This window comes from Patagioenas fasciata, chromosome 1 (assembly GCF_037038585.1).
Source record: "Patagioenas fasciata isolate bPatFas1 chromosome 1, bPatFas1.hap1, whole genome shotgun sequence".
Taxonomy (NCBI): domain Eukaryota; kingdom Metazoa; phylum Chordata; class Aves; order Columbiformes; family Columbidae; genus Patagioenas; species Patagioenas fasciata.
In genome coordinates this window covers 66,970,766-67,042,854 of record NC_092520.1, presented here as the reverse complement: position 1 = coordinate 67,042,854, position 72,089 = coordinate 66,970,766, and the positions used below count along the sequence as shown (strand labels likewise).

Here is a 72,089-nt window from a genome sequence, read left to right as displayed (position 1 = left end):
ATCCATTTTCTTTTACCAAGCTAGTCATCTTTTGATTATTCCATCTGCTTCTAGATCATGCAGTAATAAGGAATAAAGGTACTTTATGGACCTGATTTTCCAAACACTTACCTCACTGTACATGAGAAGTAATTCTCCTGTAGTTGTTAGGTCTGATTTCTCTCATACTTCATTCTTGCTTGGCTTCCAGAAAAAGGGGGTGTGGGGAGGAGAGGGACATGGGCTGGGCAGCTTTTCTGTCCCCTTCCTTCTTAGGCTGCTTTAAGCTCTGGTTTACAGCAACATTGTCATCCTCTGGGATAGTGCCAGTGGAAAACAGCACCAAGTGTAATGAGCCGCAAGCCTTGGAGAGTCCCCTTTTTAACTTATGTATATGTTTTACAGTTATATTAAGTCTCATTGTGAAGAAACAAACTCTGTGCATTGCAATTGACACTATTTTGGTCCATAGTCTTCCCTGCTGTTAAAGAAAGCAGGTCGAGTCTGCACAAAAATGTTAGTTTTCTGGGAAAAAAAACAGCCCCAGTGAAGTGACACTTTGATTATAATTAAAAACTTTTCAGTTGATTTAACAATGCACTTTAAGCCTTTTCTGAGCTATTTCAGCAGTGCTTTTAAGATAATGAACATGGTATGATTGCTAATGAAATCCACATATGCATACATATATATATATACACACATGCATAAATATACATATACATGCAGTCTTTATGCTATGCATTTATTCATCTACATACATATATGCTCCTCTTAGGTTTACTTAAAAAGAAACCGAATGGGAGGGAAAACACATTTTTCAAATATAGCTCTAATTGTCTTTTATGCATGTTTTATAGATCATTACTGACTGTTTACAAACCTTGCTTGGAATGGCTTTATGGCAATAGAAAGGGTAACATATCTTCATTGTTTATAAAATGACAGCTCCTAATGGACCACATTAGCTTTAACACAAACTATTAAATCCTTTTCATTAAATTATTCTGTGCTCTATTTTGGAATCTCGTTAGCTCTGGGAAGTAGGTGCAAACTCCTAAGGAAACATGAGCACACATTGAGACTATTATAGATAATGTTTATTAAATAAGCCTCTGAGGATGTTTTTCTTGGGTTGCTCTCAAGCATTTTGAAGGAGTCATGTTCCATGTTTGAGGTCCCATGTTTCTTCCTCTTAAACTATGAGCAGCTGTAGCACATGACCTACTTCTGTAGAACCCTGTAATGATTTCCTTCCTTCAGTGGCTTCAGGAGTCCCTCTTCTGCCCTGTGAAAAAAAGGGACAAATATTTTAATCCAAGCAAAATGCGAAAGCGGGTTTTGTTGGTTTCAGGGAAGAAACTCAATACAGCTACATCACTGAGCGTAGGCCTCAAATTGGAACCATCTGGCCAGCAGAAGCACCATGAGATCTTTGGGGAAGGCATGGGTAGTTTTGCCTTGGGCTGTAACTCATACACCTGCAGAACGGGTAGACATGTTGGCAGCCAAGCTGGACTCTTACAGCAATACAAGGCTTCTCTCACAGCACTGTGGCAGTGCTGGAGTTTGGAAATTACCCTGACATGTTTAATAAATGCAATCACCATACTGCATGCTCTCCACATAGCAAATATTCGGCTGCACTCGCTGTTAATTCAGGCAGGTCGGCACTTCAAGGCCTGTGTCTTTTCACTCTTCTTGCACAGACAGCCCCTTTGAAGGCAAAATAAGGACAAGGGAAAGAAGACGGTAAGCACAAAAACATACATTACATCTTAAGGCTGCCTCTTGCAGGAGGTAGCCTCATGTGATATTCATGTCAATGGGATTAGGTTGAGAAGACATTCTTGTTGGTAAATATTACTGCTCTTTGGGAATACAGAAAGGTAAAAGAATGCAGGTGTCAGTGTGATCTAAAATAATCCATCCCCCTCAGTAGGAGGTTTGTAAAATCTCTAGTCTTGATGCAGAAAGAAAGAGAAGCTACATGCAGGCTCTGAAGGTCACGACTCGAGAAACTGTCAGAAAGAGGCGGTGTCCGAGCCCAGCCAGAAAATGAAAATGCACATCACAGAAGCAGGAGGATGTATATCCTTTGACTGGAATGTTATTAAACAATTAGAATCACAGGTTTTCCCGGAGCTCTGTGCAGCGCCTGGCTTTCTGCCTGCAGCGTGGTAGACGGCAGAGCAAAAGACCAGAACGCGACATTTCACCTTTCTGATCTGTAGTTGCAAATGCTATTTTGCACCTGCAAATTTGTGCCCTGACCCTATGGGCGCTCTTCAGACAAAACTCCCAGCGATCCCTCAGGCCTGAAAGGTTAAGGCCCCCATAGTTGGACATCAATACCTTGTTATTCTCCTTTCAGCAATATAATGTACATGGCATCCTAGGCAGATTTTCTGATCCTGGGTTGGAAAGTGTCGCTGCTCACATCATGCAGCAGATATGCTGGAGGGAAACAGGTTTTCCCCAGCCTTCTCCCTCTGTCTAGAAATCACATTGGCTGTATCAGTTTTTCCATTGGGAAAGTTTACACTCTGAACCTCAATCTGTACTTTCCCATACTCCCGAAGAAGTCCAAAGAGAACATTTTGGCCCAACTCTGCTTTCGATCTACTCTATATTGCTAGCATCTGGAGTCATGTACGTGGGCTATCCCAGCCCTGAGACAGGGAATAAAATAGAATGTGCACAAGATCTCACTCTAGCCCCATGAGAAGCAATATCCTGAGCACTGCTGGCTCCTCTTGTCTTCTCTTTAGGAGTTGCTGAAGTGTTTTCAGAGCCATATCTTCAAGGCAACTTTCTAATGGTTTCACTGAGAGCTAGGGGTAGGGATAAAGGAAGACTATGTACAGCGTGTAAAAAATCAGATGCAAAGTCTCTAGCTCTCCTCTCCTGCACCCCACTGTAAATGAGAAGCAGCTCTACAGAGGCGAGCAGAACAAGGTCAGGGTAAAACGGACGATGGAGAGAGCAAAAGCAAAATATTTTTTTCTGAAATGTACAGAGACATTTTGGAGATTTTGTGGGAAGTCAATTAAATATAACAGGAATACAAGTGGAGCTAACTCAAAGGATAACACTCTGAAATGGTCTCCTTAGTTCCCAACTCAGTCTTGTCCAACTTTGGAAAGGAAATGTGATGATAGGTACTGACACATAAGAATGATTGGATACTGTATGTGTTGCCGAAGATAAACTTCCTTTCGCAATCATATTTGATTTGATTTCGCTTTTCACCATACCTTGGTTCACCTCGCCTGGTAGCAACTCATCGCTGCTGTCCACGCAGGCAAGGTAGCTTTCCCTAATACACAGCTCCAACAATTTCTAGCACTGTTTCAGCAGCAAGATGAGAGTTAATGAGGCTCAACACACTTCCTACCAAGCTTTATGGGGAAAACCCCTTGAGTGAGAGCAGGAAATCCATCTTGTAAGAATTACAATGTGGTCTCAGTTCCTCAACTAGAAACTGAAGAGAATATTGATATTTTTCAAAATATCAAACACTAAATGTGGGGGTTTCCCAGGCAAATTTCCCTTTGGTTCAACAGGGCAATTTTTCATTTCAGTGTCATTTAGATTTCTGTAATAATTTATTATATACTTCAAGAATATTGAAAATTTCCTGAAGCCAGATTCTGCCACCTCTCTTTATGCAAGCCATGCATAGGCAATCCCACTGCTGCTAGGAAAAAAGTGCTATTTGCTATGAAGGAGGGTGGGCAGAATCCATCCATTCCTAAAACGCTTCTAGAAGACAGGGAAAGGCAAAAGGGCCCAGGTTTCGACAAGTGCATTTTGACAAATAACTAAACCATTTTGTGATCCCAACCAGCAAACCAGGGAGGCTTACCACAGCCTTGCTGACTGCCTTTGACAAGCAGAAATTCCTCCCCATTGTATTCTGGGAATAACAACGACAACAACAACAACAAAGAGGAAACCTTTATGAAGGGAAAGTGAATGCAGCTGTGAACCTGGGAGGCCAGGTGAAAAGATACGCAAGCACAAAAAGAGAAAAGTAGTTTCCTTCAGCAAGTTTTTTCAGTCATCTGTTTCTTCCCGCCCTCCCCACCACAGTCTCAGGGGTGATGGTCCTCGCAGCATGCTTTTCCAGACACACACCAAACGTGACAGACGGGCTGCAGCCGCAAGCCAGATGTCTGCTTCCAGATGTGCCTGCTGGCCCCAGCGGAGCTGCTCCCCTGTCCCATGGCCCACGACCCCAGCTTGGCAGCTAAACTTTCCTGGGGTACCCAGCAAATAAGTGACTGCCAGAATCCTGATCCTTCCTCAGCTCTGCCCCTGCTCTGGTTTCTGACACTGGAGAGACATTCCTTGCCCACATCACATTTCACCACACTGACTGTCCCGTCCCTGCACAGACACATGGTACCATAGTGTGGTATAGGAGAAGGAGGATCCATTTCAGACATAGGCCCCATCCCTGCACACAGCCAGGATGCGTCCAGAACGTGCATCCAGCTCCAGAAGCTGGCACACACTCTGGGGCCCCATGATTTAGATGTTGTTCAAGTGCAGCTAGAGGAGTCATGCATACGCAGTTTGCAGAAACGGAGCTTTTTTATGAGATACTTTTCCCTTTCCATCAGTAAAGGCAATAGAGAGCTCTTTCTCCTCCAGAGCTTCGGGCCATAGAGTTCATTTTGAAATGCTCACAGTCTTTTGAGATTGATGGAGTTCCAGCTATTGATTTTTCTTGACTTGTTCGTAAGTTAATATTTACCATAAACATCTCGATGAGAAGATTAAAAAAAAAAATAAAAGACATTTTCAAAACAGCAGAAGCTGGGGAGATAATGAACCAGACACAACTTTAAACATGACATTTTAAAAAGCATTAAACCTTCCTTCCCTTTTTTTAATTAGTGGCAAAAAGCAAATATGGAAAAAAAATAAAAACCAAAACCAAAAAACAAAAAACCAAAACAAACCAGAAGGGTGATAAGCAGTTTTTATTGTTGAGTTCATTACTGTGATTATTTTGGGGGAGAAGACATTTTTCTCTTAATTCATGGGCCAGAAATGAGCTTTTAGAGACTGTACCAAGAAGACCTCTTTAAAAACAACCATGAAAAGATTACTTCGCTAGAAAATTCCAGCAGGTTCAGCCATATTCAGATGCCTGAGAAGCTTGGTTATGGCCTGATTAACTCTCAGCTCCCTCGTCAAGCATGGCCAAGACCAGGAACTCCTAGGAGCTCATGTCCCACCAGCAGTGGCATGGCAGATGGAGGATGCGATGGGCTGGGGTGCTGTGAGCGAAAGCAGGGGGTTCAGCTGTGTTGTGGCAGCTGAACCTGCTGTTAAGGTCGGGGAACCGGCTTGCACTGAGACAGACTGTGGAAAGCAGGGCACAGCTTGCATCCCCATTGCGAGCTTTGCTAGTCTGCTGGCCGGGGGTCCCGCAGTCGTTTGTCACTGCACTGCCCTGGAAATGGCAGCGAATGGGGGAGAGCCGCCGACAAGCTCACCGACAGTGAGGGCGATGCATGAAAGAAAAACACACAGCTGACAGAAAACCGAAACGCACATGGCGGGGAATAATATTTCATTTGTGCAGCAGCAGCCCTGCGCGAGCAGTGTAAATAGAGCAGGTTACTGAGATGTGAATATACCACTGTTTATAAATACTAGCCCTTCTGCCCGGAGACGTGCGTGAGGAGAGCTGGACACTCGTGAGGTCACCCCGCCACATTTTATGATTTACATAAATCATGTCAACACTGCTAGCAGGAGTGGCAGGCGAAGGGGGCCACATGAAGTGAGCCATTCAGCCTCCTGTCACAGGTCTTAAAACAGGTAGAAGTTGTTAACGGGCCCACCAAATCTCTTAAAATGCAGAGGGGATGAGGGATAATCCAGCTGGGGAAGGAAGGCATGCACCCACCCCATGCATCTCAGCCGACAGCAACCTTCCTGGCCTCCGAAGAGCAGAACACCAGTCAAAAAGCAGAGGCTGGCAAAGCCCAGGAGCTAAACTTGTTATTAGCGTTCACCTTCACAGAGGCTAGTGTGTCCCACTAAGCACCCGCTCTTATGAAGAAAATGCCTGAGCCTCCTGGTGAAGGTGAAGAAAACTCCCCATGGCTGCTGTGCGCAGGACCCTTCCTCCCCTTATTTACCAAGCACATGGAAATTTTGATTTTTTTGCCAGAGGAATCAATATTCTGGGACTAAACGGAAGCCCCTCAGTAGGTTTGCCTTGCATCCAAGTGCCTGTGGTTTGGGGGCTGGAGAGGAAGGCAGAGCGGGGACAGACACAGGGGAGCGGTGTGCAGCTTCCCATGAATTTCCCCTCGACTTCCCAGGAGCTCCTTGTCTAACTAGGATCATGCAATACAAGGCCAAAGCTGTGGCTAAGGAAAAAAGCACCAGTGATTAAGAGTTTTCCTTTTCCTTGCCATTTTGCAGCTGTGTATCACCATGGGGTTGTCCTAATTTTGGAGGACAGTAGTCCCTTTTGGTCCAGTTTGCCCAGCTCTGGAGACAGACGATGCCATCAGGGTGGGTGCCTGAAACGTTGAGGATCTGGCTCACTGTCTTTAACTCTGCCCAAATCTCAGCTCTAATAACATGTAATTATGTAAAATAATTGTAAAAATTACAATTACTCATGAATTGTGTATAATTATGCAAAAGAAATGTAAAAAATATCGAAGCAGTACAAAATCCTTATGATACGTTGCTGGTATATGGACATGTACTATTCACTGCTCTTAAATGCAAGTTGATTTAGAAATATTACTTTGACCATAAATCAGCCATGTTCTGTGTGATTCCTGTTGATCTACAGCTGTGACACGGTCTCAGAGAAGAACAGATGTAAATATTAGAGAACACTGGGAAGTGTTCTGAGAGATGTTTTTCATTGGAAAACGTGGATTTGTGAAAATCAAAGCCTTTGGGAGGAGAAGGGATATTTTAGTGAATATACCATATTCAAATAAAATTGGAAAACATTTTTCTAAATGATCAGAATACCCTCTTCCTATAGTTTCGGAATAAAAGATGTAATTTTTAGGCTGAAAGTAAGCTTCTGTTTTGAAATCTAAGTAAATTTGCATGGAAAACACAAAAAAAAAACCTTGTCAAAACACTTCCAAGCTTATTAAAGACAGACATTTCAGAACTACTTTTAAATTCAATATAAATTTTTGTATTTTATTATTTATATCTATCTATCTATCTATCTATCTATCTATCTAGAGAGATTTTTTTTTTTTTCCCAAGATTTGCATTTTTGGGGCCACTCTGAGACAGGAAAAGTTCTTGAAATATGCAAAATACAATAAGATCAGAAAAACATTTTTTCTAACCGCTGCTGATGTATAAAAATGTGTTTTCAGCAGAGAACAGGCAGATCACTCAAGCTCTTTTATCTCCTCCAGAGAAGCTTCACCAAGTCGGAAGCGGGGGTATCTCAGTCCTTCAGCTCCAGCTCTCTCCACCCCTGAGGACCAGCAGATAATCCCTTCTCTGCCTCCCCAGTCTCATTTCAGGCCCCAGGGAAAGCTTTGTACCTCAAGGAAAAATGTGGAGGTGCCCTGCACCTGGTGTCTTCCCCCTCTACACAGAGGTGGCACCGCAGTGGGGTCCCTCAGTTGCACAGGAGGTGACCTCTGCGTTTGATCCAAACAATGTCACAGCTTGGAGAAGCAGGTACCTGCTATTTGAAACAAAGCCTTGACTGAAAAAACCAAAATATTTGGTTTTTGTCACTGTACCTTCCTCACAGTGACTTCTTTTCAGGGGCAATTAAATGCTAAGCATCAGTCTGTTAAATTTAGTGGCAATTTCAGTTGTAGAGGGCATCAAGTCAAGGACAATTTCGACTTCAGGGCAGCTTTTATATCGTGTTTTGAAACTGATAGTGCTTTCTATTCACGAGCAGCTTTTGTTTGAAACAATATAGCCTAGCCTGTTTCTCCATGGCCTTGATCCTGCATCTCAGAAAGGACCTCACTCACTCAGAATCCCGCCGAAAATCATGTGTTTTCAGCAGGGAGACTGATGTGCCTTAAGCACAGGCTGGGACTTTCTGTGCGTGCCTGTCTCAATCTGGGGAAAGTTATTAAGATCCAGGGGTTTTCTCCCTCCAAGTCCCCCAACCCAGACCTACTGGTGACACCCTTCAGAAGAAGAGTCATCTGCAAGATTTGATTTCAGATCAGAGCTCCAGTGTATTTTGTTCAGGCAAGTCATTTGGTTCCCTGTAGGAGTAGGTGTGTGTACTCACTCATACATGCCTGGATAGCCATACTTCATTTCTTTACAGGCAAGAGCTTCCCCGAGCTGTCTTCCTTAAGGCTCAGGTTTTATATTACCAGGTAAATTTCCTTTCAGCTTTAATTGCATGGAGCAAGAGTGACATTCTGTGGCCAGTTAGATTTATGGCAGCACTCTCTCATGCTCTTTTTTCCCCTCCTTTAAATACCTCAGGGTATAAACCATCCTCTGGTAGTCTCTTGTTTTGTTTGTGGCTTCTATCATGCTTTGTGAGAAGTAAAAACAGAGGAATTTTCAAACACATTTCTGTGGCATAAAATCCTTAGGGACTGCTTCACCACAAATTCCTGACAAATTCAAATGTCTATGTACTGATTATTATTTTATGAGATCAATGCCTGATCACAATGTAATTTAACCAGAAGCATGAAGAGACTACGACATGTTGCTTGGGCTCTGCTCTAGCTGGCTCAGCCCATTGTACTTGGAAGGGATGAGGAAACCACGTTCCAAAACCTCATAAAAAATAAAGTGGAATGCTGTTTAAAACAAAGCAGTGGGCTTTTTAGGCACTTACGTGCTCCAGATAATACACCAATGACACTAAATTGAACTCATTTAGCTGTAAACATGATATCATGCTTGACAGTTTCCAGTGGTAAAACACCAGACAGTCCACGCTGAGGAGAAAAGAAACAATATGCAAGGAGCAAAGCTCATCACAAGGGTAGCCACAAAAGGGCCAAGGGGGGAAAAACACCCAACAAAATCCCAGCATTTTTCAGTGGGTTTGAATCATAACTCAGCTCAGATACACATGGTACCAAAACCAATCTGCCCGGTTTAAACAACAGAGAGCAGGCGCTTGAGTTTATGTTGTTCCTCTGTTTATTAAAAACGGATGGGAGCACTTGACAGAAAAATCAAACTTCCGGTCATGGCTCATTAATCTCTGTCGTATCTGTCAGATATGTGTGTCTAGAGTTTCAACAAGGCTCTAGAATCAAGATTACTGCTGAGCTCTGTTGTTTTCTCTAATTTTGAATGAGAGGAAATGTTGCCAATCACCCTAGGTGAGAAGGGAGCACGGGGCCATTGCCACAGCCCGTTGCAGAGGGCATCTCCCTGCCCTGTGGTTTGGATCAGACTTCAGAGGCAGTAACACCTCTCTCCCCTCCTTGCCACAACCTGAGTTTTGGCTGACTGCCTCCCCTCCCTCTCCTCTGAAAACCAGGCTTATCGTTCACCACCACGTCCCCGTCAGTGCTAAGTTGATGACAAGGGCTATCTGCAGCAGCAGTGGATGCTCCTTCATCCCTGGATTCTACTCTCGCACACAAAACTGCTAATTGTGTTAATCCGCTGAAGACAGTGGAGCTCCTCCAGTGTAAAACCAGGGTAAGTGATGGGCTCAGCAGGCCTAGAGTGGGCTCAGCAGGACTGAGATGAATATGGTATGAAACAATTAGCTGCAGATGGTATAGGAATCTCGTTTTCTGAAAATACAGATTTTTGCCTGGAGATCTTTCTATATATATTGGATTTGTCGAAGTGATAATGACTTGAACATTTGGAGAGAGAGGACAACACACCACAGGGCCAGATGCAGCTGTGATGGGGAGGATGCAAGATGTGTATTAGCCCCGAAACGTGGCTGTCCCCCCATCGCGTCACCGTGCCAATGTTTAGCAGTGGGAAGATGGCTGAGGCCCTGAGCAGAGCAGGGCAGGGGAGCTCACCCGCTGCCTCCCCTTATGCCATTACTTTGCTTATTTGTTTTGGACATTGCTCATTTCATTCGCTCATTCTTTTCTTCCCCGCTTTTCTTCCTTTTTGCATTATCAGTGATGCTGTTTCCAGAGCTAGCAAAACTGACAGACACTTCGAGGATGAGGCACAAGGTTTAGCTGCTGCTTCACTTGAATGCAAAACACAGGCAGTGGTGAGTGGAGGTTTCCAGCTCCGTCAGCTGGAAGACAGACTGGGGACTCCTTTCAATCCTGATTTCACTAGCAAGGGTTCTTCTTCAGGCATGAACAGTGGGTTCACGCAGTACAAATATAGACACAGACAGGAAAATAACAAAGGAGCTCTGATGTTTTACAACTGCAGGTACACCACAGGCAGGCAGTCTGACCCTCACTGCTCACAAACTGTAAATGGCAATAGCAGGACCGTGTAAAAGACGCATTTGCCAGCTCCCTTCTCAATGAAACACATGGAGTTTCCCTCCAGGGGATGTCTCTCCTGCCTGCCAAAGTCTGTCCTCCAGAACAGCCTTGCCTGCTGCGCCAACTGCAGGCTTGCAGGCACGGCTGCTGCGTGGAGCTTTGGATCATATGGAAAGCCACATTCCTGGGGATGCCCGGGCATGCTGGAGAGCCAGCCTGCCTGCCTGCCTGGCACTCAGCTGGACCATGAACTGGCAGCTGGCAAACGGCAAAAAACAGAGCTTACCTTTCCCCATGCTACCGCCTGCTGTTTTGGAGAAGCGCAGGCACAGCCCTGCATCCAACCACAGCAGAGCTTGCCCATGCAGGACACTACCCAAGACAATTTTGAGGATCAGATTTGTAAAGTTTGACCTATCAAGAAACAGAATGTCGTGTTAGATCTTAATGGACAGAGTGAATCCAGTCGCCTGCTGATCTACCTGCAATGTGGCTGACTCTTCTAATCCCAAGAGTAAATTCCTATTGTCACAATGTTAGCACTTATCGCTTAGACTATTTCTCCAGCAGGGTTTTAGGGATCTGGATTTTTCAGCCTCTTGATCTGTTCATTCTTGCAGACAACTTACTGTTGCTCAGAGAAGCCTGTGTTGCTATATATATGTTTACAGAATTTCTGAAGCTTCTCTGTATTTAACACTTAATTTTTTTCAATAAAGTGCAAGTGACGTAGGAGCCACTTTCAACAGTCACATCAGAACTTAAGCCCAGATCCTTTAAGCTATTCAAGTACTTAGAGATATATATACCTCAGTGGAAGTGTTTCAGACACCTCGGCAGGCTGGATGAGTAGCTTCCACTGAAATCTGCCCACAGTTCCAGCTTTCCCTCAGTCGCTTAAGTTGTTCCTTTGGGATTTAGATGCTGAGGTGACAGGTACCTATGAAATACAACAGCTGGATGACATGCATAAGGTAAAGATGGGTGTTTGAGCACTGTGGGATACAGGAGTATCCTTAGCTGAGTGACAGCTCAGGAAGAGGCTTTGTGGTCCTCCTAGGCATCTCCCAGCCACCAGTAGCCCTGGAGTAAAATTGTCAGGTGATAAGTGCTGACAGGGGCCCTTGAGGGTGTGAAATTTCTCATCCTGATACATAAGGCATAGCATAGGGAAAATCTCCATGCTAGGCGACTTTCTGGGAGTGAGCTGTAGCAGTGAGCCTCTTAAGAGGGAGCACTGCAGGTCAGCTTGGACATCACTGCGTGGTGTGGCATCACACTCCTTTTCTTCTCAAAAAGATTTTGTGAATCCCTGGAGAAAATTATAGAATGGTTTGGGTTGGAAGGGACCTTTAAAGGTCATCTAGTCCAACCTCCCTGCAAAAAGAAGTCAGGAAGTTGCCTTTGGTGATGTCATTTGGTACTGCCGTGTACCACGAATATAATTTTTAAGCAGCCGCCATGTTCTTTGCCTTCATAGTTTCCTTTCTGCTCTCTGTTCCTGGTAATATTTTGCACACATCTGTTACTTGAACAAAATAAAATGCTGTTTTCAAGTGAGTAAATATACAAAAAAAAAAAAGTTACTGGTAGTTCACTGGGCAAGTTAGTGGAAAGCAATTACAAATGTTTTTATACTTAGCAAAATATGGCTGAAGATGTTTTCTGCTTTGAACCGCAAAACCAGAAAGTGCTACAAACCCTTTTCTTAGATGAGACAATGCGTCATTGAATAAAGAATCTTTTTATGAAGGGAAAACTAAAAAAAACAACGATATTATATTCAGTTATATTGAACATACAGCCTTTTCCTCTGCATCTCTGCTTCTACCATCAGCCATACAAAGCCCTTCTTCTTACCATGGAATATATCAACTGCAGGTCTCCAGTTAACTCATGTGTGAAATGTGCTTGATACCAAATGAATGGATGATCATAAAAAGAGTGTTCTTTTTTCCTGGAAACAAAAAACAGTGCTGATACGTATTGCTTCTGTTTTCAGCCAAAGACTATAGTACCAGATGGCTAACACAACCATAACAGCTAGCTGCATCTGTATTAAAAACTTTGGATGGTGTGAGCTAATCTTTAAAAAATGTGGGATTACTTTTATCTCTTTAAATCATGTTACCGTTTGGTGTATTTTCTGCTCACACCATCCTAGGACTGCTCAAACATGCCTTAGATATGTACACTAAGTGTCATTAAACTGAACAAAAGGCTAGTAACTATCTCTGTCGAGTTAGAGGTCAGGATACAGTCTGAGATCCACTGAAGGCAAAGGAAGATGTCTCATTGATATCTGTCGTCTTTGAACTATTAGGTTGGTGCAAAAGTAATTGCGGTTTTAGATCGTGAATTTTAAATCATTATAACTAGACTCGAACACATCTTTATTAATCAAAATAGAAACTATTACAATTAACACTTCTTTTGCCAATGAGAAATTAGTTTGTTTATTCTTGTAGCATAAAAATCCATGCTTTGGGACTCAGTAGACTCTTGGAAAGCATTTTCTGCATCCTGCTGGTTGTGGAAATGTTTTCCCTGTAAAAAGTTGTTGAGATGCTTGAAGAACTCCTAGTTGGTTGGCAAGAGGCCAAGTGAATGTGGCAAATGAGGCAAAACTTCATAGCCCAATTTGTTCCACTTGTGAAGTGTTGGTTTTGCGACGTGCAGTCAGGCATTGTCATGGAGAGGAATCAGGCCCTTTCTGTTGACCAATGCTGGCTGCAGGCGTTTCAGTTTTCAGTGCATCTCATTGATTTGCTGAGCATATTTCTCAGATGTAACAGTTTAACATTCAGAAAGCTGTAGTGGATCAGACCAGCAGCAGACCGCCAAACAGTGACCGTGACCTTTTTTGGTGCAAGTTTGGCTTTGGGAAGTGCTTTGGAGGTTCTTCTCTGTCCAACCACTGAGCTGGTTGTTGCTGGTAGTTGTATAAAATATTCCTTTCATCGCATGTCACAATCCAATGGAGAAATGGTTCTTGTTGCATAGAATAAGAGAAGACGACACTTCAAAATGATGATGTTTTTGATTTTCAGTCAGCTCATGATGCCCCCACTTACTGGGCTTTTTCACCTTTCCAATTGTTTCAAATGCTGAACAACTGTAGAATGGTTGACGTTGAGTTCTTCAGCAACTTCTCATGTAGTTGTGAGAGGATCAGCTTCGATGATTGCTCTCAGTTGGTCATTGTCAACTTCCGATGGCCGGCTGCTATGCTCCTCATCTTCAAGGTTCTTGTCTCCTTTGTGAAACTCCTTGAACCATCACTGCACTGTATGTTCATTAGCAGTCCCTGGGCCAAATGCGTTGTGATGTTGTGAGTTGTCTCTGCTACTTTACAACTCATTTTGAATGCAAATAAGAAAATCACTCGAATTTGCTTTTTGTCTAACATCATTTCCATAGTCTAAAATAAATATAAAATAAACCACAAGCAATAAGTCAGTAGCAAAAAAACATAAAGCAAGAAAAGAGCATTAGAATGATGTATAATATAACCACATTTATTTAAGAATGTATTCCAATAACAAGCAGTAAATTTCAACAATGCAAAAACCACAATTCCTTTTGCACCTAACCACTAGGAGCCTAGTGGTTATTTCCCCTTGTTCACATCTACTGCAGCTGCAGATGAAATTTGTACTGATTAAGGAAAAGAACAGAGAAGACAACTCGGCTCTGGATAAAATGACTGAGTTTGTCCTACTTAAATGTACTTTTTCCCATGAAAGCAAAGATGTTTGGGTAACAGTGTTTGTCTGGCTATGTAACCTGAATAGTGAAGAGAGAAGAAATGCATCTTTTCAATCTATATGATTATGAGATACACAAACCAATAATTTGTAGGGAGGCCCTGGACTTACCTACAGATATTTGCATTGCAACAGTCAGATATAATTTCAAATGACTTTTAATTCAATATCTTCAGAATCAGCAAGAAATAAAATTAATACAAGGGCTTTGAGGAGAAAAGGATTTTGATTTTTGTGAACAGCAAGACCAAAATCTGTGGGTGATGAACAGGCTCACAGAGGACACTGTTATTTCTCTCCACAGACTGTGTCAGGCTATCAAAGAACATTCTCAGTGCTAGCTGTTGGGCTGGCTTTGCTTTTCTTTCCCCTCCCATTTTCTTTCCTGCAATGGTACCAACATACCTTGAAAATTCCACAGTTTCCCACCCTAATCTTTGCCACAGTGTCTCAGACACTTGATAGGAAGAGTCTCACAACTACTCAGTCTTTTGTGGTGTTAAAATGCCTCAAGTATTTGAGTATTTTTGATGCGGGAACATCTACAAAACTGCATGACTCATTCAACCAGGATGGAAAAGAGAACAGGGTTGCAATTCTGTATGCTGTTTCTCAAATGTTGACTGTCTTAGTGGGGTCAGCAGTGACATTTTGTCCTGAAAGCCATCCAGTAAGGAGGGAAGTTCTCACACAGACTTCCTCACAGATGGCAAGACCTGCCAGCAGTTTTACGGCTCGGCAGTGAATGGCTCTGCAGCTGTACGGCCGTACCTGCTGGAAGGCTGCCCGAGTGATACAGCCAACGTGTGTGTCAAAAAACCCCCGGCGCCACTGGTGGGTTCCTTTGTTTAATCTTCCTCCAGCAAACAAAAAGTGACTTGGCTTGAAAACAATGGGAGAGAGGGAGAAAAATAAGGGGAGAGGGTGCTACTGAAAGATTTAGTTAAACTCTATTCTTCTCTGGCATTTCTCAGAGTAGGGGTCAATGGTTTAAGTACAACAGGTTTGATTGACTGCCTGGATGAAGCAGATGGGGAACCGCCAGGCAGCGGCTTCCACATAAAAGCTGCGGAGGGCAGCTTTAACTTTTCCCGCAAACCAAAGGGCCATTATAATAGTGAGAAAGTGGGACCTGACCTTACTCAGCCCTCACTTCCATCTGCTCTGGAGAATTCTTCATACAGCAGTTTGGGTCAGAAGGGCCACCTGAACCAGCCCTCTCCTCCTCTGCCAACGGCCTGAAGATCCAATACAGAAACTGTCAGCCAGTCTTCCTGCACAGGGGATACAGCAATTGCCCAAGACTATCCAGCCCTGGTGTGTTGTCTTCTACTCTCACCTGGAGCTCACATTACACTGCAAGGTAAGGTGGTGCATCAGCAAACCACAAAATATTCTCTTGCCTAAAAAAGGAGACAGTCTAAGCATGAAAATAAGACATCAGTGGGAACACAGACATTGATAAGGAAAATGTGAGCTGAGATTGTTCAGCACTGCAGTAAGGAAACTGTGGTTTCATGGGACAATTGGATACAAGACTCAAAATAATGGCAGTACTGATAGGTCAAGCAGGAATAGGCAGTGAATATCCAGGAAAACAGAAACAAGCAGCTTAAATCTGTTGCAATGAAGGAACAAAGATGGGAACCAGAAGAGAGAAGCAAAAAGATAGAGTGACACTGCAGTTTAAAATAATTATTTTTTCAGTAGAAGTCAAACTAGATTTCAGTGGCACTCAGCTTTCCATGATTTGACTGTGATGCTTGCACAAGTATTATCCAAGACTCTTTTTCCTTCTCAAACCTGGAACAGACCCCAAGAAATCCCTCAGTGATCTGATAGAGTACCTGGAATTAACACCCAGAGATGGCTACCTCTTATTGAAGTTTTTAGCATCAATGGTCTCTGACCATCACCGTTAGTCTACAGGAGAATCTATGTTGTGTACCTTTTCTAGATTTTTAGAGACCCTGACTTTGAGGTACTAGCACCCATGTTGTTTCCCAAGCTTTTCCACAGCTTATGGGTATGCACAGCCATAACAACATGCAGATCTGGTGAAAGGGTATTATACAGATTTCTATCCCATGTATGGAAAAGTGAGAATACAGTTTTCCATGTCTCTTTGGGTGCATATATTATTAGACAGACTGACAGACAAACAGATAAAAATAAATCGTTCCGTATTTTGTATGTCCAAAGTATTCCATTGTCCATAGCTAATTATCTGTATTCCCACAACACACATTTTTTAATTTGCTGATTCATGACTTTTTCAGTTCTTTCACACCAACATCTGTTTCTCAAGTTGCTAAACAAGCACAGCATAACTGCCTTTCCTATGCCCAACAGCTACCTTTGCCTTCGCTTTCAGCCATGAAGTTTCCTAGACATCAAAACAAAGCATTCTTCTGCACATGCTCCTGAGCTTTGCTCTCATACATCACAAGTGGGGCAGTTAGTTCTCACATAGTTCAGTTCTCTGCTAATCTAGAAGAAAACTGCACTTGCCCAAGTCAAAAGGGATTCTAATTTGGGACTCCTATTTTTCCATGGGATTTACATATGGACCAGTCTATAGATATTCAGTCACAACATAGAAAAAAAGTGCAACCAATATATACAGGCCCAGGAAAACAGAACAATTATGCAAAAGTCTGATTCTGGGATCCAGGGACAACAGGGATGCCATGACCGGGTGAAGTCATCATTTCTGTCTTCTGTCCTGTCCCTGCACCTCATCATCAGCATGTAATTCTTCAATTATCCCTGGATTGCTGTGATGAAACCTTGACTATTTTGATGTCAATTGACTTTGAAGAACTGGGTCAGAATGCACGTGTAACAGATAATAAACCGTAACTATAAGGGAATAAAAAACACAGAAGGTGTTACTTGTGTGATATAGTCCCATTAACATATCACACCAGGAATCACAATTTTGGAATTTCCTGAGGTAATTTTAACCATACAACAGTCTTCACATTACATTAAAAGTTCCCTTTGCATAACACTTGGTGGGGGCGTGGGGGGGTCAGCATGTGTAACAGGAACTGAAACGTGGGCTTCTGAGCTTAGTGACTTCAGCCTCTGCTGCCTGACCTTGAAGATGCCAGTCTGGAAAGACACAGACTGCCAGTGTGGGTTACAGTAGCATATTCTTCTGTTGTCTGCTACTCATACTCTTATTTTCACAGCAGAAAAGGAAGATCAACAGACCTGAAGGAAATTGGATGGAAGTGTTCCTGTACTCAAAATAATAAGATTTATTTTGAGTATTGAGACACATATGCATACATGGGGGAGGGGAGTGAGGAAAAGAAAAATACTCAGCACGGGTGTTAAGGAGAGAAAAACAGTGTCTGTTTTGAGGGTTAGTATTTGGTGCCCTCTTCTGCATCCATCCATATTTTTAAAGCTCTTTAGAATCAGGAGAAGAGCATCTGTCTGTCATCCATTTCTGCATAGTGGTGCTTTGCTGGTAGTGGCAAGGGGTCACCCCAGCAGATGTCAGGCACCGTGGTGATGGGAAATGTAGAATCGTAGAATCTTTTTTTAGGTGAGAGGAATTAGTTTGTTAATAGAGAATAAAAGGCTGTGAATAGAAATTAAAAAATATTTAACTGAGGCTTCATTTATGACATCTAAATTATCATATTAGTAAAAGAAGGTTGTATTTTGATTGTGACTGAATAAGAAACATACCATGTATATAAGGTATATAATCAGTCTAATCACATGCTGATACCAGGACAATCTGATCCCAACTTTTTATGAAATTACAAATAACATATAGCACACACAATTCTTCATAGTAATTTAAATGTCACTTTGCTAAATGAACTTGAAGACAGATTTGCACTTCTTGAATGCAGAATCATTCCAATATTAATTTCTATTTTTTCCATTACTGAAAGATCATTTAATGCTAGAATGTCAAATACTTAAATCCAAAAGGTTCACTAATTTTGCTCTCAGCTTTTGAGTTTCAGCAGTGCCAAATTCAATGAGAAAGATTGGTAACTACTGTTATCTTTCTACCGTGAACTTCACTTTATCCACAGATGCACAAAGCATTGCAAACATTTTACAGCAGTTCTCTACCAGTCTGCCATAGCCTGGGCAGCTCATGTTTCCCGCAGGATTATTCATTTATTTTGAAGAGGGATGATATAGATGTTATCATTGTCCCATCTCACAGCTCCTCGACTGAGTACTGAAGAGGGCAATATCTAAATCATAGAGGTTGTTATGAACATGACAAGCCTCAGGTTCCTGTATGGCAGTCCACCTGAGCCCCTGACCCCAGGCAGGTTGCTCAGATGGTGTTTCTGAGCAAGAAGCAGAAGACTCAGTTCTGGTTTTACCCTCCCAGGTATGTCTCTGTTCCTATTTATTGCTGGTTTGACTTCATGAGAAGAAATCCATTTGACATTTTAAGATTTACTTTCTTGGATACTTAGGTTTGAGCAGCTGCTGCTAACCTCCCCTACAGTTTTGAAGCCAGTTTGTTTTCAGTCAAACTAAACCCTAGAGCCAAAACTGTCAAACTTGGGTGACTATATTCCACAGAGAGACATGAAAGCAATTGGACAGATTTTTGAGGATGAAAAGCATTCGGAGTTTGCATCAACTCAGCACCTCCAAAGCTCAGGACACTCATTTAAGCGAGCAAATATGCATTTAGATGCCCAAGCATAGATTCCTATTTGGAAAGGCTGGCTAGTATTTTTGACTTCCTTCGACAACGAACTGCCGTGGTTGCTAACCTGTCCTGCAAGCTGTTACCTTCTTTCTGGTTGTGGTGGTTTTTGTTGTTGTGGTTTGTTTTGTTTTGTTCTTTGTTGTTTGCATTGTTTTTTTGTTTTTTGTTTGTTTTGCTTTTTAACTTTGGGGGAGGGAAGATGTGTTTTTCATGTAATTACTAAATTCTGTATGTATGTCAGAGGATAGGTAGAATGGGGTATATCATAGAACAACGCTCAGAAAAATATGGAGACTGCATCTCTGAGCAGACAACCGGTCTCAAAATTATGCGCAGACTCAGTGCATCCAGGCGAGCTCATCCCAAATCTGACACATTATTGTCACTAAACAGATCTGAGCAACACAAGGAGTCTTGCTATATTAGAAGACCTGCATCTTATTGTGCGGGAGGGAAAATCCCAAATGCAGGAGCATCTCTGCAAAGCTAATTTTAGCTTAAATGTTGCCAAGTTTAACTCATACATAGGACCCTAACTTCAGAGTGGTGAAGCCTGCAGCGCTAACTGGTTGGCCTGCTAATAGATGCAGTCTAACAATTGATCTTGTAGCAGGGACATATGTTTGCTCCATGGGAAAACTTCAAGGATATACAGTCCTTCAGTGCCTTCTGCTCATCTAAAGAGGTCAGCCTTTTCTTATAAGCAGTTAACTGGGGATCTTTTGTTATGTTTTGTTTTGTTTTGTTTTGTTTTGCAGCTTACTCCAGTAAAGACATCCATAGGATGCCCATCCACAACTCTTAGTATTACACGCAAGCATAGCACGGACAAAACAAACTCCACTGTTATTTCACAGTGTGGTTGCTTTCATGCAAACAGAGCTAATGCAAACAGAGTAATTCAAGCACGGATAATTCATGTTAACTCTTCACTGAAGACACATCCATCAGTGGGGCACAGGAAGTGATTTTAGCCTTGCTTTGTTTTCACTTGGATCGCTAATTAAGAGAAGTTAATCTAAACAGTTTGAACTGGATTCAAAGTGTCAGCCTCAGGGATTTTTTTTCTAGTTTACATAGATCAAATAAAATTAATCAATGTAAACTTTTGGAACTTTTCTAATCAGGACGAGATCAAGTGCAATAGCAAATATGAGCATAGACTGCAAAATACAGATGCCAGAGTTAATAGCTTCTTTTTTTCTGATGTTTTATAGTTTTATATCATATGACCACCTGCAGCTAAGTGGAGCTGGCCATCCAACAAAGGGGCCAGTGGGGTCACTGAAATATGGAGTTGCCCTTTGCTTATATTTGGATAACTTTGACGGATAAAACATTGTTCAACATTATTCATGAATGACATCAAACATTTTGTCTCTGTACACAAAAAAAACCCACGCAGTCTAGACTGAGAGGAGGCTTTCAGCATCATTGTATTCTTCTGAATTTTGCAAAAAAAAAAAAAATCTCTTTGAATTCATCATTAAATGAAGGCATTAAAAAATACTGAACCAAAGTTGTACTTTGAACTCAAACAAGGATGAAGTACCTGTGCAAAGAGGGAGGACATTTTCCTCCTTTTACCGCTGTACCTACAGTTTTTGAAGGCGATTAACTACTGTATGCTCTAACATCAAAAGGATTTTTAAAAGGCATTTTATTGGGAGGATTCCTGATTTAAAGAGGTGATTCAGGAAGTAATCGGCTGTTTTACTATCCTGTTGAGATAGATACCTCTCTGCCACTGTAATGTCACGTAATATTCATATCACTATAAGCAATGTTATGGTATACAATCTCAGAATAAACTGTGTGGAAAGTAGCTTCTAACACTATAACATCTACATAGAAAAAAAAAATATGCCATTAATAGAATATACTTACAAAGACAACAAACAAATATCATGGGTAGGCTGCCTGGGAGAAACAGGCTTTATTACTATGCCATCATCATATTCCTGTAAACTAATGTAACTAAAATAACTCTGATCAGTCAGTTAAGAACATTATTTCAGAATTAAAATTTCAGAGGAGTTTCCTTGAGTTTGGAAAGCCTTCCCTATACCGATTGTGTTATCCAGGCTTTTTTGTTTGAGTCTGTTCTTACAGTTTTCAGAAGCTAGTTGTTCTACCAGCCCTGAAAACAAGGCTCTGAAAAACATGCCTTTCAGCTCTAAACTTCACCAAATACATCCAGAACCTAAAAATTCTAGCAATGTCCTCAGTCCAAAGGTCATGAGGAAACCACTCTCACCTGCTTCCTAAGGTGGCTCAGCACTGATCAAAGGACCATTGGTTCCTGAGGAGAAACAGTTTAATTCATCTAACTCTAAATCTGTAGCATTGTAGCTAAATATATGAACAGAAGGATTGGAGCCAAGGTGTCTAGCTGAGAAATAACTCAGATCTTGTCTGAATAGGATGAGCTCTGGAAGTGTGTGCTGCCACCAGGTTCCCCAGGATCAGGGCAAATGTCACCTCACCTAATGTTAATCAACTCTGTACCTCAAGGGAGACTCACCCCCTCCTAAACCCAGGCCACCCAGCCTGCAGCATGAGGAGAACATCTCCCAGCAGAGGCGATACCTGTGCAAAGGGACCCCAGTGTCATCATGAAAGGGAATCTTCAAAGTCAGTAGAGGTTTTCTCATAAATATGCCTGAAGCCAGGATATAGAAGATCACACTCCTTGGCCTTCGTCTACTTCAGCAGAGGGCAGGAGAGAAGCAGGCAAAAAGCAAGGAAGGTGTGGACTCAGATGGAGAAGAAAGGAGAGTGCCTGAGAGAACAGGAGAAGGAGGCACCGCTCTTTGCTATGCAGACCACAGGATGGTGGGTTTGGTTCTGCCAGTACTCCTCCTCTAGCAGTGCAATGGGCAACTTAAACCTCAGTTGCAGCTTGGGGCTGGAGCAATGTCAGGTTACACCATGGCGCCTTGTGACACTGCATGCAGTCCTGACAGAAGGGTTCACCCCAGACCTGCTGTGCTCTTCTGTAAGCTGCTACTGCCTTCAGGGATGCAAGTGATCCTTGGAACTCTGTTACTGAGCCAGTCTCAAGGGCTACATACTAATCTATATACTAATAAGTTAAACAGTAGGGGAAGTCCATCAGCTATACTGTAAAATTACACTATCAGTTTAGTTCCTGGCACAGCTTTGGTCTATGCCAAAGAGGACTTTGCCAAGCATAGTTCAAGAATTAGTGCAGCCCTGGCACCACTTCCAGTAGGTGGTTTGGATGTGGCTGCCCTTTGCTGAAGGGTAAGAGTTTTATTAATAGAGTTGCAAGCCACTTTGTGACAGCTGGCCTCAGTGTCAGAACAGGGCTCCAGGATGCTTTGTTCCTCACTAAACATAGCCTAAGCACCTGCGAACCAAAGATATACTTGGTCTCTGCAGAAATTCAGGACCAGTTCTGAGATATTGTTCCCCAAAGGTCTGGAGACACTGAGAGGGTAGATGACGAGCCAGACCACTTCACTCATCCTCATAACTCCAGGGCACTCTCTGACACATCTCTGGAGAGCAATACTTCATCCGCATGTGCTGCTGTTAGCCTGAGTTACATTTGTTGATGAAAGCGAGGTAAGCAGTACTTTTGATGGCTACCAGAAACGGGAATAGAAGCACCACAGAGTATGGGATTGCTGCTCTTACAGGCAATGTGAAAATGAAAAGGATTATACATTGTCCCACTTAGGTGTTAATTTTCATAGTTGCAGTTTTCACATAAGAGGTTAGTATGTCGTGCTGCAGTCTTAACTTCCAGTAAACACAGATATGGTTTTTTAAGAAAGATATACTGTGGCCTATAGAAAGTACAAATCATGTGCCTTACTACTATGCAATAAAACTCCTGGATTGCTTTTATTTAATTAATTAATGCATAGGTAGATTTTTATTTTAACATCAAGTCACTCCTTAAATATTGTAGCTCGCTCCCTGGAGAGAAATGTCCCCAGTTATAATAATTATCATATAGTTCAGCTTCTGCAAATTTTATATTATGCATTTAACTTTTGGCATCATAAAGTGTGAAGTACAAAGTACACGATGTGCCTTCTTGCACAATTTAACAGTAGTATTACCTGCCCCTTAGATTTGCACACTTTTTTTACTTCTGACGTGGAATTATGCAAACATTAGACATCATTCTCCATTGCCAAAATAAGAGAAAGCATTTGTTTCCTTCAAAAAAACTTGCCATAAATCATCCCTCCATTATGGTAACCATTCAAAACTGGTATACTAAATTTTTAGAAGACTTCCCAATTAAGTTCCTGATACCGTCATAACAGGTTGGTTTGTGAACTCTTGTTTCAGGGCGGACATGTATAAAAACTCTTGGCAAATGAGTTCTTTAAGAAATTAACTTTCTGAATATTCCTATTCTCCGGGGTTTTCTTCTGAAGTTTTTCTAGATATTTACTTGAATGAAGAACATTGCTGGAAATTTAAAGATAATCTTGCCACTTGAAACACTGGATTGCATTTTTAAAGTAAATATAATTAATCTCTATTTTGTACTGTTGATAAAGAACCTAAGTATGTATTTAAGAAATTATTTCTGTGTATTTATGAAGAACAGCTTTTATTCTCAGTCTGGTTTATTTAGGTGTTTTGGACACACCCTATAGCTGCCTTTCAGCCATAGGCTTCTGTCCCACCACCATCTGTTTATTTTTACTCCTAAATGTATATTTGGAATTCTCACTTAAGAGAAATCCTATTTTAACATCCTTCTCTGTTCTACTTCATTCAGATGTGTTTCTTTTAGTTCTGTATCTTCACTATAATTTCTTTAAATATTGACTTAGAAATTCTTTAAATCTCAACTAAGAAAAAAAACAGACACTTTTATTGGTTTGTGTTAGAATTACTCATAATGTACTATATATGCTCTTCAAATGGAAGAAATTTAAAAAACAGATTTTGATCTAAATCAAGAAAATCTACCAAAAATAGGACCATAACAGCTTGTTAGCAGAGAGTGAGAATATTGCTGTGGTACAAAGGTTTCTAGATGTTTCCAAAGACAAGTAAAACAATGACATAGTGGTACTAAAACGAAGAATCTTCAGACATGGAATATGGAGGAGGTTTAAGAACGTGGACTCACTTGGAGCTACCCAAAATATTATCACATTCCAACACTAGTGTTTGTATAGATTAAGATCTTAAGTATAACTGGCAGTCTAAGAAGAAGTTATTTAGAGAAGATGAACCATCTTCTTATAAAATTGGTTCTGATTCTTTGAAAACATTTGGCTTCCATCTGCTCCAAATTATAAAACAAGCACAAAATAGGTACAAAAGAGAGAATATTAATTACTCTTTTTATCCTGTCTTTGCTGTAAGGATACGATCTTATTTGTGTTAGCATAAACTAACACTATATATGTTGGTGTAAACAGCATATTTTTAAGTAGAAAGAAGATAATCCCTCGCCCACTTCCTTTTGTGGCTTCTCTTTTGGTTCAGCTTGTCCAGACTTCTTCAGTAAGGTTCAAAGAGGTTGCAAGTTGCATACATGCAACTTCAAAGTGTAAACGAACTATTTGTTGGCCAGCACCCACAAAAGGTAGCTAAGACTTAACATTTAAACATGAGTGTGCTTGTCACCCTGACAAGGCACCCGATGACCCTCTGCTGGCCAGGCAGGCATCAGTAGCAGCGGGAAAGCCTGAACCTCCAGGGCTGCTGAGGATGGTCCTTCAGTGGGGCAGAACTGTCATCTTCCACCACAAGCTGAAAGTCCCTGGCCTGAAAAAATTCCACAAATTGATCCTGGAAATGCTAAGGACCCAGGTTTGAAATCCCTTCTTGGGGTCAATGGCATTTAATAGTGTGCCATTAATGACAACAGCTTTGTTCACCAAGTAAGAAGCTCTTTGAATGAATATGGCAGCAGAATCTCAGCCTTGGTTCAGTTCTAAAAAGAATTTCAAGAGAACAGAAAGCCCTCATTTTTGCAAATATATTCAATTACTCTCTGCATTCATTGATGGCATCTGTTTTTCCCAGAGAGGATAACTGTTCTTCAGTTTCTCTTCGGAATTCAGATTCTTCAGGCTAAAAAAACTGCAACGCTATTTATGTTCAATTTTGTTCTAATCTTCCACTCTACATTTCTGTTAATTTGTTTCATTTACCTTAAACGTGACTTCAGAAGATTCCTTAATTTTACTTTTTTCCTGAATACCACATTCCCTACCGCTAACAGCAATGTAATTACTCAGTGATAGTGACAAACTGTTCTATGTATTCTAACAGCTAAAACACATATATTACCATCATCTAGAATTAAGCCTTAACTGAGAGATTTACCAAATATTGCAGAGGGTTTGAGAATCTGTGAGAGTCCTCTAATATTTTAAAAGAGAAGACTCAGGTATGTTGATTCATTTTGCCAAATTTGTTCTACTAGTGGAGTGAAGAGCAAAATATTTATTATCTGATTTCCAGCATGAAGATGAGAAGAGGAAAATTTGCTTTCTCCTACAGATTTCAAACAATTCCAATTTTGCACATCAAATATCTGCATTATTCTGAGAAAAAATCTGAAGACCAATGTATGTTTGTGAACATTCTCAATATAATTAGCAGGTGCTTGACTATCATATGCTGGCAGAGCACAGAAACCTATTTCAATATATCTGAATAAATAATTTAAAGTAACAATTAAACTATGTACCATTTGCAGAAAACCTAGAACAGAAAAAGGCAAACCAAATTTTTTCTCCCCAAGCATGGTCCTCATTGCGAGGCCAACTGTTTGCAGGGTCCTATCAGGTGTTTAAAAATTGACCTGAGTGCTATTCTGAGTGTACTTTGCCAAATAATTCCTCATTTAATTTCATGTTCTTCAGTGTATTGTCTGTTGGATGAAATGGAACTGGGACAAACTTCTCACCAGAAAGGTTTCTTATTTATGAGTAAAGTACAAATACTTTTTTCTTAAAACACTCTATCACCTTGAATAAGATATATCATTATCAGGTCAAGATGAAGGAATAGCCTGACATGATAGCAGGGAAAATGTCTATATCAAGACAAGAATAATAGCCCTATCGAGAAAAGTGGTGGGAAAAGGATAGATCCAACATACAAGCAATATCTCTGCCAGCAGTATCTCGGAATCCTTTAATTACTCAGACGTCAAGAGAAATCACTTCTAATACAGGAACAATAACCAAATACCCAACCATGAAAGAACTCTTTGAATATTATTCTCAAGAGTAGTTACTTATCTGTTTGAGCATTTTCAGAATCAGACCTTTTATGACAAATGCATCAAAAGGCAACATTTTTCCCCTGAAGAGCGACAACACTGGTAGTTTGTCAGGAAAGCACTTTTAAAAAGCAAAGTAACCTTTCTTAATTATTCTGTTGTTCAGTCCTCACACACACAATGATATTTGCCTGTAGAGGGATTGAAGTCCTGCTCTTAATAGTCGCTGGTCCCAGAACTTCTAAACACAGGATCATCTTTTGTTATAATTTTTTAACAGAATGAAAATCCAAGGAAAATGAGCACATAAAAACTATCTGGACAGGATCTGATCAAGCAGCCACAAGATCAGTGTCATCCCTTCGACACAGGCAAATCAGATCGGTGAGGTCAAGCCTGTTCAGGCAGGATCAGTAAAGAATGGAGTTGTCCCTGAAGCGTGTGAAAGACCAAAATACCAAATTATGTCATCTGTTGTGGACAAGTAAGTTAGACGTGCCTTCAAGTTCTGGTCCAGTGCTAGATTTATTGGAATGCAGAGGAAAGTGTGCTGATAGGAGAGTCAGAAATATGGAAGAGGCAAAGAGAAAAAATTGATCCCATTGAATTGATCCTATTGATCCCATTGAAGAGTTACAGGTAGGTGACTCCTCGCCCCTTTTATTTTTAATGTTTGAAACTGTAGTTTTTTATTTTGAATTGTATCACATTTTCCCTGACAACTTCACTCTAGATAAAATTTTTTTCTGAAGTTCCTTGCATTAAAAATGTATATTTCTTCCCATATTTGCTCAGAATCCCTAGATTGCAACAGAAACTCCTAATGAAACTCGTGTTTGATTTGGCGCTTTTTTTTTTTGATGTATCCAGAAGAGTGGAAAACTAACAATCACATCCCAGGGGACAGTGAAGTCCTCTCCCAAGAGATATTTAGCAAGCTTTTCCATTTTACTTTTCTTTTATTCATGTAAACTGAAATAATTTAATGTGATCTGTTTTAATCACATTGTATATCTAAGTACAGACTGACCTTTCCATGTAACTTTATAAATGACTGGGAAGGCTTGGTCAAAGAGACAAAATGTCTGGCATCCTTTAAAATAAGCTGGAGCCTACTTACCTCCACAAAGTTCAGGATAATTTGCTTCCAGCCAGCCATGTTGAGCTGGATTGTGGCAGCGCTTTATAAATGACACGACTTGCGTCATCAATAAATAAGTAAATCAGTCAGTTTGTGACTATGCTCACAGAAGTTGGAGATTCCTTCTCTCTCTGCCTCGAAAAACCACAAACTCTCTTTTCCCTGTTTTGCCTCCTATTTTGAAACAGAACTAGCACAATCTGAGAAATACAGTCACTTGCTGCAGATGTTCGGATTTAGGCTGACATGCAGTATTAGATTCTCACATGTAAGGAGGTGATGATTCAGGCTGTTTCTACTGATATTTATAATAATCTTAATTATGCATGCTATTTCATGAGTTAGCTCCAGACTGCATCATTTGCCCTCTTAAGTGCTTTCTTTGATGGTTGAAGACGGCAGAGCAAGAGATGTCAAAACAGAGACTGCCTTTCTACCTGCAGGTCAGACGGTTGAGAAGAGAAAGCATCCAATACTGCTGCCTACTTTTCTCCTCATAATTATTTTCTATAGTTGGAACTTGGTCCAAAGGGGTCAATGACTGACAGGTTCTCAAGGTTGGCATAAAATGCCTGGAGGCGAAACTATTAACCAGGTGCCAGTCCAGCTCTTGGAGAGCAGTGTACTACTTCTGCATTCAGGTTAGCTCTTGCAAAGATGTTCAAATGCTAAAGAAGCTTCCCATGCTTACCGCTCCCTCCAAACGTAGCCACACAGGATTATTGTCGACTAAGCCTTAATTCTTGTGCACCAGAATGATGGAAGGGATCTTTCCCAGATGAAGTGTTGACTGGCTCTTCAGGTATTGGCACCCAGAGGGTAGACTGTAGGTAGCACTTCATTGCTGCAAGAAAAGAGAAGACAAAAAGAATGCAGTTCTTTTATCAGAACATCTGGGGAAGACATCTGTATTGTGCTAGATACTGATTTTTTCTGGACACTTTATAACCTTGACATCCTAATATAAAATACCTAAAAATTACAGCAGGTACAAAACCATTATATTTTTTTTTTTTACTTGTTTTAGCATAAAAGCAAGCAAATGCTCACAAAATATTTTAAATAAATTCAATACAGGCACATGAATGGCTTGTTTCTACAGCAGAAAAATGCAGATTATTTTCTTTATTAGTTGAACATAATAGTCAGAAAGTAACAGCAGTACTTGGTGCTTTTTTTCTTAATCCAAATCAAATTTATCATTCTCTTTCCATGTTATTACTGTGAAAGATGTACTGTATATATTTCTTTAGACTTTCTGTGGAAGCCCTGATGACTCAGAAGCTTCTGTTGCTATGGCTGTTTTTAAAACCTGAAATCTTTAAGTTATACTTTCTTGTGCTTCATTACTTCAGAGACTGGTCCAAAGCCTGTTAAAATAAATTTTCAGCTCTGAACTGGCTGGTATTTTGGTCATGATTTTCATTTTGAAGGGAGAAGAAATTTAATTCTGAATAACCACTTTGTCCTCTTTAGAGCATGTCTAAGCAGCATGGAAAAGTGTTAGGTGCTGGGTGTGCCTTTCCAGGAGCTCCAAAGTCACCAAGAGCACCACTTTTATTCTATAACTTTTCGGCTCCAGTTCAGCTTTCAGCAGGTGAACACAGTCTCCTGCCAGATTAGTTTGTGGCCAAGGTGACCGTGTCCTCAACAACCCAGTCTCCTTGGCAGGAGTAACTTAGAGTCTGGGACCACAGTACTCTATGGGATAATGCATAGTCATTAACCATCATGCACCCTGCATGAATTTTAATCCAGCAGGAAAAATGTGAGGCCACAGGAAGGTGCATCCCAGCCTTAAAGCCAAAACAGAGCTTGCAGTCTGACAAACATACAGATGAATTTCACAACCTCCAACAGCAACCATAAACTGTACACTGGAAAATCCCTCAGGGTGTCCCAGGAGGGTACGCTCTGAGATGCATTTTCTGGTTCTCTGGTGAGGTAGACAGGATTTACAGTGTCTACTATCTATCTATAAATGAATCTTAGGAAGCACATACAATCTGAAAAACTACTGTTTTCTTCTATTTATTCAGAATATATATACGTCTCCAGTATTTAGAAAAATCAATAATGAAAAGTCTATAAATCTGAACAGGTTCAGTAATGGGAACTGCAATAAATTTCCCTCTGTGTGATGAAGAGATAAAACTACTACTGCTCTGTGTCTATGGATGGGGGACATTATTTGCACTTCTGGTTCTATTTTGGGCTGTTCGAAGCAGCTCTGCTGTACAAGGAAGGTGGCTCTCATCAGCACTAATGTGGCTCAATCAAGGTCACTTTGTCTCTAGGTCAGTCCTTAGGCCTCGTTTATTTATCAGTACAGGCACAACTTCTGGATCTAATGTCAGTTCTGACTCAAAGTTGGTGGTAGGATCAGTAATGACATTAGTCTAATTATATAGAGACAACAAAGTCTGATGCAAACTCTGGTCTAAAGAACAGCTTCAAATTATTCTAGTATTGAAATTCTGAATCAGCAATAGCAACACTGATAAATATATGGAGGCAAAGTGTATGGTAGGCAAATGACAAAGACACATTACATAGTCTAAAAGCACTTGCCAACTAAAAATAGGCCCAGACATGGCATTTGGATCACTTTGGGCTGACTCTGGCATCTATGTGGAATAAAACTATCTTCAGGTGCCTCCAAATTACATCCATACAAGTTCTCTTTCTTTTTGAGAACTGTTTGTAAATTCAATGGATGCTACTCAAGTCCACAAATTATGGCAGACCTGGAACATAATACTGCAGAAAAAAATGTGTCCCAAAATGCTTTGCAGTGCTCAGCGATATCCATAAGCTGTGCAAAAAAAGCCCCAACCAACAACCCCTTGGACTGTGAAGACAAAACAGATGCAGGGCTGTGATCCAAAGTGCACTGAAGATTTGGGTAACACTTTATTTCACAGAGAAGGAAGGCTGTAGGAAGGAACAAAACAGGAGGCACTGCTTTACAAACAAAGATCTCAGGCTATTTTTGATTCACCTTTACAGATTCTGTGCTCAATCCAAACCAATTTCACTATAAAATGAAATATGATCCCTCTGTATTCGGTGTTGTCATGTAAATTTATTTTATTTTTATATTTGATAAATACTGTTGGAATAATGATTCTTGAAATCGCTCTCACAACAGACTTGATTGACAGCCCCCTAAGTGTTTTGCCTTCTATAGAGTAACATAATTGACAGCCCTTAGGTAGCTAGTGCATGTAGGCTATGAAGTGGAGTGTGCTCACTTCACATTTGAAGCAAAGTAAATGCAATTAAATAGTTGTTCTTAAAATTAGCTTTTTAAAATAAATTTATGTGTTTGCATTTAAGAAAGCATGGCTTCTGGATACATCAGCCTCGAGCTTTTCAAGAGTGATGAAAAAGATCAATGCAAAAAAAATTCCTATGTCAGAAAGTACACATATACCATAAAATATGTAGAAATTATTTAACTGGAACAGAGTTAAAATACTAGTGAATTCTCAGTAATTTTAACATGCATTTTGTTTTTTCAAAACACATACTGATAGGCTTCTGGCTTTTGGTCAAGCCATCCTTCTCTAGTGCTCTCCGTAGCCGAAAACTCAAGTCTTTTGTTCAACACTGGACTTGGACATCCTCAACTTCCCTGGGTCTAAAGAGAATCCAGTAAGTGCCCCTGGTTAGGCTCTGAGGAATATTCTCAGCATGTGGATGATTGGTCTAGCATCCTCAAACTCTGCCACCCAAATGCTCAGTCCCTGGATGAGCGCTGGCGATCACTGTCCCTTTTGGCACAGATGCTCCAGAACTTCAGCCAAAATAGTTACAGCCTAAGGAAGAAAAACACAGGGGAAATAGAACAGAAAATAGTTTATAAGAAGAATAACTTTAATTCAGAATTCAAAAGTAAATCTACTATTTTGTTTCTGTTTAGGGAAAATCCTAAAAAAATTAGGCATCTCTTCAGAAGTGGATTTAGGTTATGGCATCCTGAGAAGTTTTAGCTCTCCTACAACTATTTGTTTTGTCTTCTCATTCAGGAAGTCTCACTCCCTCTCCTGCAGGTTAGCTTCTTGTATTGCCTGGCAGCAGGTCCTGCGATACTGTCCATGAAGTCCTTGCCCTCTTCTCCCGCATAAGTTGCTTGTATGTCTAAGCCTAAGATACCACCTTCAGCTTACTGCAGGTCAGAAGACTTTATCAGGGACATATCTCTGGATATTTGCCCTGTCTTTCTACTCGACTATAAGTATCTGCCATTGGCCACTGCTGGAGTGAAACCATCAGACTCAACAGACCTTTGGTGTGACCCAGTACTACCATCCTTGCCATCTTCTCATCTGCACCTGTGAGGCCGTGAGCTGGAGATTCATACATCTCCATCACTGCCACTGGGATACCTGTTCCTCTAGCAGCCAATTTTTGCATTGTCCATACCAGTAAGCTGGACACATGCTATCTACAAATCCCATCTCTAACTGCATAAGGACACCTCAAATCTCACTGCAGGACTGCCTGCATGTAAGCTGGTAATGTAAGAAATCAGCAGATTTGAACTGAATTTCAGCCTAGGTTTGTGCTCAAGAATTTGCATATACTGCAGATGTTCTCCTCGAGCTGTCCATTGACCCATGCACATGGCAGGCTCAGCCTGGTTTCTCTATTTCACATTCAGAGATTTTTCATTTAAGAAACCTCAAACCCCACACAAAAGCACTATTTTCTTAATGTCAGGCTGCCCTTGAAAGACAAGACTGCAAAGCTTTCACCATCCCAAATTATATGCTTACCCTCATTACCTAGTCTGAAACCAAAAGCAGGTAATGTGCTGCAGGCAACACTGCCCAGTAATGTGATCACATAGAGCACGATCAGAGAGTGACATGAGCACGTAGGTAATCAGGTTCACAATTTGAACAAGTTCCCAGAGTTCAATGTTGCCCAGTTGGCCTCAAAAAGGACATTCGGGCCACACAAGAGACTAAAGATCCACAGAGGATTTAGTAGAAGCATCAGGGTAGTTTGCACGGATTAGGTAAGTATCTACAGTGTGTCAACTAAATGCAGAGGTCGAAAGAGAAGCCCTTTGCAGTTAATCTTGGGATAAGTACATTAAACATGATTTTCTGGCATTTACCCATGTCTCTGTCTTAATAAGCTGTTGACAGAGGGATGGGAATGCAGGGGGCTGAGTATGTAAATAACTTCCAGTCATTTTTATCTTGCTTTGGTTTGTGCTAAAATCTGATTCTGAACTGGCAAACCCAGCATCCTGCCATTCCAGCAGAAGTGACAATCCTTCCACTAGCAGGAAACCTTCTGGGGCACATTAGCCATGCCCACCACAGGTACATTGTCTTCAAAGCATCCCAAGTAACAACTACATGCACTTGCACTTAGCTCTATGATCAGTCTAGAAACTGGCTGTTCAGGCATCTCTGTAGACATGTGTTCCAGGAACAAGCAAGCCCAGGCAAGCTCCTTGGCAGCAGCCAAGGTTGGTTGGGAAATATATCTGAATTCAAGGATTTCGAAGAAGTTTGTTAAAAATCTTTCACCTTGAAGGGCAGCCATTTCTTCCTAAGGGCTGACCACTCTACAGATCCAAGAGAGACACAGCATGGCCCTTGTCATTAAATGCTGGTCTCCACATACACTGAGCTCTGCATTCAGAAATTTTGTAACCTCAGACTTAAACTATGGACCATACATAGGCTTCCATGTCATTGAAAACATCTTCCAGGCTGCAAAAGCATGCAGTTTTATTTCACAGTGTGCACAGGAGTTGATAGACTTAAGCAGCTGAGGGAGTTGGATTTACATCAACCAATTTCCAAGTGGCTGATATTGTACAGGTAGCTCAGCTCCCTGAAATTAATTGATAATTAATTATATGTGGGCAATAAAAACAGTCCATTCCAGTGGGGCTTTGTTTTTGTGTGGCTGATGGGGTTGAGTGATAACAATTGTGCAGTATGGTGTGAATTGATGAGCTCCTCTGCCACCAAAACAAGCCAAGCCACCGGGCTGCAGATGGCAGATGAGATTCACCATGTATCTCAAAGAGGCCAAACCATCTCTGTCTTTCTTCACCCCCTCAGCTCTGCTGTCTGCTCCAGGAGGTGGGTCAGTGGGACTGTGTCCCTAACACAATCCTCTTTTTCTCTTTTGGAGCAACAGCTGGTAATCAAATGCCATCCCTATGCACTCTATGAATGAGAGTGTGGCTGCAGTTCCTAGTGCTTGGCCAGGTGTGCACAGCAGTGAGACACACCCCTTTGGTGCAGTGTTCATAGCATTCACTTGCATGTATTCAGGTCAATAAAACTACTGTTTTCATTTTCACAGTCAGTAACCACCATAAGAAATGCACCTTTCCAGGAGGCTTCTCCTACACCTCCCCACATGAGTGACTTCCCTGCCCACGGCCAGTTTCCTTATACCCTCTTTTATATCCCAGGGAGGAAAAAATTCTTAGATATGCATGGGGGGAAGCAAGAGCCACCTGCAAAAAAGTCTAAAGAAAAACAAACCTGGAAAAGCTAAGTTTCACTTCCTGAATTTTCTCTCAAATAACAAGTGCTCATAAAGAGAAGGGTCCAATAAGTCTAAAGTAAAAAGGTTTTTTTAATTCAATTTTTAATTAATTTCCACTTCTCCTGTGGTACAAAACACCAATATCCAGTCATCTCTAAGGAGGTATACTATGTAACTTTGTGAAAATGATGAACCCTTTAAAGCCCTCAAGGTTCAGCATCCAGGTTAATGTTGCCTTGGGAGGTGACAGTGTTGATCCCAGACTCCCCCACAGCAAGACACAGGTATGTCATCTCTGAAAAACGGCGTTTTTTACGTGGATAAAATACAGAATCACAGAATGTTAGGGATTGGAAGGGATCTCAAAAGATCACCTAGTCCAATCCCCCAGCCAGAGCAGGAACACCTAGATGAGGTTACACAGGAATGTGTCCAGGCGGTTTTTGAACATCTCCAGAGAAGTAGACTCCACAACACCCCGGGGCAGCCTGTTCCAGTGCTCTGTTACCCTCACTGAGAAGTTTCTTCTCATATTTAAGTGGAACCTCTTGTGTTCCAGTTTGAACCCATTACCCCTTGTCCTACCATTGGTTGTCACCAAGAAGAGCCTGGCTCCGTCCTCGTGACACTCACCCTTTATTTATTTATAAACATTAATGAGGTCACCCCTCAGTCTCCTCTTCTCCAAGCTAAAGAGACCCAGCTCCCTCAGCTTTCCTCATAAGGGAGATGCTCCACACCATCAATTATCTTTGTGGCTCTGCGCTGGACTCTCTCCAGCAGTTCCCTGTCCTTCTGGAACTGAGAGGCCCAGAACTGTACACAATATTCCAGATGTGGTCTCACCAGGGCAGAGTAGAGGGGAGGGAGAACCTCTCTCGACCTACTAACCACCCCCCTTCTAATGCACCCCAGGATGCCACTGGCCTTCCTGGCCACAAGGGCACAGTGCTGGCTCATGGTCATCCTGCTGTCTACCAGGACCCCCAGGTTCCTTTCCCCTACACTGCTCGAAAAACCCAAAAGCTAGGGTGAAATATGCTTGCTACAAGTCTCCAGAGTAGCAGGGTTTCGCCTGACATGCTGCAATTTACAACGCTATCTGCTTAAACAGCAGTCTTGATTTTAGCCTTTTCCTTCAGAGGGGGGTTCAGGGGAGCAGAGCCCTCCTCGGATGACGGGCACAGCCCCAGAAGCCGCGGCTGACCTCGCCCCCAGTGCGACCATAACGCAAGTTACAAACCACCATTTTAAAGATCGGTGTGAATTTTAATAATGCTGATGTGTTTTTACTTTTCAAACACATTCTGACATCCCGCCCGCGGCCCGACGGGCTGCTCTGCTCACACCCGCGGTGGCCGCCACGGCCCCTCGCCGCCTGGGAGGGCACAGCAGGGGCAACGCGCAGGCGCGGCCCCACCCCCTAACCCCACCCGCCAATCGGTGGCGCCGGGGCCTGTGACGGACGGGCACCGCGCCGTGGCCTCCCCTCTCTCTGCGGCCGCGGTGGCGTTGCCGTGGGCATGGCGGCGGCCGTTGGGCGCGTGTTGCGGCTGGGCAGCCGTTGGGGCGCGGCGGTGCCGGGCGCCCAGGTGAGTGCCGGCTCGGGCCCTTTCCCTGCCGCCCGGCCTGTGGAGGCCGCCTGCTCCGTGCTTCGGTGTCCCGGGTCCTGCTTGGCGAGGGGCTCCGTGCGGTGGCAGCGGGCGAGCACGAAGGCGGCGGGGTGAGGCTGGGGGAGCTTGGTGTGGGAAGCGGGCAGTAGTGGAGTGGGTTTGTGTCCCCGGCGCGGCTGCGGAGCGGGGGTGTCCCTGTCGGGGTGACACCGGGGTCGCTTCGGAGGCCCCGGTTGGACCGGGGGGAGGGGCTGCGGCCTGCCGGGTGTGCGGGGCTGGCGCCGAGAGGAGGCAGCGTTGGGTCAGAGTGCGGGGCTGGCGCCGCGGTCAGTTCAGCCCTGCAGTGTGCAGAGTTTATTTTTCTTAATGTAAAGGAAAAAAAAAAGTTAACACCCGAATTTATTTTTAAATATATGTGTGTATATATATATATATATATATGTAAAACTGGAATTAACAGAGCCACATGTAGAGCAAAGCTATATACAAAAGTGAAGTACTGTAAGATTCATGAATAAGTGGTATTTTTTTATATTGTTCATCTTGAATTATGTTTGATCAGTGGGTAAGTAGATAAGGTAGTTTCCGAGTTCTTGCAATGGAGAGAGCGGTGTGCTCCTCATGTGCAGTAGCTGCTGATTAAACAGAATTACCTGTTTGTTTTGAGAGCTACTGGTGTTCAGCTGATTGCTGTTTAATTAAAAAGCGTAGCTGCTGTCAGTGTTGAGGACGGGCACTGTGTTTGTGCAGTGGTATTTGATACACCTGTATATATATTTAATGAGTGACCAGCAAGTGGATAAAAAGACATGCTGGTAACACTTCCAAGTTACAAAGTAATTTAGTATAATAAGGGATAAAGAACTGTTCAGTGACTGAACTGTGCCATACCATGGGGTTACAGAAGTAAGATGCAGTAAGGAAATAAAAGGTAATACTAGAAGGAGCAATTTGAACTGTTTATATTAGTTACTTCTAGATTAACTTCACCCATTAAGTATAAAGACCTGGTGCCTGTGTGGGTGCTTCTTTATGCAGCAGTTAGAAACACATGCACTTAAATTGTGCAAGAAATGAGAAAGAGAATAAGGCTGAAAATATTCTGATGCTTCATTTTATTCTCAGTTGGAATAGATTGCATTGATTTGGTTATCCTGTGTCAAAGGTATGATTATGCCAGTAGCTTAGTTTTTCTGGCCAGGCACCCAGTTGAGTTTGAGCCAAAAACTATTTGTGTCATAAATGAGGTAACTATTTCGAAGGAGGAGTCACTCTATAAGATAGGGCTGGAAGGGGCCTTGAGACATCATTTGTCTACTTTCCACCCAAGAGATGGAATCAGTACCTAAGCCAGTAGCTATGTACAAGTCAGCTTAACTGTCGGTGAACCAAAGGACACAAATGGAGGCAGGGCCCAGGAAACTTAAACTCTTCCCATTAGGTGTAGTTAAGCTGTGGAACTGTTTGATTAGGGCATTTAGGATACTAACATTTTATGTGAATACAAAAACCAACTTAATCTTAACTCTGAGCAATCCACTGAGGATTGCTAGAAACAATATATCAGCATGCGTTTGAACTGCAGATTGTTGAAAACAGGGGAAGTGTCTTGGGAAAATTATCACTAGTTGTTCATCCTCTCCTTGTGCTTCTGATACTGGCAGGGTAATATGGTGATGCACTGCTGTTCCGACCTGCTATAACCATTTCTTACATCAAGCACTTATCTGTCCTTACTGTTAGGGAACTTTTTTATGATGCCTGTCCTAAAATCCCTTAGTAGAGTTTCGTTCATTACTTCCTGTCTGTCTTAGTGGAAGAAACAGTGTAATTCTCTGTTTTTTAGTATTTGAAAGTGTCTTGCACTGAGAGAGGAAATGGGAGAGAAACTTTGTAATTCTGGTTCCCTTGGCTTTGAATAACAGATTAAGTTTCCTATTCTCCTAATAAGCGAAACACAGAGATCTAGCACAATTTATAAAGAAAAAAAAATCAGCTTAATTACTGTGGGTTGCTTCTGATGCAGTTGAATAGCTCTATTCTGAACACAAGAGTTCAGAGTAGTGTAGGTGCTATTTTATTTGACTGGGTCTGCTACATTATCACTGTGGGTAATATATGTACTAATATCAGAAAGAGATAATGCCGCTTTGCTGACAGTCATTCAGAACTACATACTTGGAATGGAGTAGCTTTTTCTGCAGTGTTAACTAAGCTAAAGAGCCTGTTAGTATTTGATAACTTGTACGTCAAAACAACCAGACTGAAATTCTGTTTGTCATAATGCATGCCTGTCATTTTCAACATAGCTATACATTTAGGGCTATCTTTTATTTCTATAGTATACAGTATAAGCAAAACTTATATGTAGATTGGGTCAAATGTGCACAGAAAGTAGATTTTCTGGGTGGGGAGTTGCAGTTCTACAATTACCTGTCAGGAGACTTCGTTTTGGGAAGAAGTTTCTTCTGCTGAAATACTTTGTGAAATTAGGTATAAAAAGTAATATAAAATCACATATGCATATTTGCTGACACCTTGTGATATTTTCTGATGTGTTCTATAAAATGGTTATTAAAACATCAACCTGATACTGGTTCACCTAATTAGTTTGTGGGCCGACTGAAATCTGAGATTATGTAAATGTTGTTTAAGTAAATCAATTAAAACTCATTTTTTAAAAGCAGCACACTAGAAAGCCAAATCTCACCTCTTTAACAAAAAATAATTCTTTAGAAATTTGGAATGGGTCTGAGCATTTACGTTCTGTATGATTGCTACATAATGTATCTTTTTTCTTGGGCAACAAGTGACCCGATGGCTACTGTTGGTATCTTGTATGTCTGTTGGGTTCAGTAGCACTAACTGTGCCAGTAATGGACATATGGCAGCTTTAGTCCTGCATGCTGATGTAGTTGTACAGCTCCAGCTTCATCTGCTGATGAAATTCTATCCCAAAGATAACTTTTTAGTACAGATTTGTTTGTACATTGCATGGTTTTGGAAAGGAAATTGGTCAAGTCTGCCAGCTGAGAGCATGAAAGCAGCATGAAAATAGTGCAACTGCATGTGTACCACATAATTTGATATTGTCTTCTATCTCTGTAACTGTGTCATGTTGTAAAATGGACAACGTTTTTTCTTGAATTCAGGCCTCCTATCTCTGATTCCCCTTTCCTCCGATTCCAAAAGTACAGGGAGCTTGATTCCTCTGCTAGTGATACGTGTTAATTTTATATCCATATAACTTCAGTGAAGCAAAATGAACAGGATGAGTAAACAGACAGGTCCTAGTTATTCCTTTTGTTGAAAAACTTAAGCCAGAGAAGTTGAAGTTGTCTGAAAATGCTGTTTTTTTTTCTCTAAGGCAAATTTTACAAATGCTTTGGCCCTTCTGATTTTCTCCCTGCATAACTTCACAGCATCCTTGTAGTCTTCCTGAGTTGCCTGCCTCTTCTTCCAAGGGTTATAAATTCTCCTTTTCCTGAGTTCCAGCTGAAGCTCTCTGTTCAGCCAGACTGGTCTTCTTCTCTGCTGGCTTGTTTTTTGGCACCTGGGGACAGCCTGCTCCTGTGCCTTTAAGATTTCCTTCTTGAAGAGAGACCAGCCTTCCTGGACTCCTTTGCCCTTCAGGACTGCCTCCCAAGGGACTCTGCCAACAAGCCTCCTAAACAGGTCAAAGTCTGCCCTAAGACAGTAGGATCAAATGCACCCTCAGCAAGTTGGCGGTTGACACCAAGCTGAGTGGTGCAGTTTGACACGCTGAAGGGACAGGGTGCCATCTGGAGGGACCTGAACAAGCTCAAAGATTGGGCCCATGTGAATCTAATGAGGTTCAACAAGGCCAAGTGCAAGGTCCTGCTCCTGGGTAGGGGCAACCCACAGTATCAATACAGGCTGAGGGATGAAGGGATTGAGAGCAGCTGGGCAGAGAAGGCATTGCAGGTACTGGTAGATGAAAAGCTGGACATGAGCTGGCAACTTGTGCTTGCAGCCCAGAAAGCCCGTCATATCTTGGGCTGCATTGAAAGGTAATTATGCCCCTTTACTCCACTCTGGTGAGACCCCACCTTGAATCCTGTGTCCAGCTGTGGAGCCCTCAGTACAGGAAAGACATGGACCTGTTGGAGAGGGGCCAGAGGAGGCCACAAAAATGATCAGAGGGCTGGAACACCTCTGCTGTGAGGACAGGCTGAGAGAGTTGGGGTTGTTCAACCTGGAGAAGAGAAGGCTCTGGGGAGACTGTATTGTGGCCTTTCAGTACTTAGAAGTGGCCTGTAAGAAAGATGGAGACAGACTTTTTGGCAGGACCTGTGTCAGTACGACATGAGATAATGGTTTTAAACTGAAGGAGAGGAGACTTGGGCTAGACATGAGGACAAAATTTTTTACAGTGAGGATGGTGAAACACTGGCCAGGTTGCCCAGAGAGGTGGTAGATACCCCATCCCTGGAGACATTCCAGGCCAGGCATGATGGGGCTCTGAGCAGCGCGATTTAGTTGAAGATGTCCCTGCTCATTGCAGGGGATTGGACCAGGTGACCTTCGAAGGTCCCTTCCAACTCAAACCATTCTATGATTCTGTGAATGTAAAGCTCTGTGGTGTCCTCTAGGAAGTAAGGGAGCGTGCTTTCTTGTTTGACTGAAGTGCCAGAAGCGTTTAGCTGTGCTTTACAGTTCTTCCCTGTACCACCCATGAAATAGTACTCTTATCCCAGAAGAGGTATCCAATACAATAGATATTAATTTGCATAAGAGGCTGTTTTCTAATTATGAACAGTTTGTGTGTTCAGGGACTTTTGATTAGTGACGAATTGAAACTAGGGAAGACTATGAATAGCTTGAGGGAAGGAGGACAAAAATGAGAAAATTACAATAGAAATTGACAGGAATAAGATGAAAGCAATCTTTTTAAAGTATCCTGTTTAAAGCATAGCAGAGGGAAAGCAATTTTGGGCCAAGTAATAAGGAATCATATGTTCATTAACAAGAATTACAAATAATTAGTTACTGTTAAGACAAGAAATACAGAAGATGAATTGAATTCTTTCCCGAGGAGTGACTAGGAAAGAAGAACAGGAAATGTGGAGAGATACCTCTTCTTTCTAAGGAAATCACCAGAGCCTTGCCTGTGGAAAATGTGTACATTTAAAATTTTGATTATTTTTCTTTTAATTCTGTGTATGCTAATGTAACCTCACAGAAAACTTGAATATAAAAAATAAAAAAGGCACACCAGGGCTAGCATTGCATATGATACATATAAGGTGTGGAGAAAACAAAGCAAAATAGGCTCTTCAGCACCAAATTCTGCCTTGGAGCTGTTTTTAAACCTTTTCCGGCAGAGGCTTTGGTTACTTTTCTGAGGTGCATACCTTGTGGGGGCATATCTTTATGTCAGGTTGTAAAAGCATAGAGGATCAGTTATTTCCATCTCGTGTGACCTTGTCATTCAAAGATTACCTTCTGTGTCCAACCTTATTCAATATGTAGGACCTATCCTACAGCACAGGTGTGTGCTATACATAGGTTTAAGGCAGGGTATTGTAGTCAAAATTTCAAATTGAAATTTTAGACAGGGTTGTTAGGCTATATATATTGAAGCCTGAGACAGTCGTCAGGTACATTGATCATGAATAGCTCTGCATAGATGCAGCAAATTGGATGTGTTGGACTGGTCGATTGTTGCCTGGAGGATGTCCAGAATACCAACTGGGCTCTGTGAAAGTATAAGAAAAGCTGTGCTTCGTTTCCTGTTCATGTAAGACTTGACCATGCAATACAGAACAGCCAAAGCTTCTAGTCGCACGAGAAGTTTGTGTAAGCTAACTCACATTACTGATGAAGGGTGGAAGTTTGATCTGCTTCTGCATTTTGTCTTGCAAATCTATGCACATAATCTTGTTTTGATGAGTTTTGTGTGTTTGTATCACTGTGGTTATAACTAGGTTTGAAGGTTGCTGTTGTATTTGTATTAGTTAAAGGAAGATAGTATTTTATGGTATTCATATTCGCTTAACTCAGAGTGGTAAAATCCGTCAAAATGCTCAGCACATCTAAATTGTGATCTGGAGAAGACAATTCCTGTGACTCAGAGAATATTTAATAATTTCAAATACTAGCTTTATTCTGTTCCTCATAATAAGAACCAACAACGCACTTTGTTGTGCGTGTTTGGCTAAAGGTAGGCAGAGTCTGTAGCTCCAGGAGCAGTAGAAGCAGTTTAATTTGTTTGAAGAAATGAAGGTAAAGAGGGGATGCCTCTTCTTTCTTGCTCCCAGTTGCTTAGTTCAGCTACCTTCTTGTGTCAACTTTGGCTCTTCTCAGACGCTTCTCAGAATCGCTTGGACTTACCAGCTCAGGAGAGAGCTGCCCACTCATTAGGAGGAAGCAGGAGTTGATGTTCTGCCACTTTTAAGGAGCTGAGCTGGCTTGGAGAAGAGTCTGAGTGTCAGAGCTGGGAGTGGAGGATAGAATGCTGGCAGGGTTGGCTGTGAGATGAGCTCACTCTGCCTTGTGAAGCTGCACTATGGCATGTGGAAGGAGCTGGAGAGAAGTGTTTCAGGGTTCTATAGGGTGAACAGTATGTTTTTCTGATTAAGAAGTGATTCTTTTTCTGTTTTTGCTTTTCTGTCCCACATACCGTTTTTCTTGTGATTCCCTCCCCCCAGCCACAGAAGACCACACAAATAATCAGTTCTCATTCAGTTTGTGGAATAATTAAGCTGCAGAGGACTCTAATACTAACATGGGCGAGACAAAATAGTGCATAACGTAATAAAGAAGGAGCACTCCAGAGCCTTTAGCAGTGTTTGTGGAACCACGCGCTTCTGAAAGCCGCTGGAGAGCCACCTCACAAATCCTTTTTGTAGGTGAAGACAAAACCTGCTTATTTGCTGGTAGATTTTTATCTTTTAAGACTACATCAGTTGATCAGTTCTGGGTTTTGCTTTTGCTGGATGGTCGTGACATGTGATGGTATGTTTCTTTCTGTCAGGAAGATCTTCTGAATGAATTGTAATGTGTGAAAACGTTCAACCTTTAGAATGTGTCTGTTTATGGACATTAAACAATTGGAAGAAAATTGTTTCATGAGTAATATTGCCTTTTCTAACTTATTACAGTAATGTGTTGCATCTTGTTATAGGTATGAATGGCTTGTTATACTATTCATTTCATTTAGAGCTCACTGTGCCAAAAATATAAAACAAACCTCTCACATTTCTTTTTTTCTTTTTTGTTTTTGTTAGACGTTAAGGCTAATCTGTACCACTACAGCAAGGCAGAGGAAAAATGTAGGAGCCTCAGGACCTCAAAAGTACACAGAGGCATTTATTAAAAGCCAGATTGAAGAGTTCAACCTAGGAAAGAGACATTTAGCCAACATGATGGGAGAAGATCCAGAAACTTTTACCCAAGAGGATATTGATGTAAGTACAGTTGCTCTGTTGGAGAAGTAATTTACTGTAGAGTTTCAGATATTGAAAGCACTTTACTTCAGCATGAACCCCTCAGCTCTCTGTGAATTTTAATCAAACTGTCAGAATAAGAAAGAATACTACTATACATTGCAAACATTGCAACTGTGACTGTGAATAGAGAATTCTACCTGTGCTACCGTGTGAGGTCAGACATCACAGTATAGAGCTCTATACTGTATCTCGCTAAAGCACAGTAGGTTCTTTTTAAGAGTCGTAATGGATAATCCCCTTGATCTGAGCATGTAAGAGGCACTGTAAAGGTTTCTGTAGCACTTCGAAACGTTTACCCACAATTTGACTTGCTGTGTATATTTAGGTCATTTTTTTTTTTTTCTATGATGTTGTGATTGCTGGTAATGCAAATTAAATTTTGTAGGATGTTTTACAACTAACACTCTGGGTTAGCTTAGGGATTTTAATATAGATGCGAATTTAAGCTCATATCAGTAGCTCCAAACATACTATTTTACTGCCATTCCCTCTGACAGCTGACAGATGGGTGACCTCCTCTTTCTCATTGTCATTTATGCTCATGTATAGATATGCTGCCTTTCACTCAGAAAAATGTTTTGTTGCATGGATTTTTTTTTTAATGTCCCACCTGGTCTTTGCTTCTGTCATTTCTGTCTTATTTTATCACATATCAGAAGTAGAGAGGAGAAATGTCATTTGGTGACATTCACTCTTAGTTGAAGCTGCGTGAAGTCTCATGGCTGAAGCTTTCTCTGTGCAGCAGCAACGCTATTACTATAGCCGTGGCAGCACAGTATATCAGCAGGGCCCTTAGGGTAAACATAGTAATGCGTTATGTGCCAAAAGAGAGGTGTGCGTGGTTTAGTTTTTTAGGGGAGAAGATTGTTTGTTGCCTCAGTGGCAAAATTCTGTCAGCATAGCTGTGTCCATGTAAGGGGTCTTGTCAGTGTGCTTATGCCAGGAAAGAGAACTACATCTGTAGGTGGCCATACAGGCTGATTTCAAACACATTTGACAGGCTTCAAAATTAAGTTCTGAAAACTTCTCTGAAAATAGACAGCAAAGTAGAAAAGAGGCACAGAGTCAATGGCCTACTGAGAAAAAGGTTGAAATGAGACTTGATTCTTATCAGGTATCAGAAAATCGATAAGGCAAGCTTGGCTTCAAGTCACAAATCTGTAGGAAATCAAGCTTTTTGAGTACAAAGTTATGCACTGATACTGCAACTACTTTCATTCAGAATCATAGATACCGCTTTGTTCTTCTACAGACACAAGTACCAGTGCAGAGATCCTTCCAGTCCCAGTGTAGAGTGGATAAGGTTCTGTCAAAGTATTCATCGAGGCATCTGGGTCAGCAGTAGTAACAGCTTGTTTCTTTACATTTGCCTTCTTATTTCTGTGCAGACTGTAGAATTTCCTTTTCCTGTATTTTTCAGATTTTTTTTTTCTTATGTTTAGTGACCTTTATTTGTTTTAGTTACTTTCTTGTGAAGTATTCATGCACAGACCCGCCACCAGAATACCTCCCGTGTAAGTATATTATGATGATAATGCTAATAGTTCAGTTTGTTTGCCCGAAAGGTTAAAGGTAGGACAATGCATTAATCTGCAGTCTGCCTTCCTTCCTTGGTTGAGTCTAGGGGCAACGCTTTGAGACAGTAAGACTGGAAGATGACTGTATCCAAGGAGTGCTTTCATCTTTCTGAATCCACAACACTATCAGTTTTTACACAAAATTAACTGAGCTCCATCATTAGTAAAAGCAGGTTCATTCTGGAAATTAGCTTTTACAAATGCAGTGCAGGTGACAAGTATGGGACTGCTTTGCAGATTCTTGTTTCTGAAAAGATGGAGAATTGGAGCCAAAAGAGTAGTGTTTTGTTTGGTGATAGCAAGTGTCTGTGGTACATGTTTGGTATCTTCATATTCCATCAGGTGTTGGAAAATACTTAATGTGTGTAATAGTGTCTGCTATGCATAATTAAATTTCTGTTATAAAATGTAAAAGCTGCTTAAGCACTGGCAGGAGAATTATCAAGCTTTACATTTTGAACAGTAATAATTCTTTCTGATGAGTACTTATATACATCCATGTCTTCTGCTGTTAATCAGTTTGTGCGGTGTATTTCAAAAGTAGACATCACAGGATTCTGTCCTTTGCTGGAGTTTTAGGTATAGTTAAATAAAAGCTAAACCTTGTGAAGTTTTAAACAGGAAAATAAGTTGACTTATTTGCTAATCCTTCTGGATGTTGTGAAAGCAGAATTGCCTCTTACTGATGCTTTTATTTAGGAATGAAAAGTTAAGCTGTGCATTACAACTGTATTTCTGGAGGAGAAAAAAAAAATCCAGCAAATTGATATATAACTCTGCAGAAGTCTACCAATTGCTTTTTAATTGGTATTATAGACCTCACTCTGAAGCTAGGATGTTTTATTCTCCTATGTGTGAATATGTGCTATGAAGTTTCTCTAATTGATTTGCTTTGCCCATTCCATTTGATGTATCATTTTTCACAATATTTCATAATTTGTGCTTATTTCTAATGAACAGAGTCGTTAGGACAGGCATGTCTAACTACAACTGACAGCTAACATTAGGTGCCAGATGCAGTTTATAAAGCTGTGTAGAACTGCAGAGAACAGTTTAAATAAATTAGCACCTGTACATTAGTCTCACTTGCTGGTAATTTATAAGCGAATCAGTAGAGATGACATTTAGGTAAGTCATTGATCAAGTTAACAGCTGCATACCCACTGCCCAGCTGGGATACCTAATTAATAGAGATTGCAGTCCTGACCTAGTGCTTTTCCCTATTTGAGTCTGTAATCCTTTTATTTTGTGATTTAACTTTAACTTATGGTTGTAGTAAACAGCCCACCTTCATTTTCCACTGTCAGTTCTGTGATATTCTACTGTAAAGCCCAGAAATCTAAGTAAGATTAATACCAGAAAAGCGTCTTAATCTTCATGACCTATTTATATGCCAGTATTTTTATTATTCATTTTTATGCAGTCCCTAAATGTTCTCCCAGATATGAGCTCATCATAAAGCAATACTTCTTCCCCATAAGTCAGTGAAACTCCAAAGCTAGAGGTCTATGCTCATTTTCTCTTGTTGTCTGTCTTATGACCTAATAGAGAGTTGTCAAGCAGATGGAATAATTTGCATCTAAAATATACATTTATCTTCACTAGTATATATAATGGTGAAGAAGTACCAGTAAGATTGTTAATTATGAAAATGTTAAATGTGGAAAAACTTCATTCCTTATAGGATATAGTTTCTTTAAATGAATTAAGACTACTTAAATGAAAAATAGGTTGTATTCAGTTACTTATCAGTGACTCAGCACATCTGATTTCTAAATAACATTCAAATTTCAGCAGTGCAAAGTGTTAGAAATGAATGAATAATGGCATATGTGAAATGTCAGAAAGATTATTCAGAACGAAATGTATTTCTGAACTTTATCTGTAACAAGAGTGTTTTGTCCAGCATTGTCCTTACAAGAAATATTAATTTTTTTTTCTATTATTTTAAAATAGTTGAAGCTAGTGTGCTTTTTTCAACCTTTTTTTTTTTTTTCCTATTCTGGTGGAGCCAAACTCTGCATCAGTGTTTTCTTATTTCTGCATCAAGGTCCATCTGAACTGATGACTGGTGTATTTTTTTTTACTCTTTTTAATACTGTTCAGTATTAGAGAATTACTTTCTTTCAACAGCTTTTGGTTTGTGGGTGTTTTTGTTTGTTTGCTTTTCCTGTGTGTTTTGTTTATTTGTTTGTTTTTCCTCTGAAAACCCTGGACAGGACATGATTTTTTGTTTTGAAAATGATTAGGTAGTATAAATATAATGTAGTATTAAAAGAAGATGGCCTTTTTTTATATAATGCAAGTGGGCTGGTTGGTTGTGTGGGGTGTGCTTTTGTTGTTGTTTTTGGTCTGGTTTCATTTTTTTTGTTTCTTTTTTCCAAGTTATGGTGTTAAAATGATGTATCACTATTAACTTGAAATTTCTTTCTGCCCAAGCTAGAATTCAGTTTAGATAAACAGTGACAAATAATTGGGGTGGTTTCAATAAATTTTAGTAGTTAGTTGTTAGAAGAGGATTTTGTTTTACAAGGTAAGCTTGGATGTGTCACTGATTTTTGTTTTGTTTTTGTTACCCTTTTCTGTCTGGTTAAATATTTCAGAATTAACATTTCAGTTCCCATTTTTGTTTCATTAATTCCTGGTTCTACCCCAAATATTCTGGATTTTGGATGCTGAAAGCTTTTAAAAAATACTGCTAATGTGGTTAGAAGGAAAACCAGCTGTTCCAGCAAACATCTCAGTCTGAGAAATGCTGAAGAACAGTGGCTAAATGATGATTCAAGAGGCAAGGTGTAAGAAGGGAAGCAGCTTTCATGGGGTCAAGTTGAGGAGAAGAAGCTGAAACAGATATCAGTTATTGAAACATTACAGCAAAAAGTGTCACTTCTCACCTCAGTGTTTTGATGATTGAAGTTTTGTGTGTATTTAAAAAGAAATGAGCTGGATTCTTAAGCCCTCTGCCAAAAAGACTCTTGCTACAAGGATGGAGGGTAGAGGTGGTTTTTTTTTTTTCCTTATTCTTTCCTTGTTTTCTACAGAATAAATTTCCTCACTGCATCTTTGCACATTATTTGAAAAATGAAAATCAGTGGAATGTTTTGTGTTTGAGCTGTGGATTCAACAAAAGTGTGGGAAGACACTTGGTCAAGATCAATTTGCCCTGCCAAACCTCTCCTACTTATGGTGTGTTATTTAAGGACTGAACTGTGTCAGTCTCCTTCCTCTATCCCAGTATGATTCAGTCAAGCCTATTTGAATTAAAGTATGGAATTCTTAATTTTTCAAGACATTGAAAAAAAAAAAAAACCTTTACTGACCCAGCTGAACTTGTTTAATTCAGAGTTAGTCTCTGATGTTTGAGAAAGTGAGCAAACAAATTTCTTGGCTTGTAGATTGATAGGAAGGGAAGGAGGATCAGAAGTCAGCATGTGCAACATGTACAATAAAGAGGGAAAACGAGGGTGTGGCAGGTATCCTGAATTTGCACAGCATACCACATGCAGTGCTGGACAGATTGTTTAATGAATTGGTTTGCATGTTTGAAGGACTGCCAGATACGATTTTTTTTTCCTAGAGATGGAAGCTTGTTCTCATTATCCCAATTGGCATGAATTCAAACTTAGAGCTACAAGTGAAAGGCGTTGTGGTCCTGTGGGTAGTATATTGGATCATCCAGTCCATCAACAAGTGAGGATATAACAGGATTCCTTTCAGTTTGTTATAGGAATGTTAAGTTTACTATTGCAGTTTAAGAAATGTCTGATGTAAACCATCTTGTTACTAACATGTATTCATTATGATCTGCTATTTTTAAAGGTGCGACTACTGGGTGTTACTAGCTATTTTTTTCTGTGTAGATCAACACTATACTGTAAAAACAAGCACTTTAAGGTCCTGAAAGGAAATAGCTAAAATTATTTTTAGTGACTTCTAGCAGAAGCAGGCTATACCCTTTCCACTTTTTTTCCAGTAGTTTATGTAATTTCTATTTTTTTTTTTTTTTTTTTGGAAACACCATTGTGTTACTAGGTACCAGGATTTGTAATTGTATTTCTGCTGAAAATAGTTGCAGGTGTTTCTTTTTTAGAAAGTTGTGTTTCACTTCCAAAGACAATGGTGACAGTGTGATTTAACAAATAGAATTGTGAAATAGCAGCCCAGAACCAGTGGAGGCTACGATGGGTGAATGAGTCTTGTGTAGTTGAAATGATGGCCTGAAGAAAGTAGCTCTTAGTCGTATTCAGCACAACATTTCCTTTCTCATCTAGAGTTCAAGTCAAGTTAAGCACTAGAAGAAGGATATGGGCCATGATTTTTAAGCTGAAAACCACTCCTGGAATGGAAAACTGCAGTTAAATCTGAATGGTTTCTTGGGAACTTTACTGCTAGCATTTAGACCTTGATTATAAAGTTTTAAGAGGGACATTCATTTGCTTTTGGTATGTTCAGGAAAATGCAGAATGTGCGATTAATTCTCTACAGAATTTTGACTCAAGCCATGGAGATTCCTGAAAAGAAGCCTGTGTTCCATATCTGAAGACATTGTCAAAAGATTTCAGAAAAATATTTCATGGTTATTTATGTGCTCCAGCTGCAGTTTGGAGAGGCTAATTCTGATGTAATTCCTGAGGCTCATCCACCATCTTATTCTATGGCTAGTACACATGGGTATTGAGAATTTGAGAGTTTTTCTGAAATACTCCTTTTCTACAAAACCAAAACGTTTGCATAGACAAAATCGGGTTCTGTAAATGAAGTTTCCAGGAGGCAGACTAACTTGCTATGTAGTTGCTGAAAGCACAGCTTGAGGACACAGCTATTTAAAATTAAGAAAAAAATTCTGGATAAAGTTGAACTGCAGCCTGTTGGATCCCAGGATAGTTCCTAATGGGATGTGAAGACAAATACTCCATCCTTGATTACATTTCCATAAAAAGGGAGAAGGCAGGAAGACTGTCTTTCCACTTTGGAACAACAAAAAAGTGAACTTGTAAAGTGAATTCTTATTCTTTGCCTAGTTTTGTATGGGGAGCTGAAAGTAGATGTTAGGATTTCTTAATGCAGTTTCTTTATGCTTTAGTGTGAAAGATGTGAATATACACTTAAGCAGTATCAAATAAGCTTTCTAGAAGTAGAAAGTCTTAGATGCCAGTCATTCTCTTCATTATAAATGTTAAATTGTTATATTTGGCATTTATTAAGGTGTCATACATAGGTACAGTAACTGTTTCGTTTCAGATTCTGGAAATGCCTGTATAAAGACTACGTCTTAAGTACACACACAGAATCCTGTAATAAATTCTTTTAATATATTATATAAGGTGTTTGTTTAACATCATTTGGCTCACAGCAGAGTTCTCTATTGTCATCATAATTAATCCCCATTTGTTCATAAATAGGTGTTCACCTACTGTGTGTATGCATAAAATGCCCATTGACTAACAAATGGGAATACAGTAGTCACTAAGAGAAACAAAATTACCATTTTATAACATCAAGTTAAGCCTTTTGTTTGCTTCAGAATTCTCAAAATTTCTGTTCAGAATGCCAGTAGGGGATTAATGGAAGTAATAGGTTAGGTCTTTTTACACTCCATGCATATTAAATCGGTTGAAGCACTGACAAACCACTCCATGTCCATGGAAAAAATTATCAGCAAGTCATAGCCTTAAGGTAGCCTAACCAACAAAGAGCCGTTCTCTTAAGAGGAGATTTTAAACTCTGATTTTATTGTAATTCTACTTTTCTGTATTGTCTAATGGAAATACAAATGAGACTGCTGCCAGAGGGGTTTATTCAGTTAGTCCATGTTACTGTACAAACACAAGATTTCTATCTTGAGCCCCACTGCCTACTGTCTGAAGTTGACTGTACTTGCCAGACCCCTACTTCTAGGGCTTTTTGGTGGCTAGCTTTTTGTTTTCTTTTTAAAAACAAATGGAAATAAACAAATCTTGTAAATGCATATGTTTGCTTTATTAAATGTTTAGTTACTTTGAAAAGAGGAGAGTAAGATTATGTTGAACAGAAATGCATGTCATTGAGCTTAACCTTGTCAGGTGCTTTGCCTTACGTTTTGCCGGAATGATTCAGAATATCGCTATACCTATTTTATTTATTGGAGGCAAATAATACTAACTTTATACATCACATGAATAGTGGTAGATATTGGTGAAGTAAAAGCAAATGGTGTACCTTGTACTTAGTGAAAAAAGTGATAAAAATGAGTGTTTAATGAATGTCATAGGTTTTTCTAAATTGCTTCAGCAAACCCTAAGGAGAAGAAAGATGGCGTTTAAGAATCTTCTCTGAGCAATTAGTTCAAGTTCAGCAAAGACTGTAGTGATTCACAGTTGTTTCCAAATGCAGTGATCAATGCAATGCTTATTTAGGCTATGTAAACTATCTTCTACTGCCATAACAAATGTTGCTTTTAGACTTGAGGAAACTACATCTGTAGAAACTGGGATTCTAAATGTAGAAAACTTTGCTTTGTCCAGTTGCTTTAAATAAAATTTCTGTGCTTAGTCTGTCAGTAGGCACTGATAACAAGCAGTGATGTTTTCAGAAAGGTAAATCAAATGTTGTGATTTTCTCTAGAGTCACATCACTTGAAATTTTAGGAGAAAATCACTGTGTATGAAGGTGGTCTTTGCACTTGAGTAGTTCTGGTAAGTTACGATAAATGCTTACCATAAAAACTAAGCTTTGCAGAAGAAAGTTCATTCATTCTGATATAGTAAAGTACAGCCTTCAGAGTGAGGTTTTATTTTTCCTGAAGATTTCTGAGGGAACGATCTGCCTTTCTTTCTAGCACAGCACATATGCGACTCTCTTTCTCACTGTTTTGGTTACCTACTGTACAAAAGTTAGGCTTTTTTTTCCTCTACAAGTACTTACGAAATGCTTTGATGATGCTTTTGTGGAAAAAATGACATATATGATCTCTCTCTCTTTTCAGAAAGCTATTGCCTATCTCTTTCCATCTGGTTTATTTGACAAAAAAGCCAGGCCCATGATGAAGGTAGGATTTTTTGGTTGCAGTTCTGAATAACTGAAATGTGATATTTTAAGTAACTTTCTTTTTGCTGATATTTGTTTATTTATTTACAGCATCCTACTGAAATTTTTCCAGAGCAGAGGAGTAAGTGTTCATAGATTTTTTTTTTAAATATTGTTATTTCTAAGTATTAGAATATTTGCATATATAGAATTCCTTATTTTCACAGATTTACTTTTTTTCCCTGTGTTCCTAATAACTACCAAGATGTGAGCAGTAAAAACCTGACCTGGTAACTCTGTTTTTTAGGATTAAAAAAATACTGCTGGATTCTGGAATACCAGTGGTCTTTTCAGACATCTTGTTAAGTGACTGTAGATACATGTTTTTCATTGTTTAAAAATAAACAATGGGTAGGATGACGTGCAGAATCTGTTGAAGTCATGGGAAAACTTTTTGTTGAATTCAATAGCTTTTTGTCAGAGCTGTCTTATCATAGCCATAAAATATTCATTAATACTATTTTAAACCAAAAGCTTTCCTGGTAACTTCATTGCTCTAAAGCTTAGAAATTACAGCTTTGAAATTGCCAGTTGAGAGAAGAGAGAGAGTGGAAACTCTTCTAATAATGTTTTGATCTGGAAGTCCTAACTCTGCGCTTATGTCCGTACTGTCTTTGGTCTTGCTCCTGAGACATTGTAGGAAGTCCCAGTTGTCAGTGATATGCCAGTATGTTGGTCAATTTGTCAGTGAGAATTTCACTAAAATCGCCAAATTAATTTTACATAGAATATTTAAAAGAAAATGTCAAAACCTGTCATCCGCTTTTGACTCACACTTAGTATGAACTAGTAGCATGGGTGTGAAATTCTACATTCACTGAGCTATCGAGTCCCAGATGGACATTTCTGATTATCAGTGAAATCTTACCATTTTCCATCCTTCCTTTTCCTGTTCCTGGAATTGATACTTAATGTTTTGGGGGCTTAGTGTGTCTTTTAAAAAGCTGTCTAAATTATCTGAAATTTTGAAGTTTCAGCTTTCAAATTGTGTAATGTATTATTTTCAAACTTCACAGTATTGTGAAATAAAAAGTAGAAAGCGAAAGGCTAAGAGAGAGTTAATCATCATGCAGTTTTAAAATCCAAGGTCTATTTTATGACAGAACTTAGAGCTACTATTCTGTATGCTTTTGGGACTAAAGGATTCTTTGAAATGCTAGCTATGTCCTGAGGAGTGTAAGAACTCATTAGTATAAATGTATGTCTTTGTATTTACATCTAAAAATAACACTTTCAATAAGTATCTCTTTTAAGGCAGCCTTGTCTTGTCTGTGCATCATGTCTTTGATAACTTTGAAGTACAAAAATGTAAATTTATACTTCAGAATGTTCCCTGAACAGTAATTTCAACAAAATATGCTTTCACAGCTGCATACGTGGAAATTCACACATTCTACTAGTAGTATATGTGGGTAAAAGCCCCCCTGTATTCCTTCTGTTCTAGTAAGTTTTGCATCTTTCCATTTGACTTCTGCGATATCATGTCCTAATGTTCCAATGCAATACATAGTGCTTATCAGACAGGTTTTTGGAGTCTTATATTTGTCTATAGCTTATAGATAGTTTCGTTTGAACTTCACTGGATAAAATGGCTGGGAGCTTCTCCACAGTTCAATTTGTGAAGGTTTCAGGTTTTTATTTTTGTCAATTTATTTGGAAAAGATCTTTGTCATGTTATATTTAAGTTGATTTTTTTTTTTCCAAAGTTGAAATGTATTTGTCCTTAAATAACATTTGTTTACATGAATAAAATACACTGGATGTGCTGAATGATATGGAACATATGTTTTCTGCTGAACTAATTAGGTAAACTATAGCATAGGTCTTGATGTTTAAATATCCCAAATGTATCAACATGAACAAGGGCTAAAATCACCCAAGTGCTGAATACAGTTGTGTTATCCACAAAAAATATATATATATGAATGCTTACTTTGGTTTAGACATACCATACTAATAATATATTTACTCTGGGTTTAAGATACTGTTTTCCAGAGCTGTTAATCTTACAGCTTTCACAATCATTATGTAGATTTCAGTTGTCTCTTAGTTTGTAGTTCTTCCTATTCTAAAATGGATACTTCTGTCTGCAATATCAACTATACAGTCTTTGAAAGTTTATTTAAGATGTACATGAGAGGATTACGTCATGTTAAACGATATTTAGAAATATTGTATTAAATATTTGGTTGTAATTGCAGATGGATTTTAGTTTTTAGCAAGTCTAAATAATTAGATTTCCAAATAGGCTGAATACCTATAAAATGTCTTTGTTCTCTAATATTTAAAAAGGTAATCAGTATTATGAAAGAGGTTTATAACTGCATTTAAATACAGGATTTTTTTTTTTTTGGTGAATGTATATTGCTTTTTTGTCTAACCTTGCTTTTCATTAGAAATCCAGTGGGGAGAAGATGGCCGACCATTTCACTTTCTTTTTTATACTGGCAAGCAGTCATATTATTCGTTAATGCATGTAAGTATGTTATAATCTGTAATAAATAATGTTAGCTCCAAGTCAAGTATGTGTTATTCTAGAGATGTTTATCAGGAGCTCCTGAGTTTACTCATGTTTTCACAGTAGGCCATAACATCACCACCAAAGCCAAATGCAATGTCTATTTTTTTTCTGTCACAATATCCATAATTAGGGGCATTTTTATGTCACATTTGAGAAAACAGACTACATAATAGTTCTTGCTTTAATTTTTGGTTTATTTTACAGGTTTGGCTATGGACTGGATTTGAATAGTCTTAATGCTTTCTTGTAGACTTTATAGTAGTGGAGAATGCATATACAACAAAAATGGCTAGTTCTGGGAAAACTCATTGTAGAATAAAAAATAGGGATTTTTTTTTCCCTTGAAGGGCAAAGCTATAGGAAATGTTATTTGTGCTGACATTTAATGTGAAGAAAATTTGCATTTAAACTGCTTAATTGATTCCACCACTTCCCCCCCCCCCCCAAGACTGTTCCATTCATGCAAACTTAAAGCTTTTTCTGAGTACTATGGTTTCAGGAGTGAAGGATCTGCATCTGTTTACCTTTATGAAAAAGCTGTATCTAATAGAACATTGCTAGACCCTTAGTCTTAACATGGATTATGAACAGACATTTCATATTTATGACCATCCATGGCACAAGCATTATCTTCCACTTTAGAAGAGTTTATAGAAAGGTGTGTTTCCTATGTGCACTTATACAAGACAAAAGCATTAATAATGTATGCAGAAATAATGAATTGGACAATCATGTCAGATTTTGTTTCCTCATCAGGTAGTCTTAAAAAAGTTAGTTCTATGGTTAGTTTGTTGTCAAAAAAAAAAAAAAAGTGTTATGTTACCAAATTCCGTGCACAGCTTTACTGAGTATAGTGTTTTTATTAGAATTATCTGATATTTATTTGCGTGCTGCGTACCCAAAGGACAAAATCCCCACTTGTCAGGTACATTTATTTCTTTGGGAGAATAACAGCCCCCCCTCACTTTTTTTTTTTTTTGGTTGACCTTGGGCAAATGAGCTTCTTGCCCTGGCAGAAATGAAATGAATGATAAATGTAGAGTGTGTCTTTGCTGAGTAATGGAGCTGCAGCACAGGCTTTCCACAGAGGTTTTCTGCTGCACAGCCTGAGGCAGCCCGAGGACCCCTGCTGTTCATTTAAATAGGTATGTCAAATCTGCCTCGAAACGCCGCTGGTTTGATCTGTGGTAATATTTGTGAAGGTTCCATATGGACTTGAGCCCCCTGCAGTGCTAAGAAATAATGTACAACGCTTCATGGTGCAGACGCAAATTTTCTCTGAAAAGGGATGCAATGCTGCGTTTTAGCTGTCGGAGAGGATGATGGAGCTGACGCGCTAGGCCTGTCAACTTGTTACACGGATGGGTTGCACGCAGCGAGGCTGTGGAAAATCTGTGCCTTTTAACTTTTCTACTTAATCACGGTTGTAGCATTGCCTTTAGACTGTATGCTACATTAATTCTCTTCCTGCCTTCTGCCTTTCATCCCAAGTTTCACGGAAAAAAGTAAAGCATGCAGGTCTTGTAGAGGAGCCTTATCAAACAGCTGTCATCTGACAAGCCATTTGCATTTGTTTTGGCTGAAACAGAGCAACCCAAGGGCAAGATGTTTTGTTGCATTCCATCATAATGAAGAAATTACAAATTTTACAAGGAGCACAAGTTTATTTTTAGCTCTTCCTAGCAGTTAGAAAGGGTATGTGAGCTTGCCTTGGAAATATCTAAAAGAATAGTGTATCTTGTTTCTAACAGCATGGCAACCACCTTCAAACAAATTGGTTTGACAAATACTTGTTTCATCAGTATAAGATGCTTGAATGTTCTTTGACTGTTTCTAAATATTTTAATGAAATAGGCTTCTCTAAGCCTAAATGCCTGAAGTGAAGCTTAACAGATTTTTTTTTTTAATCAGCCAAATGAAAGCTGAAATATGCATGAAATTCCCAGCATTGTTTTAACCTCTTATTAGACTAATGTGTATTTAAGAAAAAGTATTTTTAAGTCTCAAAGCTAATTAATTCGGTTAGGGGAAAAAAGGGTTGTGTGTTAATACAGTCTAGTGTAAGTAGTCAGCCCCATTTGAGGATGTCCTTTAAATTGCTACATTAGTCTAATAAATCGGATAAACATAATATTTAGCCTAAACTTGTACGCCACTAATTACTACATAGATTCATGGATTTTATTAATTACTAGTAATATAACTGGTCACAACATCATTTGTTTAACCTAATTCTAATAAATATTATCCACTTTCTAAAAACAGACTGTGTATATCCACATGTATTGTAACTGCCAATATATATGCTGTTATGACTTGAATATTAAATGAACTTTTATAAAGGTTATTTGCTTAACACTCCATTGTTGTCTTTGTTTTGCCTGTTGATTAAAGTTTAGCTGTAGGGAAGGAAAAGGACTTTTTTTTTAAATTCATAAAAGAATGTTTATTGCATGAAACACCATTTTGAGATGTTTGATAGTATATTTGATCATTTCACTAAAGTGTTTTAGAGCAATGTCATATTTTTTGTAATGTGCAGAAAAGGACAAAATGGTCTCTTCATACCATTCTTTCTAGCAAAACAGTAATTTTGTACAATTGTGCTTCATGTACTTTTTAAGCAATATCAGAGGTTGTAGATCAGAGGTAAACGGTCTAAACAATAGAGTGTTTTAACTCTTAAAAACCCAAAGTAAATGCTGAAGTCAAAATCTCTTAAGCAGCAAAGAAAAATACAAACTGTGATATAAAATGATGTGGACTCTGCAGCATATTTTAACCAAAATATTAACTTTTTTTTCCCATAAAAATCTGTTCTTCTAGGGTTCTATTTGCTAGTTTTCTTACCTATTTTTCTACATAGGGTAAAATAAGAATATTATTTTTCATTTTAAAAGAGAGCATCCTTGTAGAGCTCTGAAATTTGATCTCTCTATTAGAAATGGAAGCAATTCAGTACGTAGCCAATCTCGTAAAATCAGCTATTTTGACTGTGTAATAGCTGAGTTTACAAGTCACACAGATGGGTACATTCATGAATTGGACTATTGAATCCTGAAGTGATTAGTAAAATCTTCACCTGCCAGCTTTGAAAAAGCAACTGTGTCTTCAGAAGATTTCTTTAGCCTTTGGGGAGTGAAGATTTGTCAGATAAATTATTGGGCATTACATACTATTCCTGAGTTTGCACATACTTTACTTCACACGTGAGTGGTTCTTTTAGTCTGTCGACTTCATCTCCATATAGAAATTAAATACAGGCATTATTGTTCTTTAATACTTAAGACCAAAATTTTATTTCATAAGAAATGCAAGTCCACTTTCATTGCCAGAAATATGCAGGAAATTAGCATTTTTCTAACACTTAGAAGTATTTGAAATACTTTTTCATGTTGTTCAACTTCATCTCCTGTGTAAGGGTTCTTTGTATGAATGGATATGATAACTGTAATTTAACCAGACCAGTTTAAAAAGATCATTTTGATTTCTAGATGTGTACTTTCTTAGAACTTAAACATGCTGTGGAGTGTTGGTGTTCTTTGGGAATACCTAGGGAGGGTCTTCAGGAAAATCTTACTGTCCCAGCTGTTGTAAAGCTTTCTTTGTAGTTGTAATAATGAATTTCTGAGGCTAAAAACTAAAACCCACATTCATTTTATTTTCCTGTGTACATCAGTGGTTTCTGAATATCATGACAAAATCCTTAAGTCTACCTTCAACTTGTGTTGTGTTTCAGTTGCTCTTTAGAAGCAATTCTGACTTTAGTCAGTCTGTCCTAAGCTAACAGCTGTGGTTCCCTCCCACTCTTCTTTACTTTTTAAAGAACTGTGATACAGCTGAGTTTTTGTTGGGTTCCTGGTTCAGGTATTTTTGTGGACCGTTCCCACAGATAAATATATTTGCCAGAGTGTACTGAAGATGATGGGCATTTGTGAGGAGGCTCTTGCCAGGTAGGAAGGTGATGCTTCATGCACCTCAGGAAGGTGAAAGTTAAGCTGAGAAGCTCACAGTAAAGTGAAAAACCTCATTACACATTTATAAGACCAAGTAACCCAGTACCTCGTCTGATCATCTAACACCAAAATATCTTCTTCATGCCTGGTTTTGGCATCTTCCAAATGCAAAAACTGGTGGAGCTCACGGGTATTTCCAGGCCTGTTCCAGCTGAGCTCTTCCTAGAGAGCAGAGGGGCAGCCAGAGCCCTCTTTGACCTTCGCTTCCCTCCCTCCACACTCCAGAGCAGAAGCTTATGTACTGATTCTTTTCCATGTCTAACTACAGATGCATAACAATTTCTCTGTGTCAGGCATGTCTCATGCCATCTAACCCAAACCATGGCTGTGTTTTTAATAATTAGTTAATTTTTTGTGACCTAATAGTCAGCTCTGAATGGAGCTGTTATGATTATTAGAGTGAAATGATGTGAATCTTGCCCACAGTAGTGCTGCTGTATCTTGGTATTTGGTGAGGTTTGGAAATACTTGAAAAGATGATTTGTTGTGCTCTTTTATATTATGTATCTTCTGTTGGAAAATAAATAGATTATTTTTAAGCTGAAAAGTTTTCCTAGTTGCTATCTGATACAGGCATGTTTATGAAAAATAAAGGATTTCTGAAAGGCATACTACTATATGGGTTCTTATGTTGTCTCAATGAAAACTGGACAATTTTGAAATTCGGGATTCTGTACTGTGGAGTTATTCCAAAAATAATTTTGTTCCACTGTGCTGTTAAAAGCGTCACCAATGACCTGAATCAAAGACTTCAGTGAATTGTCCCTATTTAAATGCTTTGAGTGCAGCTCAGATAACAATCTCTTCTTGGTTCATACGCTTTAAGTACAAACATTTTTAGTATGTGTGTGGATGTATTTTTCTATTAGTGGATAAATCAGCTTGAACATCAGGTGTTTATAAGTAAGGATTTTTTTGATTGTTTGTTTTAAATGTAAACGGTTGAAGAAATTTCACTACATCCTGTTGCAAATCTCAGTATTATTTTAAGAACTAGTATTTCGTTGATTAACTTCTGACAATACAGAGCTGTCTCACATTCCTTCTTTTACTATTTTTTGTAAGTAATACAAAGAAAAAAAACCCCAACCATTGTTCCTTATCCCACTCATTCTTACACTGGATTTTCTCTCTAGTATTTGCTAAAACTCATTATATTGATAAGGTATATGAAAGTGATTATAAACTTTATATTTTTAGTTGATAATGGAAATAAGTTATTTGACATATACTTTATTTTAGTACAACAATCCTGTTTTGTTTCAGTATAATTTTTAATTATTTCTCCAAATAATCCTATTTAGATTGTGGTTTGAATCACTGTTGTAATCCAGAGTATTAGATGTTATAATTTAGAACCAAATAGCCTCCAAAAGTTTCTGAATGGATTAAAACTGAAAATACTTTTTAAAAAGTATGTTTCTTCTGTTATATTTTCAGTGTGACTTTTTTGATTTTTTTTTTTTTTTCTGAAGTGATAACTAACTGTCACAACCTCGTTTGAAAATAATAGCATACCTAAGAATTTAAAAAGAGTACTGAAAATTCAGTATAAATCTATCTGTAAAATTTGAAAGAACAGAAATTCTGTTGATAGTAAATGTACAACTTAATACATGTCCCTGTGGACATGCCTGGTTAAGCAGGAGTTCTGACTTACATGGGCCACCAAAGCTGACACTTTAAATGTACAAAAATCTAACTAAATGAAATTATTTACAATCTTAAACCTTGGCAGTCAAACGAAAATTTGGATGCACTGACCAAATAATGGTTCAGTATGTTTTGGAGTTGTACCCGTTGTACAAATGTAGTTGCTTTTCTGCATGCAGTTGAACATGATTTTTTTTGTTGTTTATAAACATATTTAAGAAAGCAACAAACATCATTGAAGAAAAATAGCGGAATTCAAAATTAATTACTTTGAACTGCATATGAAAATAGTATATATGCTATCTAAATGTTGGTTGGTTCAGATTTAAATTACTGTATTTTTCTTCAATTGATAGAGCTCTACTTGTTTTCTGACCGATTCTGAATTTTAAGTGTTTGGCGTATTTTAAATAACAAAATGTAAATATTAATGGATGAAATGCATTTAAATATTTTTTCCATATGCATTTTAGGAAACATATGAAAAAGTGCTAAACGCTCAGAAGTACCAAGACCAACTGATAGCTCAAGACCTTCCTCCTCAGAAGAAAAAAAGGTAAGCTTCTGGTTAGAATGAATATTGATACTGGTTATCTTAAAATGCTTCAGTATGTTGTTTTGGCACTTCTTATAGTTCCCTACCCTACCTGCCTTTTATTCCACAAACATATATTTTCAGACATTTTTTCTGTTCCTTGTCTAATATTTGTATGGTAATTTGAGGTTGAAAAGTCTTATCTGTAATATGTATGTGTGGAGTGCTCACTTCTCCCTGCTAAAATAGACAAACCCTACCTGTTTCTCTTTGTCTTTAATCTCTCCCTGCTCCTTTCAATATTCTCACTTATATAAAAATTCTGAAGTCCAATTTGAAAATAAGTAGAGAATATTCAGGATTCTGTGTTTCTGTATATGAAGTTTTCTAATCAATTCTTAATTAAAAATATTTTTAAAAATGAAGTATACTCTTTATAAGAGAACAGTGCATTTTAAAATACCAAATAAGTTGCTTATCTGTTGGAAAAATCCTAAGGCCTAAGCTGAGCTCTTTAGTAGCCTTTTATTAATTACAGTTCTTGAATATTTTTACTTAAAATATTGAACTTGAAGAGCATCAAAAAACTTAATTTCACTATTTTTCTTCTAATGGCTCTGTACAGCTAAATCATCAAAAACGACAGAAATTTTATAGAAGTTTATTTGGTAGGATTTGTTTAAATATCACCATTATTAGCAGTTGAGTTTAGTCTCTATTCTTTCTCGTGTTTGACTTCTGTGGTGTGCACAACAAGCTCTTTGACTGATTAGCCACTGGACGGCAAAGATGCATGTCAACCAGAAGCTAATGGAGAAGCTATAGCGTTTTTTTTCATAGTGTATGCAGTCAGGATTGTTTCTGGGTTTATGCTTTAAGAACTTTTTACTTCCCTTAGGCTGTATTCTTGATCTTCTATTTGAGATTTTTTTGCTAGGATTGTATGATATGTTAGTATACTAGATTAAGCAAGGCTTTAAAAGAGAAGGATGCAGCTCCTAAGTTTTGATTTTGGCATTTACTGCTTTTCTGTATAGTTATTTTTTTGCTGTCCAGGTTGTTTTTATCTTTGTTTTTGCTGTGTGCTTTCTAGTCAGATTTATGTGCTGTTCTAGTTGCTCATCATTGTGGTTTGTCATTCCTTAATTTCAGCCATTTGTTTTTTGTTCTAGGAAGAGAAGGGGTTAATTTGCCAAGATTATTTCCATTTCTTAAATAACAGAAGTTCATGTTTCTTCATAATACAAATAGTGTCCTGTGACCCGCAGAATGTTTTGTCATAGGTTTGTGTTGGCTTCTGAGCAGACAAGAGAACAAACAAATTTAGATTCTTGGTTTATGCTGCTGAAAAATAACCTGACTCCTTACAGAGCTCGGCCAGTGGATTTACTGATGTGAAAAATGACCTAAAGCTAGTCAGAGTTGAAAGGTTTTTTCACCTGTTAGGTTTGTAAAAGCTCAGAGAATTTGAAGGATTTTTGAGACTTAATGTCCACACTGGTTATGGTACTCAGATTAGCCTGGATAATTTATCCCCGAAGTATAGATAGAGGGTGGGTGGATGGGAAGGACTGTTGCTGTACAGTGTTCGACGTTGTCTGTTTAGTTTGGTTTTTTGTTTCCCAGAAAATAAATCTATTGTGGATTCAGTCTGTAATATTAATTGTAGGGTTAGGACCTGATCTTGATCAGCTTTAAGTTTATAGCTTTTCACATGTAAAAAATGTCATTGACTTCACTGGAAATAGCAATACATAAATGTAAGTATATAATTGAGTCTGTCAGGATTGAAAACTTTTTAGAATTACTGTTAAAATCAGAATTGTTTCTAAATAAACATTTCTCATGCCTTGACTCAGAAAAGCGTTAATATACATACTCTATGAAGTACTACTTAAAATCACCTTCAGAAGGAGTGATTTTCTGAATCACAGCTTCCTTAAATCTGCTGAAAACTTTCATTAAGATTGTTTCTGAAAAAACCTAAAACTTTGCCTTAAATTTACTTGGTAATGTTGGCATGTGTATTTATGGTGGCATTCTATTTTGTTGGTCACTTCATATCATTCATATTTCAAAGATTTATTTCAAGCATTGGTTTTTCTTTGTGTTAGCATTTCTGTTTGAACCTTCAATTTTGGTCTTTGTTGCTTGTAAAGCAAACTTTTCCAGCAGCAGGCTTTTAAAATTAAGTCTGAACTTGTGGAGAGGCTTGTTCACTATTACAGCACTATGCTATCTTAATCTTGGACTTCCATAATATGAATAATGTACAACTGATACTCATAATTTTTGTGTGATGATTCAGTACATGAAGTTACCCTCCCTTTCACAAGAACTTTAAAAATCAATGTAAGCCTTCTCATGTTTACTATAGGAATGTGATCTGTATTGATTTATAATGGAAAATGTATTTCTAAACGAAGACTGACTGTATGTGTGGTCCTTTGTGATGTTACTCTAATTGCATGGTTAATTAAAGGGAGAATATATGTGATATTTTAAACAGAAACCTGGCTGGCAGCAGATGGCTGACTAAGATTGAATTGGAAGAAATGTTGTTAGAAAAACTGTCAGATAATGATGTAAGTAGTTAATCTTTCGAATCTTAAGGAGGTTCATATCTTAAAAATACAGACTCTGGGTGCGATTTTGGGTACTGAAAAGGTACTATGAACAAGCAGGTGCTCTTTGAAAGAATTTTCTTTCTTCTCCTAAAATCTGTATTTGCTCATTGCACTATCACATTCGTGTTGTCTTGAAAAGTGACCAGTGTCACTTTTTGTTTAGCACAGTAACGACGGAAAATCCTTAATAATTCTGTACTAATAGAGCTTAGTTTTTCTCCTGGTAACATTGTGAGGGCTAGAGGACTTGTTCCTTGTAGTCTAATTATGTAGTCAGGAAGGGAGTATAGTAATGCTTTATAATAGGAATTAATAGTCATTTATTCTAGTTAGAGATGAAAAAACAGTAGGGCTAGAACCTCTGCTTGTTATAGAGAAGGGGTAAATGTTCAAGATGGAAAACACGATGGATTTGTGTAATGGTAAACCTCCATAGAGTTGCTGATTATTTGATCTTAAGGTTGACATGATAATGATAGAAAAATCACAGAGAAGGCTGATCAGAAATATGGAGTCCTTTTTCTTAGTGATTTGCTACAGAATAAAATATCAGAAACAAGATACAAAGCTACATGGATATGTGGTCTGATACAGATATCTCTTGTTATATTCCCCTTTGATATGAATATGGTGGGAGAGAGGAGGATTTTGCAGTGTCTTCAGTATCTACAAACCGTATCACTATCTAGATTTTGAGTCCTTCTTTACATGTATCTCTGGGAATAAGACTGTTCATCCTGATAGTCGTACACTTTTTTTCTTACTCAAAGCTTTTTCCTACAGTCCCCTAAATAGCATTAGATTTTGTAACAGCAGGTTCAGACTATGTGGCCAGCTTCAGTTTTCTTTTGAAAGTTTAAGGTTGAATATGGTAGTACCAGAGAATAAAACACAATTTGTCAGAGCATCCGAAGTGTTTCCTGTGGACAGCATCATTGCAAAAATAACATAGCAGCAGCAAACATGCCCTTTGCTCACTTGTCATCCAGAACAGTAAGATGTGATGGCTTCCTTGTCTAGGGGTGATGTGAAAAGATCTCAAGCAATTATATGGTATATGGTATACCCAGGAGACTTTCTCTATCTTGCTTGGAGTTATGACTTCAGTGTTTTCAGTAGCTCCTGCATTTGGAATGGCTGTTCTTCCTCTCACAGTGCCAGGAACTGGTCTAGTTGTAAAACCAAACAGTTTGGTATTCTTCACTGCTTGTTTTTTTTGTACATTCTACATCTGTGAAAGTAGACCATAGTAAACTAAAACCAATCAAAACAACAACAACGAAAACAAACAAACCAACCCCCAAAACCATTTACATACTGAACTCTTGCATGTAAAACCACAATGTCTCAAAGCCACAGCGTATGGGAACAAACATTGTTTAAATGTATTTGGAATGTCTTGGTATGAGCTACCAGTCTTACCTGCTCAAATTCTTATATTTTGCCACTGCAACAAAATTTTTGTGGTGTTTGCGTTATTAAACAAAATCAGAGGTATTGATGTTTACTTGGTTGTTTGGGTTTTTTTTCCCTTTGCAATCTGGAAATGAAAACTGTTGGAAGTTTTCTTCATCTGTAGCCTCTATAATTTTAAAATTTTTGTACTTTTGCTCTTCAAAGGCTTTACCACAGCTCTGTGTCACATAGTTAGTCTGAAGTAGCTTTCTAAGTGATGTCAGAGCTCCAGAGGCTATTGCTGGGTTCCAGGAAAAGTATTAAATTTGTGCAGAAGACTGGTGACAGAGAAAAGAAAAAGTACTTTTAACAGAGAAAAGAAAATATACATTTAACAACAGCTTGTAAGTAAAGTGAAATTCATGGTATCTAGATGAAGACGATATCTATATGAAAAATCTATTTTAGATGAAAGCATACCTTTATATCCAGTGCCCAGCTGTCTAGTGCTCCTGCCAGTAACACTTCCTAACAGAACATCCCAGCTTTAAGCACAAATGGGTTAACACAGTGGTGTTTACTCCTTAATCACATGTTGAAGAACTTTGGAGGGGGGCGTGAGGGGGAAGGAGAACCACACAGTAGCAAAGGATAATTTATTTCAAGAGGTTGCCCTTTAAGTCAAGTATCTCTTGAATTTTTAAATAGCTTGATTGTTCGGTTCTAAAGGAAATCATAAACATAAAAGTAACTCAGCTTGAACAGCCAAAGATAGACAGATAGGTATTTCCTGTATATATTATGAAATATAATCATTTAAGAGGTTCAGTTTAGTGAAATAAAATTATTTCCAAGTCAATGAACATGCTGACTTACTGAAAATTAGGTAAAAATCTCTTCCTTTTGCCATTTTATAAAACAATAATAAAATAATGAAGACCACCCTCAATATTTTCTTTTAAAGAGTGAGGTGAACTTCATTCTGATACAATAGTCCTGTATTACAGAGGGGTTGGTTATGCTTTAAATTAAAGTTTCATTGTTGCCTGATGAAAGAACTAGGTATCTTTAGTCACACAGAAAATGATGCATCTGCATGCTGTTCTTAAATCAGCATGTAGGTGCAAAAGTGTCATCTTGTCAGATATCATCAATAAAAGTGAAGTATGAAAGATCAATTATATAAAAATAGAAAGTTTCAGCAAATGCAATTACACTTGCATCCTTTAATGAAGTCTTGTTGTCTACAGTATTCAAGGTTTATTCTGCTCTTGGAAAAACTGATGACGTTGCCATGTGGTGACATCGAGGAGAAGTATGTACAAAAGTTTTCCAAAGAAGTACCAGTGCAGTTACAAAAAGTGGTTATTGAGCCCTTGAAATATGATGAGCGAGGAGTGGCCTTCAGCACCGGTGAAGGTAATAATTTCAAGTTGGTTGGTAATGATGCCAGTGCTTTTACTCTTCACTCTACTTTCCTTATAGTATGTACAGCACGGCAGGATGTGTTGCTACTTCATTTTATATGCTTAAGTGTATATTGCATGTGTAATAGTTATTTATGTTATGCCACACTAAATTATGACATGGCCTGGTAACAAAGTGGAAGTTTTTGCCACAAAGGCCATCAACTGTTAGTTTATATCTGCATTTCTATACAGTAGTACCTCTGTAGAGAAGACCTTGTTGTACTGCGTGTTGTAGGATACAAAAGGACTTTCATTGCTGGCAAGAGTTGACTGTTGAACGTGAATGGTGTGTGACTGGAGGAACAACAAACACATATGGAGAATTCCATGGGTGTAACAGTGTTATTGCTTAATATAAAAGTGTCATACTTCAACCACTAAATAACCTCTAGCATGACTTGCGTGGGCAGTCTAGCAAAGGAGAATTTTGAAGATGCGGAGAATAAATAGCAATGTATTTGGATATTTACAAACAGCCGGGGAAAATGCAAAGAGGGAATTACTAAATTTTTCAAACAAGTGGACAAACTACAGCTGACCTTATGGGACAGAGATAGGAATCAGTCTTTGGTACTGAGGCAGAGGAGATCTTAGAGAAAAGCTATAAATGTCTCTGTATGTTCTACACACAGGCTGCTTACGTTTTTGCTGAAAGATGTAGTAGAAGAATGATATACGATATGATTGCCTAGAAAAAACAAGGTAGCAACAACATGGATAGGAAAGTCTGATGACTTTCTGGACGAAGCAGATGTGCACATACACTTTATGCTGTACATTTAAGAGGAATCTTAGTCAGATATGATGTGTATTCTTGAACAGCAGGCAGCAGATGATAATAAGAACAAAGGTCACAGAAAGTCACACAGAATCACACAATGTTAGGGATTGGAAGGAACCTCGAAAGATCATCTAGTCAAATCGCCCTGCTGGAGCAGGAACAATCGGAAGAGCAAAATGGCTGGAGAGTTCTGTTCTAGCTGGGTTGGCCCCAAGATGATAGGACATCAAGTTGATGTGAGAGTGCCAAACTGGGATTTAATCCACACTGGTTTTCAGCAGTGTCTTCAGAAGGATAGTTATTGAAGTTTGGTGAACATGGAACACATGTGATTTAAGAAAAGCCAACAGATTTTTGGAAGTTCAAGAACAGTCTTGTTTATGTCCCATCACCCCCCTAAATTAAGAAAAATGTCTAATTTGTTTCATAATTCCTTTATCAGAATGATAGCTTCTTTTGTACTACAGAAGATTGGTCTTAGACTTTAGCACAGTTTGTCATGTTTTAACGTGAAGCTAATGCACTTCAAACTGACTAATTTCTGAGGAAACTGTGCTAAATGATGCATAGGCATTACTTATACCAGTATAATTGAAGTGTTAACCTTTGCCATGTGAATATTCTTGAACTTCTGCACCTTTGTATGATTTTATAAAGTATTTTAATGTTAGTAGAAATTGTACTCATGGTGATTGTTGGTGTTAAACAAACTGTTCATTTTCATATACTGTTACATCACAGGGTCAAGAAAGTATCCTGAGCTACTGAGGTTATGGGAGGTAGGGTGTTACCTCTACCTCCTTCCAACAGACACTTGCCCCACTTAATAGACATTGACTTAAAATATATTGAAAACTAGCTGTTCATCGTTTGTATTGATTTCCTTCTCAATTTTATAGTTACCTCAGCCTCCAAAAAGAAACAGCTGGTACTATATTGAAGTGTTGAGATTTGTTTAACTTCTTGGGCACTTGAAGCTCTGTAGAATACTAAAGCCTCATAACAGGTTGGTTTAAATTCCTTTAAGGTGGAAGAAAAACTGCAAGAGCTACTGCAGTAGTTTATGACAATGGGACTGGAAAAATTACAGTGAATGGAATAGATATTTTACATTACTTCCCAGTGCTGCAGGACAGGTGAGAGCACTATGACATGCTGTATTCTTACTGTACTTAATCTACCTTAAATCATACCATGCAGTTGTATGTTGGTGCTATGTTCCACAGAGTTTATGTTATATTGTTCTTTCTGTGTAACTTTTGTGAAAATTGGTCTTGCTTTTCCTCCTAGTTCTCAGGAGTTAGTGGTGTAAGAACTGATAGGCAAGCCTTGCTCTGTGTTTCTTGTCTCTCCAAGAGCACAGACTATTTGGATAGTTCAGATTTTGGTCCCCTTAGAAAGGGCTTGTAGTTTATTTTATAAATAAACAAACAATAAACAGTATCTTTAAGTGTTTGCTGAGAGATTTGCGAATTGTATCCATGTGTAATTACTGTGGCATACAATAACATAGTGGAAACAAACAAGATGAGATGCTTTGTGTAAAGCTTCAGATTTTGGAGGATGTGTGTAGTCTGATACAGAGACAGCTTCTTATAAAGCTAACATAGGAGGGTTTCTACCCCTTATGTGATGATTATTTTATATTGTGATTTCTGAGCTCAAGAATAGAGAGATTGCTCAGTTTGAATATCTAGAGCTGATGGACCTTGGCATCTATAGATAATTGGCAAAAAAAAACTAATTGTAAAACTGAACTTAAAATGCTTACCGTTGGCAGTTTGAATATGCTGCTAACTGCTAATCTCTCATTGATTTAGTTAATATCAGTAGAAAATTAGACACATGAATGCCTTTTTGGATCTCTGCCTGAAAGTTAACTATGTTTTTGTATATACTATTATAAGAAATGTATATAGTGCATAACTTCATATACATGTATATATTTAACTTTTATTATGCTTATTATTTTTTTATTTTCAGAGAACAGTTGTTGTTCCCTTTCCAGTTTCTAGATAGAGTTGGAAAACATGATATGGTTTGCACAGTGTCTGGTGGAGGAAGATCTGCACAGGCTGGAGCAATACGTTTAGCCTCTGCAAAAGCCTTAAGAAGTTTTGTGACAGAAAAGGAAGTGGAATTCATGAGGCAAGGTAGGAAATGAAATTATTTCAACGTTTCTTAACGTGTTTCTAATAACTAACGGAATTAAAACTAGGATCATTAAGGATAAGATAGTGCAAATTTGAGTAAGTAATCTCGGTGAAACCTTGTCTATTTTATGAAAGGGATCTGCATTTATTTATGAATTGTTTTATCTTGTTTCTTAGCATTCTTTGTTTGCATTTTGAATGACTTCATGAACATTTTTCTATCTGTTCACGACCTCTTAGGTCTATTAACCAGCTGATATTGCCTCAACATAGAATCACAAAAGATTAATATATATTCACTAACAGATAAATCTGGATCAGGCATTAGTGAGCTGTAAGGTACTAAGATTGTATTTTGTTTCACTTGGTTAATCACATGTTGTTCATGTTTAATTTTTTTTTTCTCAAACTGAAACATTAGAGGGTTAGCTTTGAAGGGATAGTAACTAGAATAAACGTATTGCGTGCAGCTAGCTGGGCTGAAGGAGCTTCTTTCCTTTCTTGCTTTATTTGGATTTTACAAGTTACCTGGGGTAAGATAGAATTTATTTAGATAACATGCTTCTCAGTGATCAGATGCCATACTGTTTCGGGAAATACAGAATTACGAACAGTGCGCTTCTAACTATGCTCTTTCTGGACTAGTAGGGAGAATACTTGCGTGTATTACTGGCACAACAGCTATGATTTTGTTTCTCTCTGCCAGCCATGGAAGTAAAGCTGTCTTCATCGCAACAAGTTTGATTATAGCATTTCACTACGGACAAATATGACTTGCTAGGAATACCCCTGTAAACTGATGTTCTAGTGAGTTGGGTATCTGTGAAGAGATCAGCATAGTTCTTGGACATGACAAAATATACTCTGGAAACACTAAGTGTACTTTAAAGCAGTGGTCTCCAAAGTAGGGTACATGCACCCCAGTGTTTCACAAGGTGATCCATTGGGGTGCAGGAAGAAAATATTCTAATTTCAGTAGCGTATATCATTTATAGATTAATAAATACACATAATACGCACATATATATGTAGAGACTTTATTGCTCTCAACAACCACCTGAAAGGAGGCTGTAGCGTGGAGGGGGTTGGTCTCTTCTCCCGAGTAACAAGTGACAGGATGAGAGAAAATGGCCTCAAAGTGCAGCAGGGGAGGTTCAGAGTGGATATTAGGAAAAACTTCTTCCTGGAAAGGGTTGTCAGACATTGGAACAGGCTGCCCATGAAGTGGGAGGTGTTTAAAAGTTGTGTAGACTAAGTCCTTAGGGACATGGTTTAGTGACACTGTTAGGTTAATGGTTGGACTTGATGATATTGAGGGTCTCTTCCAACCAAAATTGTTCTATGATTCTGTATTGGAGCTGCACGCTCAGAAATATTTTACTGCTAGGAGTGCACAACCAAAAAATGTTGGAGATCACTGCTCTGAAGGCTGAAGCTATATTGGTGTAAAACAATGTGGTGTTTTTTTTTCCTGGCTTTTAAACTAAAATGTGAAGAAAATTTAGTAACTAAAGAAAAGTTAAAATGTTAGAGGATCTGCCGAAACTTCCTTTCAGTATGTTTTGTACTGAACCTTTGTCCTTCTTGATGTTACAATTCATATGCAAAGTTATTGGCTGGCTTGTGTCCCTCACATGTAGTATATCTGCAACACTAACTAATAACAGTAAACAAATGGGTGCTTTTCTGTTTTGTAGCTGGACTGCTAACACCTGACCCACGTGTGAAGGAACGAAAAAAGCCTGGTCAAGAGGGAGCCAGACGGAAATTCACCTGGAAAAAGCGATAAGTCTGAGCATTCAAAGAATGACAGAATGCTACCAGAATTTCAGAACATATTGAATTATGTTTTAAGGCTATTGTATAAATATATTTAGTAATAAAGACTTTTTCTGTTACAACTACTGTGTTTTCTCTGTTTAAAAACCAACAAACCAACTTTATTTAAAATTGTGGAAAATTGTGGTGTGATTTGCCAATATGCTAAATTTAAAATAGTAGCTTGAATGCCAACTTTGCAGCTTAGCTCCACTGAAGTCATTAACCATTTATGGAGCTGTTGTGGATTGTAACTTTTAAAAATCAGTAGTATTTGTTTAGTGACTTGACTATCCAAATTCTGGAACTAAGCAGCTCCTGAACAGGTATTTGGACAACTTTGAGATGCCTGCCTTTTTGCTTCACAGGTATCAGAAGATAAGTGACAGCTTTACATCTAAGTTATGGTGGAGTTGAGAAACTAGCAGAGTGGTACCGACAACTGAGGGGATGTTGAGAGAGGAGCTGTGACAGCGGATAAACCTTTGCCTGTGGAATCTGTTGTCTCCAGGATGCCTCCCTAGGTTAAGTAGGGAGTGATTCAGAGCAAGTTCCTAAGTTTAGGTGCTCTGAATCACCTTCTGGAGGAGTCACTTTTTCTTTTCTTCTCCTAAATGCAGAAAGAGCTGGAGGGATTAGGCTGAAGTTAATCTTTTAGAATGCTCTTCTCCACCCCTTAAATCTCAAGGGGCCTGATAAAGCAGGCATGTTCCGAATATGGCTAATCACAAAGATAGCATTGGACTCTTTGCCAAATACAGTCATAACTTTTCTTTTTTAAAATCAGAAGCGGGAGGTGATGACAGTGCTGCCCACCTCTTGTCTATAATTGTAGCCTTCCAAAATAGATGAGTGGTTACAGCACTCACCCAAAAGTGCAAGGCTTTGGTTTATTGCCAACTTCCTTCCTGCAACAGAGGTCAAATACATAGAGCTTCCAAGGAAGAGCATATCCTTCATCTTTCCTGTAGGAACTGGGCTACAGCAAAAAACAGTATAAGGGTCATCTCACCAGGATAAAGCAGAGAAAAAAATAAAATTCAACTGGGTAGTTCCAACAACAGGGCAACTTTCAACTTTTTTTAAATCTAGAATATTTCAATACTTGGATTTCTTCATCCCCAGACATACACTCTAAGTGCTAGAGTATCTGCCCTGCTGCTTATTTGCTGTAGTTGATACCAAAAATACTACCCTCAGAGGTAAGAAAAATGCTAGCACATCACCACAAGGTGATAAACAACTATAAGTGATCTGTATGGGTCATTATTTTCCTGACAACCATTCAAGAGGGGGGCAGCAAGTAAATAAACCTCTTGAACTGAGTGAAGCAGAGAAGGTGAGAAACTGGGTATGCATCCTTGACTGATGTGTTTCTGATTCCTTACTCCTCAAAGTCACTGTGGTTTTTTTTAAACTCTTGTTTCATGAGAATACTTGGTAAACTTGGGCAAGATTTCTCATTGCTAAGGTAGTTTGTCTCAGTCAAAATACATGACTTGTCAAGTTGAATTCAACAGCTGAGGCAATTCACCTGACTACTTGAAAAACATATGGGAGTTACATGAGATGTGTTTTACACTAAGGCAAATACAAAATGG

At 39.1% G+C, this 72,089-nt stretch overlaps 1 protein-coding gene across 1 annotated transcript; it reads left to right on the top strand.

Annotated features, from left to right (window-relative positions):
• Positions 1-35,233: 35,233 nt before the first annotated feature.
• Positions 35,234-70,571, top strand: MRPS9 (mitochondrial ribosomal protein S9). Its single transcript, XM_065829530.2, has 11 exons — positions 35,234-35,385; positions 42,657-42,836; positions 51,420-51,482; positions 51,572-51,602; positions 53,917-53,996; positions 60,184-60,266; positions 62,755-62,830; positions 65,518-65,686; positions 67,545-67,653; positions 68,501-68,670; positions 70,368-70,571. Exons 1-11 carry the CDS (start codon positions 35,317-35,319, stop codon positions 70,457-70,459), a joined length of 1,122 nt encoding a protein of 373 aa, XP_065685602.1. The 5' UTR covers positions 35,234-35,316; the 3' UTR covers positions 70,460-70,571.
• The last annotated feature ends 1,518 nt before the right edge of the window (positions 70,572-72,089 follow it).

Excerpts from the sequence above, each read along its gene's own strand:
- MRPS9 (XM_065829530.2), top strand. The coding sequence starts at position 35,317 with ATGGCGGCGGCCGTTGGGCGCGTGTTGCGGCTGGGCAGCCGTTGGGGC. Across the intron at positions 60,267-62,754 it reads CCTCCTCAGAAGAAAAAAAG|AAACCTGGCTGGCAGCAGAT; the intron begins GTAAGCTTCTGG and ends TATTTTAAACAG. Across the intron at positions 67,654-68,500 it reads TTCCCAGTGCTGCAGGACAG|AGAACAGTTGTTGTTCCCTT; the intron begins GTGAGAGCACTA and ends TTTTATTTTCAG.